At 47.7% G+C, this 67,537-nt stretch overlaps 4 protein-coding genes, 1 long non-coding RNA gene and 1 other non-coding gene across 6 annotated transcripts in view; 5 read left to right on the top strand and 1 right to left on the bottom strand.

Annotated features, from left to right (window-relative positions):
- The first annotated feature begins 29,098 nt into the window (after window positions 1–29,098).
- Window positions 29,099–29,172, top strand: LOC136512303 (small nucleolar RNA snoR60). The gene has a single exon (XR_010773040.1). It is a non-coding gene; the product is annotated as a small nucleolar RNA snoR60 (small nucleolar RNA).
- Window positions 29,173–31,465: 2,293 nt separating this feature from the next.
- On the top strand, window positions 31,466–34,748 carry LOC136546737 (glucan endo-1,3-beta-glucosidase 7-like). The gene is made up of 3 exons (XM_066538740.1): window positions 31,466–31,723; window positions 32,040–33,314; window positions 34,282–34,748. Exons 1-3 carry the CDS (start codon window positions 31,651–31,653, stop codon window positions 34,317–34,319), a joined length of 1,386 nt encoding a protein of 461 aa, XP_066394837.1. The 5' UTR covers window positions 31,466–31,650; the 3' UTR covers window positions 34,320–34,748.
- Window positions 34,749–42,270: 7,522 nt separating this feature from the next.
- Window positions 42,271–49,120, top strand: LOC136546641 (guanine nucleotide-binding protein subunit beta-like). The gene is made up of 6 exons (XM_066538639.1): window positions 42,271–42,629; window positions 42,741–42,835; window positions 45,666–46,090; window positions 47,215–47,578; window positions 48,316–48,429; window positions 48,831–49,120. Exons 1-6 carry the CDS (start codon window positions 42,521–42,523, stop codon window positions 48,864–48,866), a joined length of 1,143 nt encoding a protein of 380 aa, XP_066394736.1. The 5' UTR covers window positions 42,271–42,520; the 3' UTR covers window positions 48,867–49,120.
- Window positions 49,121–50,160: 1,040 nt separating this feature from the next.
- LOC136473458 (deoxyuridine 5'-triphosphate nucleotidohydrolase-like) lies at window positions 50,161–51,392 on the top strand. Its single transcript, XM_066471102.1, has 3 exons — window positions 50,161–50,566; window positions 50,661–50,752; window positions 50,868–51,392. Exons 1-3 carry the CDS (start codon window positions 50,217–50,219, stop codon window positions 51,110–51,112), a joined length of 687 nt encoding a protein of 228 aa, XP_066327199.1. The 5' UTR covers window positions 50,161–50,216; the 3' UTR covers window positions 51,113–51,392.
- Window positions 51,393–53,159: 1,767 nt separating this feature from the next.
- LOC136473450 (putative cyclin-dependent kinase F-2) lies at window positions 53,160–54,245 on the bottom strand. The gene has a single exon (XM_066471093.1). It carries the CDS (start codon window positions 54,243–54,245, stop codon window positions 53,160–53,162), a length of 1,086 nt encoding a protein of 361 aa, XP_066327190.1.
- A 12,639-nt stretch (window positions 54,246–66,884) lies between these two features.
- LOC136473442 (uncharacterized) overlaps window positions 66,885–67,537 on the top strand; it is a 2,120-nt gene continuing 1,467 nt past the window's right edge. The window contains exons 1-2 of the long non-coding RNA XR_010762633.1: window positions 66,885–67,020; window positions 67,173–67,486. This is a non-coding gene — a long non-coding RNA (uncharacterized lncRNA). The remainder of the gene's footprint in view (window positions 67,021–67,172; window positions 67,487–67,537) is intronic.

Genomic DNA, 67,537 nt, shown 5'->3' with positions numbered 1-67,537 from the left:
GTGTGTCTGGATCAGCCCTTCTAGGATGCGAGAGGATGGCTTGTGGAGATCATTGATGAAGATCCCGCTTGGAGATGCCAGGAGTTTGGCAATCTCTTCGCCTATGGCCCTGTGCCTCTCATCGTTGAAACAACGCATGCATTGCTTAGTGGGCTTCAAGCCTAGGATGAGGCATAGTGCGTGCTCAATGACATATCGTGGTATGCCCGGCATGTCAGATGCTTCCATGCAAAGACATCACAATTGGCGTGCAGGAAGTCGACGAGCTCGCATTCCTATTTGGTCGGGAGCTAGGTCCCGATCCGCACCATCTTGGTTGGGTTAGTGGGGTCGATCCCCACCACCTTGGTTTCCTCGAGTCGGCAAAAGGCCGTTGAGGAGGTTGGTTTGTTGTAGTCCGGGACTACTGGGGTCGATGACTCCTTGAGCTGCAGGAGCTCAGACGAGTTGATGACCGCGGTGGTGAGGTCAAAATGCTCGTGGTCGCACATGAAGGCATGCAAAAAGGCGCTGCCCACGGTGATGATGTCGTTGGCCTTTGCATCTTCAGCTTGAGGTAGGTGTAGTTGGGGATCACCATGAATTTGGCATAGCATGGCCGCCCCAAGATGGTGTGGTAGGACCTTGGGAAGTCCACCACTTTGAAGGTGAGGACCTTCGAGCAGAAGTTGGCTAGGTTGCCAAACATGATGGACAGGTCGATCTACCTGAGTGGGTACGTCTGTGCTCCTAGGATCACGCCATGGAAGGAAGAGCCCACTGGGCGGAGTTCCGACCGGGGGATGTGCATGGCGTCGAGAGTGTTGATGTAGAGGATGTTGAGGCTGCTGCCTCCGTCCATCAGCACCTTAGTGAGGCGCTTCTTGCGGATGATGGGGTGGACGATGAGTGGGTAGCGTCCCAATCTGATGACATGGGAGGGATGGTCCCTCTGATCGAAGGTGGTCGGAGATTCCGACCAGCTAAGGAAGGAGGGGATGGCTATCTCAGCGGCGCATGCCTCTCTATAGCGTACCTTGTGTTGGCACTTGGAGCAGATGGCATCGAATCCCTCAAAGATCATGATGCATTCCTCGAGGTCAGGGAAGCTATCCCCATCCTTGCCTGCCATGCCTCCTTTCTTGGTTGCCGCCTCTTTGTCATCTCCTTCTTTCGGCGCACCGGTCTGTCGTAGGAAACGTTTGAGGAGCTCATAGTCCTTGTAGAGGTGTTTGATGGGGTAGGCATGGTTGGTGCATGGGCTATCCATGAGCTTGTTGAAGTGGTCAGGCAGGCCCTACTAGGGTTGCTTGCCTGCATAATCAGCTACTACGACCAACACGCTGTTGTCCGGTCGGTGCTGATCCTTTTTATTCTTCTTGCCCCTCTGTGTGGAGGGGCCCTCGTCTTGGTCCCTGTGCTTGGACTTGCCTTTGTCCGGGCCTTCATTGAAGACCGCTCCAACTACCTCCTCGCTAGAGGCATGATTAGTGGTGATGTCGAGCAGGTCACGGGTGGTACGGGCCTTTAGGTAGCCAGGCTTATGGATTAGAGACTCATAGGTCCTCCCAGAGAGGAATGAGTTGATGACGTCCACGTCGATGACATCAGGGAGGGAGTTGCATTGTTGGGAGAACCTATGGATGTAAACTCACAGGGACTCATTGGGCTCCTGCTGGCAGCTCTTGAGGTCCTAGGAGTTACCAGGGCGGACATACGTCCCTTGGAAATTTCTAATGAAGACCCTCTTGAGGTCCACCCAGTCACGGATGATGTCATGCGGGAGGAATTCAAGCCACGCCTGAACATGTTCCCCCATGTAGATGGGGAGATATTGAATGATGAAAACGTCATCATCCACCCCTCCGACTCGGTAGGCGAGCCAGAAATCTTCGAGCCAAATACTGGGGTTCGTCTCCTCGGTGTACTTGGCGATGTTGGTGGGTGGACGGAAGCGCTATGGGAATGGTGCTCTCCGGATACGCTGGCCAAAGGCCCATGGTCCTAGGCCATCCAGGATGGGACTCCGGTCGTCTGGCGGCGACCATGCCTAGGGCACATTTCACCGCTCCCCTCGATGGTTTGGCTAGGGCCCATGTTGCCTACCCTCACTGCTACCCGGTGGATGTTATCATCATGTCGGGCCTGATGCCAATTGCTGATGAGGCTATGAGCGTCTTGATGCGAACCGAGCCATTCGCGTACTAGCGATCGGTGTGGAGCAGGCGCCAGGTCAGACCGCAGTGCAGTCGTGGCCTCCTATGTCATGCTTGGTGACTATAGTGGTGAACGGATGGAGCGATCCATCTGGTGTGTCCCCACTCCCCTGGTGGGGAGAGAGGCCATGAGTCAGAGTCATGATGCGGAGCTTTGTGCCTGTTGAATGGTGGCGGCTTCCACCAATGCCCAGAATTTTCAGTAGACCGCCCGCTCTTGGGGGTCGACAGGCTCGCGAATGCCACGTAGAAGCATTGCTACAGCGGCGATGTTCTAGCTAGCTGAGCGAACTATGGGGGATCATTCCCCTCATTCATGATGTTGCGCTAGACCTGGTGGGCGTGACCCCAGGCGCCGCTCACCGGGTCACATGCATGGGGGGCAACGTGCTGCACCGAGCGCACCGGCGTAAGCGGTGGCTAGTTCTGCCGCTGTTGTCATAGCTCCTCGGCGTGCTCCTATGCGAGCGTGAGGGCCCCTATACATGGGTCCAGAGGGGTGTGAGACTGTAAAGACTTCGCTACCATCGATGGCTGTCCCAGAGCATCCGCCATAACACACTCCCAAGATGGATGGTGGCAAGGTGCCATGTCGCTGATGTTGGAGCCGTCGCTCTCAACCTCATCGTCTAGGAGTTCGTGGAAAGTCGTGGGAGCATAGCTCGCCATTCCCACAAATTCTGATGTGAGAGGGGGGGTGCGCCAGTGTCCTTTGGAGCCCTCGAGCGTACATGTCCACAGAGGACACGAGGCCATAGGAGAACCGGTCGTATGGTGTTTGCGGTGCGGACAATACAGTCCCTCTGGATAATTGGCGGAAGATAATAAATAGAGAGTAAATAACAGCATGTACATTACTCACAGCGGGGTTTGAGCAGAGCGTTTGCTTAGATTGAAGCGCAGATGCCTCATCATTGAAGTCGTCGTGTGTCCTAGAGCCAATGGAGGGTGCCCCTCCGACAAGAGCCCGAACAAGTGCCTCCTCGTGGAGGTGTAGTACGCCGAGCCGGTCAGTGACAAAGTCCAGGCTTCCAAAGAGGAAGGCCTGGGATGGCTCGAAGACGGGTGGAACCCACATCTCAATAGGTGGGAGTGCGGAAAACTCCAGTGGGCTGAAGCGAGTCATATCGCTTGAGCCCACCATGGCGAAGGTGGTGGAAAAGTGGGCCATCCGATGAACCAAAAAGTGTGAACGTACAATGTCTTCTCCATAGACGGCACCAACTATCGGTGCAGAAAGTCACCAACATGTAAATATTTGTAGTTTTGTTGTGTGTTGTGATCAGAGGTGGCCTAGCACTCAATGATACAGGGTTTATACTGGTTCAGGCAATGTGCCCTACGTCTAGTTTGGGTCGGTCGGTGACTTTATTCCTGAGCCCAGGTGCTCGAAGTTTGCCGTGGGGTTACAAATAGAAGGGAGAAAGATGGGGGGTACAAGAGGTCCGGTCAGACTCTGGTCTAAAGGGCCAAGAGTGATGGGAGCTCTGCTATGTGCTAAGTGTTCGAGCATGTGCTCTGTATAACTTTAGAGTGTCTAAAGTTACAGAGGGTGAATCAATGTAAGTGAACCGAGGGATCTCTCTCATTGGGAGAGAGCGCATCCCCTTTTATAGATGAAGGGGATGGCCTTACAAGAGAGAGAGTGTATGCTAAGCCTTGTTGCCCACGCCATTGGGTATAAGATGATTGTAGGCGCCCATAACACTGTTAATGTCAGATGCATGTGGGAGGTTGCGTCGTCCTCTTCTGGTATGGCAGACATCGGTGCATGTCATACTGTTGATGCCCAGAGGCATGTAGGGGGTTTTACCATGTTCGCCTAGTATGGTAAATGCTGGTGCCCATAACACTGTTGATACCTAGAGGCATGTGGGGGGGAGCCTTACCGCGTTTGTCTAGTATGGGGGTTGATGGCACCCATAACACTGTAGGGAAAATATCGACGCCGACAACACTGCTTGGTTCTGACATGCTAGGAAGGTTGTAGGGTATGGTCCTGTAGGTGTATAGGGTACAGTCCTTGGTATTATAGTTGACTTGAGTGCCCTACCTTACTTGCTTCATCTGTTTCCTGGTCCTTACCGAGCGGGCATCCCCAGTCAGTTGGTTCCAGTCGGCTCTAAATGCGCCAGTCGGAGAAGAGCTGTAAGTAGGGGTTTGATACATCCTCGGTCGAAGACATGGGTTGGAGTTTGGAGGTGGCGTTTTGGCCAAGCTTTTCGGTTGGAGAGGCGGGCCGAAGTCGGAAGCGAGTGTTGTTCCTCCTTTAGTGAGGTCTTTCGGTTGGAGGTTGGATCGCCCTTCTGACCTATCGTTTAGGTATTTTGGGCTAGCCCATGAGTTGAGCATCGTTCACAACGTTGTCTGCTGGGCTGAGCCTTTGCTGGGAAGCCAGTCCATGAGGGACCCTAGGTTTATGAACCCGACAGATGGTGTCCGTAAAAAATGAAGATTCAAGTGTCAACTATCTACCCCAATGCAAGCCTTTGCATCAATGAGAAGCATACCTTTTATGGAAAATAATGACAAAGGGGGGGAAGTGGACAAAGATATGAAATATGCAAGAAGAAGCATTGGGGAGAAGTTGGAAAATTGGGAATTGGGCATGGACATGGACCAAGAGGGAGCAATATTGAGGAATTAAGAAGGATAAAAAAGATTGAAGAATTGAGAAGGGTCAAAATTTCTTGGACAAGAGAAGCACACAAGTAGGGGGAGCAAGCTCATGAACTTTGATTGATTGCATTTGAGATGTGCATATTCATGTGCTTGCTTGCATTTGCATAAGTCTTTAAATTTGAAATGCATGCTTGTGTAGTGTATGCTAGTTGTAGAACTTGAATGATGATATGATAACTAGCATGCATAGGATGATAGCTAGACACATGGTATGTTTCTCAAGTATTGCTAGTACCTTGATTCTAATGTTGATCTAATGGGGTATCTAGTGTTTTTGTTTCCAAGTGATATCTAGCTAACCATGGTGCTAAGGATGAACTTAAAGGTGCAACTCCGATTGATATCATGCTTCAAAGGTTTATTCTATACACCTTACCATCTTTGGTAGTTATTACTCTCCCACAGCTCCAATCTATGCATATGTGCGAGGTTCAAACCAAACACTCTAGCACATATGTAGGGGGAGCTAATACTACCAACCTAGGTTTGTGGTAGTTATCCAAAATCATTTACACATGGTAAAATTGCTTGGGCAATCAATATGAATCCATTTGAGCTTAATTTCCATATCTTTGTAGAGTTTTCATCAATTATCAAAAAGGGGGAGATTAAAAGGTCCTTGTTTGGTTTTGGTAATTGAGTGACAACCTAGTGTCGATAGAATATCATCGGCAGTCCTCCGAGGGGTATTCCACGAAGGTAGATTGATCGGCAGAGGAGCGTGAGATCGAGAACAAGAAGGCAACAGAAACACATGAGTTAGACAAGTTCAGGCCATCAGTATGACGTAATACCCTACTCTTGTGGTCTGTTGGTTTGTATTAGCTATCGTATGATATGCCATGATTTTAGAGGGGGTCCCTGCCCGCCTTATATAGTCTAGGAGGTAGGGTTACAAGTCGGCTAGATCTGAGAGATAACCGAAAAGTAATAACTGATTACAGGAATCTTGGGATCATACATATCCTAACAGATCTCATAGTATCTTCAGGATATCTTCCCGGTGTCTTGCGGGAGGCACTAAGCAGAGTCATGCCCTGCAAGGCTTCATCTTATGGGCAGGGCCACCCCTAGGGGCACAGCCCATGTGGCCTACCGTGGGTATCCGGGGTCATACACCCCACAGCTAGTCCCCGAGCGCCTTGTACCCATTGCGCAACGCCATCTTGAGCTCATCGAGCAGGTGCGGATAACGCCGAGCAGGCAAACTCATGGTCCAACCACCGTGTTGAATTGCTGAGCAGCGTGAACCATCGCCGAGCAGCGTGACCTATCGCCAAGCAGCGTGAACCTTCGCCGAGTAGCGTGAACAGTCGCCGAGTAGCGTGACCTATCGCCGAGCAGTGTGACCCAAGTACGGCTTGCCATAAGGGTGTAAGGAGCTCGAGTTCAGAATCAAAAATTTCTTCGCAGTGGACCAAGTGTGCCCACTTAAAGTCCGAACAAAGCAGTATGAGTCAATCTTCTTCTATAGGCATGTAGTCTTCGAGAAAAAATTCCGCACACTCACCGTGAGGTGAAGTGTGCCCACTTAGTCTCTGAGCCTAACAGCAGATGATGTAGTCATGTGGTGCCAGGGTCAGAAACTAGAAGAATAGTAGAAAAACCAGCCGAGCAGGCAGCCAGTCCCCGGGCGTGGCCCAAAAAGAGACAAAGCACATTCACCGCAAGGTGAAGTGTGCCCACTTAGTCCCTGAGCCTGACAGCATATGATGTAGTCATGTGGTGCTAGGGTTAAAAATAGAAAACAATCAAAGATAAGTGGAGTAGGCAGCCAGTCCCTGAGTTGTAGGTGGAGACATCGGAGAAATCAAACCGTGGAGAAAAAACCAGAGTAACGGCTGTACAGTGTCGGTTACTGAGCCTCAATAAATGGCGGAAAAGTCGGTGATATTTTGGCAAGTAGCAACTGATGGCAGCGATAAATGAGCGACATGGGCTAAGGTTGTGCAGAAGCCCAAGTAACGGCCCATATGCCGCATCGAAGAAATCGGAGCGGCGCAGATCGCGGGAACGGTTCCCACAAAACCCTTGATTGCGAAATGGTGGGGAAAATCCTATATAATAGTGCCACCGCATACCCCATTCCCACCTTTTCCACTTCATCTTCCTCCTCATCTCTCGCTTCGCCGAATCCGCAACCACATTTGCCTCCACCGCCAAACCCTAACCAGATCTGAGAGATGGCATCGAAGAAAGGAGCTACGAAATTGAAGAGGACTAGTCCCAAGAAGATGGACGTCGTGGCCCGATGCAACGAGGAGTGGGTGCCATCGCGAACAGAAGAAGCAGAGCTAAACCGATTGGTGGAAGCCAGCGTTCTTCCCGACCGTGCTACCACCGGATGGCGGCCAGCCCTCGGTGAGTCCTTCCCAACACCTCATACTGACGAAGCAGTGGTATTCGAGGACTATTTCTGGCGTGGGTTAGGATTTCCTGTTCACCCATTTCTAAGGGATCTATTGGAGCTCTAGGGGTTACTCTATGCAATCTTCACCCCAATACCATTTTGCACATCTCAATCTTCATCCACTTTTGTGAGGCATACCTCGGAATCCTACCCCACTTCAATCTTTTCCATCACCTATTCTAGCTGAAGAAGAGAAGCGGCGCTGGTTCCAAGGTGGTCGGCAAGGTGTATCTCTAGCCGTGGGATGGAATAGTGAGTGAATACCTTACCGTACCGCTTAACACAACGCTGAAGGGGTGGAACACCAGGTGGTTCTACATGAAACAAAGCCACCCAGCGGTTTGCTATAACGCTGACCACATCCTTGAAAGCCAGAGGAGTTGGTCGGAGCTATCGAGCAACGACGATATGGAGCAAGTGAATGAACTCCTCGGCTTAATAAAAGGCATGAAGACCAATGGCGGATTGGTGGCGGCAAGTTTCATAGTGCGCCGCGTTTAGCCCTATAAAGAGAGGGCACACCCAGGCTTTGAATTCAAAGGGGAGACCGACGGTACCCAAGAGAGGCTAGAAATACTGTCTAGGAACATCGTTGAAGAGCGAACTGCCGAGTTGTTCGCTCTGCTGGCCTCATTCAGGTTGTTAGGGTACACAAAGCCCTTCAACTGCAAGAATCTGCCTCCTCAGGTGAATATCCGACTGTGTGTTTTCGAGAAGTTTTGTTTTTATATGTTGTCATTGCCGAGTAATAAACTGATCCTACTCATATGAAAATCCATTCGCAGGATAGAGTAGTGTATTTCTTGGGCGTGCTGAGAAACGATTGGCCGCCGGTAGTGGATGCACGACCACCAGCTCAACCTGAAGAAAGCTCCATTGGCGTTTCCTCGGAGTCTGGAGGTATGGATGCTAGTCGGACGGAGAGTCCTCCCCCAGTGTCGGCGAAAATTCAAGGGAAGAGGCCGGCGGTAGATGAGCCAACCCAGAAGAAGAGGAAAATAGCGGCTACTTCTCCCCGCAAACCAGGCAGCATCTCTCTTGGTGATGATCAGACCAATCGAACATGAAGGACCGTGGTGTTCGATTGGTCTGACGACAATGAAATTCTCATGGATCCTCCCCCGAGCACGAAAGAGCCTCCACGTAGCCCATGCGTGGGGGAACAACCTAGGGTAGGCAAAGAAGTCCATGAGGCACCGACGAGGAAAGTCCCCGAGCAGTGGGCGGAGGGAATTTCTACGCAGCAGACAACAGAAGTCCCTGCAGGGCGAGCAACAGAAGTCCCCGAGCAACAAGCGGAAGTGGACTCGGAGCAGCAAGCGGAACCGAGGTCGACCGAGGAAGAGCAGAGAATTCCCTCGCAGAGCACGAGAGTCGACCCCATGGCTACGCCTAGAGGCTCAGGCCAGCATCGTCGGTTCAAGAAATTGAATCGTCAGACCAAACCATAAGTGCCCTTGTGCTGAAGTTACTTTGCTATATTTTCTTTACTTCTATGGTGACTGAATAACTTATTTGATACAGTGCAAGGCGAACAACAGATCTAGCCCCACCCGCTCAGACTGAGTAGCAACCAGAAACTGGCGCTGGAGCGGGGGAGATGCCAGTAAACGCCATCCTGGAGTCCTCGAGTGCTTGGGAGCATGCGGGGGAGCCAATCGCTGCCCCTGGTGGGCTTGGTGGCAGCGAATGACTGTCTACAATGGCGAACGAGTCGGTGACAGCACCTTCGGTAATGGCAGAATCTAGAGCGGAAAAGCTTTCGACGTCGAAGGATCAGATGGTAGTCCCCAATGCTTCGGAGGGCATGGTCGGACCCGCTATCCGACCACCAAGCCCCCAGGTGGTGCCCTTGGATGCAACAGAGGAGGATGAGGTGGAGGAGATCGTGCGTGATGAACCTCGACCCCAAGCAGTCTAGATCCTCCGATAGCGTGGTGAAGAAATAGTGATTGTCGAAGAGGAGGACACCACCAAGGAGTTCAGGAGACTGGAGACTACCCTTACCGGTGTGATGAAACAGATCAAGGTGAATACTGTGTCTGGAAGGTCCTGGTTGTTTATTGGAATTGGATAATGATACTATCATTGTGCATCTGCAGGAAATAACCTAAGTTGTCGAGCAACGCCGCCAGCTGATTAAGCGAATGGAGCCCCTTACTGAGGAGAACGAAAAACTCAAGGAGGCTAGGAACCTTTCAGAGAAGAATATCTAGAGGGCCCAACGCGAATGAGACCTTGCAGAGTCCAATGTGCATGACCTAGAATACCAAAAAGGGGTCCTAACCGAAAAGCTGGCTGCTGTGTCTGAGCAAGTGCGTAGCTAGTCTAAGCAGCTAGCCGCCATCTCTAGGCAACTGAAAAGTGCTTCCGAGCAGGTAGAGAGGAAAACCGAACAACTTTACAGTGTATCTGAACATAAAGCAGGTACAGTGTATCAACGAATGTACTTTTGTATTGCTAAATAGCCACATTTCGGTGACAACTGTTGCGCTTGTAGAGCAAGACGCTGAGCTCGGCCAAATGCGCTAGGCTGTCGATCAACTTCGCTAGGAGAAGGCAAAGGAAACAGAGCGGGCGGACAAACTTGTTTCGAAGCTGAAAGGTGAATTCCTCCTTGTCGGAAGTACTATTGAAGTAGCTTCCTTGTATAATGGATCATTGTAACGCTTGCAGGCTATCGTCATAAAGCCAAAGCATAGTTTGACGTGCTGGTGCAGGAGGCCAAGGTCCAAAAGGAGAACTTCGACACTGTAATCGCTGCAATTAAGCTGGTGCTTGACTGCATCGACCTGGAACCGTCTACTCAGCACGACGGCAGGTGGCAACATCCTGACACCGTCATCTAGAGGTGCAAGGCAGCATGGGAGAACTTCAAGACCTTCAACCGCGACGCCAATACGACTGTCGCTACCCATGTCCTTGCGGTTGTTTGCTCCCATTACCCGACCATCGACCTTCAGTCAATAGGGGGTGGGTTCATCGATGGACTGAGCAATGCGGGGACCCAGCAGCTGGAGGATGAGGTGGAGGACACAGTGAAGATGCTGGCTAGCGATATAGATCTGTTTGACGAGACGGATGGTAATGGCAGAGCTCAGTAATCTGGTCATAGATTATCATCTATAAAATCTTGACAGTGTAATTAGAACGCGCGAAACAGCAAGAAATAATTATTTATCGAATAAATGTTATAAGGTGCATGTATATGCAATATATGCAGTTTGCTTGTATTTCGGCGAAAAAATCTTTGCAGTTTCAATCCTGACGCGATTATGCGTAGTTCAAATAACGTCCGACTAGTTGGTCTGCTACTGATCCCTATGGCCTTGGCGAGCCCATAGTCCATAACATCGAGCGCGGAGCCTGTGCACGTGTAGGAGTAATAGGTGTGACCCAGGAACCACAGCCGACCACCCATGACGTAGAGCGCAGAGCCCGTGGCACGTGGAGGGAAAGATTGGTGACTGGGTCTTCTCCATAAAAAATAGCGCGGAACGTGTACTGCTCAGCAGTTGTTGTATGAACTTGGAGATAAAGGCAGCATAAGCAGCGTTCGAGCAATGTATTCTATGTTGAACTCTCGGCCTTAGCTGACCCATAGTCCATAACGTTGAGCGTGGAGCCCATAGACATGTAGGATAAACAGGTGTGACCAAGGAACCGCAGCCGACCACCCATAACGCAGAGCGTGGAGCCTGTAGCACATGTAGGGAGAGATTGGAGACTGGGTCTTCTCCAAAGAGAACAAAAAAGAAAGGATGTTGCTCTCCGATCGGGAAAAGTGTTCGGCGATTTGGAGAAAACGTGTTCGGCGATTTCGGAGAAAACATGTTCGGCGATAACGTTTGGAGAAATCGTGTTCGGCGATTTTGGAGAAAACATGTTTGGCGATAACGTTTGGAGAAATAGCGTTCGGCAATTTTGGAGAAAACATGTTCGGTGATAACGTTTGGAGAAATCATGTTCGGCGATTTTGGAGAAAATATGTTTGGCAATAACGTATTGGAGTTCGTTATGAAGTAGCATGGAGCTCGGCGACCGCAAGTGGATGTTAAACCACAATAGAGACAAAACAGAGACAAGTTATGGAGACCAAAACTTTACTGAATATAAAATTGGAGAGTACATACCTGGAGTGTTTTAAGGATAGAAACGTATAAGGTGTTCGACATGCCACGAGTTGGGAACATCGACTCCTTCTAAGTCACTTAGGCGATAAGAACATGGCCGAGTAACCTCTTTGACGATATAAGGCCCTTCCCAAGGGGAAGAGAGCTTGTACATCCCTTCAGTTTTTTTGTTTTCTACGGAGAACGAGATCGCCGATAGCAAATGAATGACCTTTGACATTTTGGTTGTAGTACCTCCACAAGCCTTCTAGATATTTAGCTGTACGGACGTAGGTGATTAGGCATTCTTCCTCAGCCCTATCGACGTCCTCAGACCAAACAGCCTCGGCCTGCTCTTCATCATAGTTTTCCACTCTAGGTGCTCGGAAAGTAACGTCCGCTGGTAGTATGGCTTCTAAGCCATAGACCAAAAAGTATGGAGTCACATCGGTGCTACGACTAGCTTGAGTACGCAGTCCCTAGACTACAGCTGGAAGCTCCTTGAGCCATCTGCCCGGGTGCTTTTCTTCTTTCTGATATAGTCGCTTTTTGAGGGCATCAAGGATCATGCCATTCGCACGTTCGACCTGGTCGTTGGCTCTTGGATGGGCAACGGAGACATATTTGACGGAGATGCAATGGTCTTCGCAGAAGTCCCAAAACTAATGGCCAGTAAACATAGTTCCGAGATCGGTGATGATGCTGTTCAGTAGACCAAATCTATGGATGATATCTTCAAAGAGCTCAACTGCTTTCTTTGCAGTGGCCGAGACAAGCGGTTTATATTCAATCCACTTGGAGAACTTGTCGATGGCAACATATATGTACCGGAAACCATCTAATGCTGGTTTGAAAGGCCCGATCATGTCCAGTCCCCAGCATGCGAAGGGCTAGGAAGTTGGGATGGTTTGCAGCTCTTGCGCCGGCATGTGTATTTGTTTAGCGAAGAATTGACATCCTTCACAATGTCGGACGAGGTCTTCTACATCATTGACAGCTGTGGGCCAATAAAAACCAGCTCAGAAAGCCTTACCGACCAGTGTTCTTGAGGCCGCGTGGTTGCCGTAGGAACCATAGTGAATTTTGAGAAGTAGCTTTGCTCCCTCCTCTTGGGTGAAGCATTTCTACAATATCCCTTCCTTGGCACTTTTCCTCATCAAGTTGCCCTCCACCAGCACATAAAGCTTGCTTCAATGAACTAGGCATTCGGTTTCAGTCTTGTCGGTGGGTACCTCGACGCTGGTGAGGTACTTGATGAATTGCTCCCTCCAATTAGCGACCGGCAAAGGTACCGCAAGTACCAACTGCTCGGCAGGGGGAACCTCTTCGACTTCCTTATCTTCTTTGATGGATGGCGTCAGGAGATCTTGAACAAAGACCCTAGGTGGGATCGTGATGTGAGAAGAGCCCAGCTTAGATAATTGATCGGCGAGTTGATTTTGGTCACGTACCACATGGTGATACTCGATGTCGTAGAATTTTCCTTCAAGCTTCCTGATTTCGGCGTAGTATGCATCCATCTTCTCACTAGAATAGGACTAGTCCTTGTTGAGCTAGTTGATAACCAGCGCAGAGTCCCCATACACCATGAGGCATTTGACGCCGAGCTCAACGGCTATATGGAGACCATGGAGACACGCTTCGTATTCTGTGGCATTGTTGGAGGCCAGAAAGTGTATCCAGAGAACATAGCGTAGCTTGTCCTTGGTCGGCGTAATGAATAGAATGCCTGCACCAGCACCATTGATGTTAAGGGTGCCATCGAAGTACATCACCCAGTGTTCAGGGCAAGTAGCGGCAATGGGCTCTTGGATCTTGATCCATTCAGCGATGAAATCAGCAAGCGACTGTGACTTAATGGTAGGTCTGTTTTTGAATTCAATGGAGTAAGTACCGAGCTCAATGGCCCACTTGATGATGCAACCGTTGGCCTCCTTGTTGCGTAGAATGTCCCCCAGAGGGAACTCAGTGACCACGGCAATCTTGTAATAGTCAAAATAATGTCGGAGCTTGCGCGACGTAATCAGGATTGCATATAATAGCTTCTATACCTGAGGAAAATGAGTTTTGGGCTCATTAAGTACCTCGCTTATGAAGTACACCGGACGTTGCACCTTGTAGGCGTGCTCGGCTTCCTCGCGTTCGATGATAATAGTTGTGCTGACGGCGTGGGAAGTGGCGGCGATGTAGATCAACAGGGTTTCGTCTGGTCTTGGCGCTGTCATGATCGGCGGCTTTGTTAAGAACACCTTGAGCTGCTCAAAAGCTGAGTCTGCCTCCTCCGACCAGGAAAAGCGCTCGGAGGCCTTGAGGAGCTTGAAGAAAGGTAGCCCTTTTTCACCGAGGCATGATATGAAGCGACTTAAAGCAGCCATGCAACCTGTAAGCTTCTGTATATCCTTGACGCATGTTGGCCATTTCATATTGGTGATAGCGGAGACCTTGTCATGGTTAGGTTCGATGCCTTGAACACTGACGATGTAGCCCAATAGTATACCGGATGGAACTCCAAAGATGCACTTTGAAGGGTTCAACTTCCATCAGTATTTGTTCAAGTTGGCGAAGGTTTCCTCAAGGTCGATGATAAGATTATTGGCGGCCTTGGTTTTGACGACCACGTCATCGATGTAGGCTTCGACGTTGTGGCCGATCTGTTGGTCGAGGCACATCTAGATGGCTTTTTGATAAGTTGCTCCAACGTTCTTGAGTTCAAAGGACATAGTTTTGTAGCAGTATGCACCGAAAGGCGTAATGAACGATGTCTTGATCTGGTCTTCTTCCTTGAGGGAGATCTGATGATAGCCGAAGTAACAGTCAAGGAAGGAGAGTAGTTCATAGCTAGCGGTAGAGTCTACAACCTCGTCTATCTGAGGCAAGCCAAAGGGGTCTTTAGGGCAGTGTTTGTTAAGTTCAGTATAATCAACGCACATTCTCCATTCTTTATTCTTTTTTTGAATGACAACAGGGTTTGCTAACCAATCTGGATGATACACTTCTTTTATAAACCCAGCAGCTAAGAGCCATTTTATTTCTACCCTAATAGCCTCCTTCTTGTCTAGCGTGAATCGACGGAGTTTCTGCTTGATCGGTTTGGCGGTCGGCGAGACATTCAAGGAGTGCTCAATCTTCTCCCGTGGTACCCCCGGCATATTTGTAGGTTTCCAAGCAAACACATCGGCGTTGGCACATAGGAAGGAGACGAGCATGCTTTCCTATTTGGGGTCAAGGTGAGCCCCAATCTTCATGGTCTTGGAGACATCGTCGAGGCCGAGGCCGAGGCCGACCTCCTTGATTTCCTTAGACTTGGCGGAGGCGCGAGGAAGCTCTAGCTCTGGGGTCTCCATGTCATCGGCGGGCGCTGTCTTGGCTTCGGCGACCATGCTAGCCATCTGGATGGAGAGGTCGGTGGCTTCGGCGAGAGCGAGACTCTCTACCTCGCAGGCGTAGGCAACGGAGAGGTTGGCCCGCAAAGCTAGGACTCCTGCAGGTGAAGGCATCTTCATCACCAGATATGCATAGTGTGGTACAGCCATGAACTTGGCCAGAGCTGGCCGACCAAGTATGGCATGGTAGGCGGTGTCGAAGTCGGCGACGTAGAAGTTGATATGCTCAACACGGTAGTTGCTTGCCATGTCGAACTGTACTAGTAGGGTAATCTCTCCAAGTGGTCTAGATGCCCTTCTAGGTACCACACCCTCGAAAGAGGAGTCCGAGGGTGTGAGATCTGTTATAGTGAGGCCCAACTCCCTTAGGGCCCTGATGAAGAGTAGGTTCAAAGCACTGCCACTGTCAACGAGGACTTTTCTGAAGAGCACCTTCTAGATGGTTGCGTCGAGGACGAGGGGGAAACGCCCTGTGTAGGGTATGTCTGCCCACTAGTTGGCCCTACTGAAGGTGATGGGGACCTCGGACCATGGGCGATAGCTGGGGTTGGTGGTAGTTTCCTCTGAAGTGACGGTGAGCACTCGTCGGGGGGTGAGCTTCTGTTCTCTTCTACTCTCAGTGGAGGCGAGACCCCCGAAGATGGTGGCAACCACCTTATCATGATCCTGAAAGGCATTGTTGTTGCCCCTAGGTGGTCGGCAACCTCTGGCTCCATCGTTGGTGTTGTCATCGAGCCTCTTGTCCTAGAACTCCTTAGCCAGGCCAATGCAGTCCTTCATCTTGTGTTTGGTGTTCTTGTGAAGAGGACATGGGCCATCGAGGATCTTTTGGTACTGTTCATCGTAGTTGCGCTTGGCACAGGTTGACTGACGGTGGCGACAATGTGTTCTGGCCAGCGGCGACGATTTTGGCCAGGCCTGTGTCCTCCTATCCGATCACGGCCACTGTTGCGATGGTAGCTACGATCGTCGAGGCGGCGGTCGCTGTGGCACTGGTCGTCAGGGCGATCGTCGTAGTGGTGAGACGGGCGATGAGTGCCTGCATCCTCATTGAAGCGCTCCTCAGCTTCCTCGGTGTCGGTGTACTGGTTGGCGATAGTTATCATTTTGCCGATACCGGTGGGCGGCTTGCCGTTGAATTTGGAGTGAAGCTCACGATGGTGGAGTCCTCGGATAAAGGCGGTGATGACTTTAGCTTCCGTGATGTTGGGAATAGAGTTCCTCATCTTGGAGAAATGTCGAATGTAGCTGCGGAGGAGCTCGAATGGCTTCTAGTTGATGCGGCTGAGATCGTGCTTCATGCCAGGTCATGTACACGTGGCCATATAGTTGTCGGTGAAGACTTTCTTCAGCTCTTCCCATGATCTGATGGAGTCCGGTGCAAGGCTGGTAAACCAGTTCATGGCGGGTGGCGTGAGCATGATGGGGAGATAATTCGCCATGATGCTGGTGTCTCCTCCGACAGCACGGACAGCAGTGGCATAAGCCTGCAGCCACTGAGTCGGGTTCATTCTTCCTTTGTAGGGCTCGACCCCGGTGATCTTAAAACCATGGGCCACCAAAGCGTTCGGAGTGCCCTTGTGAAAGCTGGAGGCCCCTCAGGGTTGTCGACACCGTCATCTGTGGCGTTGAGGTCAGGGATAGGCTTGAGGGCTGAGTCTGGGTTGCCGTACTCCTTTTTGTACTCCTGGTGGCAACGCACTTCATCTTCATGGCGACCGAAGCGACGTTACTTGATATGCCGTCGTGCATCCCGGAGGTTGCTGAGATGCACTCGAGCGTCCTGTTCGACCTCCTGGTCATGTTGGCGATGGTGTTTGGCGCGATGCCCCCCGGCTCCCCCCTAGAGAGGTAGCGACTGGTCGGCGAAACGGCTTTGACTGGGGAGGTGATTGGATCTCGGCGTAGCTGATCGGTGAATCGTGCTCGTGGAGCACGAAGGTCTCTGATCCTTGTGAATCTCATTGACCTGACAGTGAGCCGCTTTAAGCATGGCGGCGATCTTGGCGAGCTCGGGCATTTGAGGGAAATGAGTGAGCTCATTGGCGGCTACTGCCAAATTGGCGCTTGGAGTCTTAAAGACGTCATGGCCGTCAATGCGGAGAAATTCTTCATCGAGGTCGCGGTGGAGCAGGAGCGGTCTTCCTTGAGAATCGAGCCGATTATTCCGAGCAGCCTCGACCCTCGTAATGGCTGCCTCATTTTCTCGCCGCTACGCGCAGTTGATGTTCCAGTTCTCCCGAGCAATGCGCTCCTCCTCGGTTTCACCGTTCTGAGGAGGGCTATCGATACTGACATTGAAGATCGCACCACCCCAGAAGGGTGGAAGGAGAAATTGCTCGGAGAAGGTTTCAGCGAGGGTCTCCATAGAGCCCTGAGACTCAGAGCCCGGAGTTTCTTCCGGGATGGTCTGGAGGGGCACCCCGGGGCTCTGGCCTAAGTGTAGCATGTTGATGGCTAGCGGAAGCTCGATGGCGACCTAGTCAGTGAGTAGACAGGCACAATCCACCTGGTCGGCGAGTTTGCCCCTCAGGGCATGTTGGTAAGCGGCGGTGGCATTAGTGAACCCAAAGGGTAGGGCCATAACCCCTATAGTTTCCCGGACAGTCTCCGATAGATCTAGATCGGAGGGTGGTCGGCGCTGAACTAGAGTGTCCAGAGCCGATTCGGCGATAGAGAGATAATCGGCGAGCTTCAGTCCGACCTAATCGATGGACTCGATCAGATCATCGTTGTTGATCTGCCTCCTCTGGTAGCGAGGAAGCGGGCGACGAGTGGTTGCTAAAGGAGACCTCAGAATTGGCTCTGAGATCGGATCTACAGTTGCAGGTGTAGGGGTGGTCAGCGTAGAACCGATCTGCCCTGGCTCGAGGAGCTCTCCGACTCTGTCAGTGTTAATGACCCACTAGATGGATCCAACTGTGAAGATCTGGCTGGGCTACAGAAGGGACGAAGCGCCTGCGGAAAAAGTCATCTTGTTCAATAAGGAAACAACACGCACACCCCTAGCTGGCGCGCCAACTGTCAACAGAATATCGTCGACAGTCCTCCGAGGGATATCCCACGAAGGTAGATTGATCGGCAGAGGAGCGTGAGATCGAGAACAAGAAGGAAACAGAAACACACGAGTTAGACAGGTTCAGGCCATCAGTATGACACAATACCCTACTCCTGTGGTCTATTGGTTTGTATTAGCTATCGTATGATATGTCGTGATTTTAGAGGGGGTCCCTGCCCGCCTTATATAGTCTGAGAGGCAGGGTTACAAGTCGGTTAGATCTGAGAGATAACCGAAAAGTAATAACTGGTTACAGGAATCTTGGGATCATACATATCCTAACAGATCTCATAGTATCTTCAGGATATCTTTCCGGTGTCTTGCGGGAGGCGCCGAGCAGAGTCGTGCCCCTCAAGGCTTCGTCTTGTGGGCTGGGCCACCCCTAGGGGCACAGCCCATGTGGCCTACCGTGGGTATCCGGGGTCATATACCCCACACCTAGCTAGACTAATTGTGTTTAATGTGAGATACACAGGTGATTAGTCCACATGTACACTTATGTGAGCAACTCATGCCATGACGATGAAGATGGCTTGGATTTGTTGCAAGCCTCACACATGTGATGAAGGAGCTCATTGCATATGAGACATGACATTGAGTCATGTGACTAAGGTGGAGAAGATCAAGACAAGACTTGGCTCGACGGACCAGTTGCAAGTATGAAGGGTAAGTTGAGTGATGACTTAGCGCCGATGGACCAAGGCAATGGTGAAGAGCAAGTGAAGTCAAGATCGATGAACCAATACGGTCATGTGATGATATGAAGTTTATCATATCATTTGATGTTTAGTTGGTGCATGTGTTGCATCGACATCGAAGGAGATGGAATGGAATGCGCAAGGCAAAGGTATAACCTAGGGTATTTCATTTCACCGATCATAGGCGTGAAGAGAATTTGATGACCGGGTTTAGGATAGATGGTTGTACTATTAAGAGGGGCAAACTTGTTTGCATATCGGTCATCTAGTGCCACTTGAGCGATCTAACTTTGCTACATGTTAGGATCGAGTGGCATGGTGAAAAGAGTGCTAATCTTTTGAAAAAATGTTTGTGAAAAGCTAACACACATGCACAAGTTGATGAACACTTAGTGGTGTTAGCATATTTGCAAAGGTGAAGAAGTTGGTAAAGAAGAGGAGGTGAAATCGGGCTCGGGGTGCTGCCTGGATGGCACCGCCACCCCCTGTGGTGGTGACCGGCTGGGAAGCCAAGAGCAGCATGTTGCCTTGGGGGCACCGCCACTAGTTGTTCGGTGGCACCGCCACCCCTAGGGCGGTGCCCACCTAGACTTGGCTGAGCGCAGCAGAAGTCAGGGTGGTCACCGAAAGTGACGGTGTACATCGCCATGGTGAGGGCGGTGCACCACCGGGTGCTGACCGGTGCCACCGCCGCTTTTCGACAGAGAGCAGGAGAAGGCGAGGGGGTCACCGTCGTGGGCACAGCCGTGCCTAGGGCGGTGCACCGCCATAATTTTCTCGAGGGCAAGGGTTTCACGGGGTTGGCCTAGGTGGTCACCGCCACCCTGTCTAGTGACCAACGGCTAGTTGAAATAGCCATTGGAATTCGACCATTGAGTGGGCACCACCATGCCAGTGCCAGGCACCACCGTGTTCGGTGCCCTCGCAGAAACCAGCAGTTTTGCTCCAACAGATCTATTTATCTTGGGGCTGTAAATAGAGGTGGAGCTCGGGCTTGGGCTGGTTGCTGAGCACCCTTAAGCCTTGGTGGCTTGTGTAGGTGTGCTTGGATGCCCTCTAACTCACTTGTGCTTAGAAGAGTGCGATCCGATTATGAGTGAGTGTGATTCTAGTGCATTGCATCATGAGGTTGTATTGAATGGCACTAGGTGATCGAGTTGTAAGCCGGTGGTGCTTGTTACTCTTAGAGGTTGACACCTCCTAGACGGCTTGGTGGTGGTCTCCATCGAAGCACGTAAAGAAGATTGTGTGGTGCTCCGAAGAAGTGATTGTGAGGGGGATTGTGCTCACCCTGCGGGAGCCGCGAAGAGCAACACTAGTATAGCATATCATTGAGCTACCCTCACTTGTGGGTAGGTTCTTGCGGTGCCTGACGTGCGGGCTTGGCGGGTGATGCCAATTAGACGCCAAACCACCAAGTGAGCGGTCGACACAACGGGAACTAGCGTGTTGGTAAGCACGTGAACCTCGAGAGAAAAATCGCCATGTTATCCTTGTCTTCCCGTTGGTTTGCATCCCCGTTACACAAGCTTGTATTTACTTTCATATAGATTTTGCTTGTGTAGTGGCTCTTGTAATTAGTTTGCTTGTGTAGCTTTCTAGTTACCTTCTTGCTTGTGTAGCATAGAAGTAGCTCCCTTGCGTGGCTAATTTAGTTTCAGTAACATTGTTAGTCACATTACTTAGTTTATGTAGCTAAGTAATTTACGCTCTCTAATTTGGCATTAGTTGCCTTGTTATTGAGCATTGCTAGTGAGCTTAGGAGCTTTGTGTTTTTGCTTACTAGTTTGTAGGAGCTCCCCGTGCTTGAAGTACTAGTGGAATAGGTTTGTGTGACCTTATTACTAGAATTAGTTAGGTGAGCTCTAGCTAGCCCAGCACCTTAGTTGCTTATTTAGGATCTTTTCAAGGTGCTTGATAACTTAGATAGATAGGTGTAGTCTGGGATAGACCGATAGTTTTTAATTCCGCATTTGTTACGGTTAGCCGACGCGATTATTTTTAGAAATGACTATTCACCTCCCCTCTAGTCTGCTATCTCGACCCTACAATCGGACCTACCACGGCCTTCTCCACCAGAGCGGCGAGCTCCGTGCCGCTGACGAGCACAAAGGTGAAATCCATGCGCCAACGAGCCTCCATTCGCCGAAGCAGCAAGGAGATGTTTGAGTTGAAAACGTATGTTGCAACTATATGTTTCGAGTGCTTCGGGTATTTCAGAGGTATGTTGCAAGTGTTTCGTATCGGTGTTGCAAAAGTAGATTGGGATGTTGCACATGTTTTAAGTATATGTTCTAAATGTTTCATCTGTATCAGACGTGTGTTGCAAGTGTTTTCATCTGGATGTTACAAAAGTAGATCTGGATGTTGCATATACTTGAATGTTTCAAGGGTTTCAAGTGTTTCATACGTCTGTTGCAAGTGTTTCATCTAAATATTGTATATGTTTGCAATGGTTTTCAAGTGCTTTCAGATGTTTTTGCAAGTGTTTCAGACACTTGTTTCAGGTGTTTCATCTGTCTTCTTTTGCATCTTGCAACTGTTCATCTGGATATTTCAAAAGTAGATCGGTTGTTGCACATGGAATGCGTATTACTGCTGGGCACTCGCTCGCTCGCTGTGCGGGCTTCTTCTCTTGCACGCTGGTACCGTCCGGACGCTAGCAAGCCTGTTTTTACACTAGGTCGCGGGACATATTGGCCAGGATGGGTCAACAAACATCCCATGTACAGCTCGTCGACTGACGGACCCTGGAGGCCTGGACAACAGACTAGTATACTCCCTCCGTCTCTAAAAAAGAATCGTTATGGGAATCGTGCTGGTCAAACTTTCTCAACTTTGGGTAGGTTTGTAGAAAATACGTACAACATTTATATCTCTAAATAAATTTATTATGAAAAATATATTCAATGATTTACCTATTGGTACTAATTATGTACCATAAATATTAATATTTTATTAAATATATTTAGTTAAAGTTAAAATTTGTTATTTTTTACACTTTTCCTATTGTGCAGTCGCCTGAAATCTGAGTTTGTTTCAGGCGACGCTCTGTCCGTCGGATGTTCTCGAAGATCCGCCTGTTTCGGTCCGATGTCTCTTATTGGGTCAAGGCACTGGAAACCGCACCCGCTAACACCGCACCTAGCCTGGCCACCGCATTACTCGAGTGCTCGACCACACTCCTCTCTGGCTCTCCCTCCCACCCTCTCAGTCCCAGATCTGCCCACTCCTCTGTCTCCTCCAGCTCCCTGGCAGATGGAGCACCGGCTGCGGTGGCGGTGGCGTTGGCGCATCCGCTTCTCCTTTCCTTTGGCACCACAGTGGCCCCTAGTGGAGGACCGGCGTGCGCGGGGCAGCGGCGGTGGAGCAATGCGCGCGGCGGTCATCTCCCAGCGGCGGCTGCTCCCTGGTGGTCGTCCCGCATCCCCGTCGCGGCGCTCCATTGAAGGTCTTCCAGAGGATCTCCGGTGATGCACTCTTGTATGTGCCTGCTGCATCTCCTTCCTCTTTGTTGCTCTGTTTGCTCATGTGTAGTCAATCCCATTTCCTACATGAAGCAGGGAGAGGCGATTTCATCCAGGTCAAGGTTCAGGCGTTCAGCTTGATTTCACTGACACGGATGCTGTTGAAGCTCTCCGAGGAGCTCCGGGGATGCCCTATGGTGCGTGGTTGCTTCCTGTCCTTCCTCTTTGTACCCGTCTTCCTCATCTGTTGCATCATGTATCCCATCCCTTTTCCTGATGTGGGATCGATTTGTTTGATTGGTTCAATCTTCTAGTACCTGGAGGGCATATGTTTAGAGTTTGATGGTGTGATGTATCCCATCCCGTTTCCTGATGTGGGTTCAGTCAGCTCTCGATCTGTAGATCTGGCTATGCATGCAATCATTTATTTATTGCGTACTACTTAATTACTAAAGCTTTGATCTGTTAGCTTAACATGGAGATGCGGCTGTGCTTGTTCTTTTGTGACTCGAATTTGTTGTCTATTCTACATGATTGGCTCCCTACATTCTAGACATCGAAAGGATTTGTTTGGTCCAGCACGCAATCAGACATGATTATTGAACTTCTGTAGGTGGTGGAAGAACTGAAGCAGGAGCCTAGCCCTTATGGTGTATGTAGGTTCTACAACACAAATTCTAGCCATCTTGTTGACTGGATGATAGGAACCTTCTTGATTCAATTCATCAAAACCATCTCCAGATATAATCGCATACTCTGCATCTTTTGACACTCACATTTCAGAAAAAGGGTGGCATTGTGTCATTTGACACTGCATCGTCTTTTGTGACTTGAAGCTAGAGCCTGCAGCTCTTATGGTGTATGTAGGTTCCACATCTCGTGGCTGAGGCTGCTAATTTAGCCACGGTAAATTGTGTTGTGAATTTTAAATGTGATGCATGTTAGCCTTTGATGAAAGGAAAAGAGGCAGACTTGCATATATAGAGTGCAGATTCTGCGTAGAGCTTTAACTTATTCAGGTGGACGGGGTTTTGCCATTCCATGCCTCATTTGTATTTATTTTCTTCCAATGTAATTTTTACTTTATCCCAGTTGTCTCAACCATCATGCTTTTATACATTGAGCCAAACCACAATCCATTTTGTCGGACAATGATTAGTTGTTGGTTGATTAACTTGATGCTAGTGCTTTGTGTTTTGTTAGCTCTTTTCTCTTTTACACTTCAGATATGAATTTTGTTGAGTTAAAGTTAATACATGATGGCATTGCATTTTGATTTGTTCTCGTTGATAAACAGTGAAGCTTGATGTGCAACCTGTGAACTGTGGCTTGTCTGAAACTTGTGTTTTCAGAGCAGCAACAGCTCCGTTCCAATGTCACTTAATTCTTTTGGATGGTTTGTGTTTTCTTCAAGAGCAGCACTGCTGAACAGAAGGTTGTCAGAGATATGCAGTTTGATTAGGCCTAGAAATTTCTAAAAACAGTTCAATCTTCAATTGTGTTTTTCTAAATTTGAGTTTACAGCTCGTTTTCATTCAGCTGCACTTGTTTTCAGTCTATCAGGTCAATTTTGAAACCAGCATAGCACCTGTCTTGCTGCATCTGCTTTCTGAAACTAGGAGCACAGTCTCCATTTGCTTTTCGCGTGAGCTTTAGAACTCCTACAAATTAGAGTGCTTTTGGTTTTCAGCCTTGGTGTATTTGTCCTTTCTTTTAGATGCTAGCTTCCTATGATAAATGATTTTATCAAAATTCATCTACACATGCTGAATACAAAAAAATGTGAATCTGTAGTATAGTAGCTATTTTTATCTTATTTGCAGCATTGTCATGATATCTTGTGTGGCCTGCTATCTAGTATTTTTTTCATGTTCAGACGGCTTGCATGGCCGTCATGATATCTTGCTGGCCTCCCTGCCTAGTTTTTAATCATGTCTAGCCAGCTTTAATTTAGTTTGGACAATTGTTTCTGTACTCAAGCCTCAATCGAGCCTAAATGGCTTGGTTGGCAGTAGTTGAGTAGCTTTGCAGTTTCAGTTAATTCTAGTCTATTTGTACGGTTTACCATTTCTAAAGTCTGAATTTTTGTTCCTGTGCTTTTAGTTTCACAGCAACTCTGCGTTCTGTGAGTCTTTGTTCTCTCTTTTGCCTGAATGATCTGTAGAATTAGATGTTGTTTGTTTATGTTCAGTTTGATTATCTAGAAAGACTTGGGATGTAGATGTTACTGTATTTTGTAAGGGCAAAGATGTGAGTCTTTATCATTAATTGAAAAAAAGTAGTTGAACTGTATGTTTCACTTGTGAGTTGGCCAAGTTGGAGTCCTCTTGCCATTTCTGTGTCCACTGTACATTGCCATAGGTGGAACTGAGAAGATGAATGGTTGAAGATGTTATGCAGATTAAATAAATACAGTGATACTTGTCTTGGTCATATAATTCTTAATGAATTCTTTAATAGTCAGGAACCATGTTTCAGTTTGATATCTTGAAATTATTTTTCAGTTCATGCTTATTATCAAAGCCACCTAGAACTGCTATATAGTTTTGTTTGTTTTTTATTCCTAAAAATATATCATGTTGGCTTATTGGAATCCTCAGCTCAACATTTAGTTTATGCTTGATTGGAAGACAGGTGTCTTAGAAATAATGTGTGTTATTACTAGGTTTGTCAAGAATGCCATTTTTGACAGCTATATGATATCTTTAATCGTGCTCTCATTTTACTCAGGGGCTGATTTCACCTATATGACAGCTATATGATTATTTCACATCATCACTATTTTTTCTGAACTCTCTGTAACTTGCCAAATTGTAGGATTATGCTCCAGGTCATGTCCCCATTGGCTTCAGCAACACTGTTCTTGCTGGCAACAAGTTACCTTTCTACGGTTTTAGGTAATTTCCATAGCGATGGATTCTGGTTTCGTCAAGCTGAAACTTTTCTGTTACATTTTGTCATTTTTCTCCTCATGTTCAAAGCTCAGAGTTTAGAATATTGGTATTTTTTTGTTGTCGTCTTTGGTGTGTGGACTGCAACTTCTGTAACTCAAAGATGAACACTCTGTATCCATCAGAACTGATTCCTTTCATCTCTATATTTTATAATATGTTTTTTTGTTGCGTTTCAACTCTAGCCTACCCCAACTTGCTTGGGACTAAAAAATTTTGTTGTTGTTGTTGTTGTGGACTGGTCTATTGCTGCTCCTTATCAGAGCCCAGAAACCATCAAAGGAACTCGTGCTATATTATAAAGTACGCTTTGACTGACTTTTGCAACTCAAATATGAACTTGTGTGTGATGTGGTGTAGTTACCTGTAATGTAGGCATTAGTTGCTTCAAATTACCTGAGTAGCTATTGTGGTAATGTCTGCCTAAGTACTTGAAGCAGGGTTTAAAGTAGATTACAGTCTGTTTGTGTCTTCTGATTGTCAAGCCAACATTTGCTGTCCAGAAAGTATCCAAATTATTTTCAGCTGTTTGTTGTCCTAAATTTGGCCGCTCACATAGTATCTCCCGTTGTTTGCTGGTGGGGAAGCTAGTATGCTTCATAAGCTAATAAATAACTTCATTATTTGTAATTAGGATTTAGTTGTTTAGGATTTCATGTTTTTTGGGTTGCATTTGGCGTGTGTGCCGTCGCTTTTTCGCTGCCGCGGTAGACGACTAGTGACCGGGTGATGGTTGGAGCGAGGTTGAGAACGGTTGCATTGTTGTTGTTGCTGCTGCCGTGTGTGGTTTGAACTCTAGCGGCAAGCAGTGTAGTGATTTACTTGCTCGTTTCCTTCACTTCTTGTTTTCCAGAAGAAAGTTGGGGGTTCATTGATATTGTTTTCTAGAAGAAATATTGTTGGATTGTGTGTTTAGGATTTCATGTTGGGAATTTTGGAATGTTTTCAGTTAGCTAACCTGAGTAGTATTAGCACAGATTTTTGATAAGTGTGAGGTATGAATTTTGGAAACTCACATTCATTTCTTTTGTTTGTTGCTCTTGTCCATAGCAGTTGTAGGTAACTAGTGCTGTTGAACTCTCCTATACATACACAATAAAATTGCATTAAGAACGAGTACTATTTGCACTATTTGAAATGTGCAATTTTCATACTTATGTATTGTAATGTTTAACATAAAATACAATATAATTGCATTACCAAGTTAACAGGTGGGGCTTTGCTTCCTTGTGTCAACTATATTTGTGGGATGCTTACAATTTCTAAGCAAGCTAGGAGTGAGGACTAACTAGTGGTCTGCTTGTTTAAAGGCTTTGTAGTGCATAGCTAATTTGTTACATTACTGGTTTTGGTAGGATGTTTTTGCATCTCATCAGTGCCTAATTGTGTATGCCTGTTGGGTAAGAGAACCAGTGTTATTCTTGTGCACTGAAATTGCCCTGCTACTTTGGTTCTATGGTTTATAGTGCCTTGTTCTAGAAAACTGTGAGAAGGCATTTAGTGAAGTCATGTTTAGTGAAGTCATGGTTCCTATACATAAGTTAACGCATAGGAACCATGTTTAGTGAAGTCATGATTAGTTGCATAATCACTGGAAAAAATTTCATTGTTTTTCAGAATATTAGACATATCTGCGATTGTGCTTCCATAGAAAAAAGTTGTGATCTGTCCTTCCATAGAAAAAATTGTTTCTTGTGATTTGTGATTGTGCTTCCATAGAAAAAATTATGATTTGTCCTTCCATAGAAAAAAATTGTCTCTTGTGATCTGTGCTAAAACGTATTCAAATGTGTTTTTTTTGTAATTTGGGTCAACACACACCTCTCATTTGTCCTCTTTGATTTGTGTTTCTGTGTTGGCCCTAAATATCTTTACAACAGCAGCCAGTGTGTTTCTTCACTGCTGATTATTGTCCACGATCTGCTTACTGAATTGAGCCTATTTTAGCATTTTGGGCTTTTCCCTAAAAGTTCTGCATATGTCAAAAGCAGGGAGGAGGTTGTTCAGGATAGGGGTTCAAGTTTTGTGTGAAGGAAGAGTTGTGCTCAAGTGCATTGCCTAGCCGTACTTCTCAGCAACCAATGGTCAGTATATGTTCTCTCTAAATGCACACTTTGTCCTTCTATAGAAAAAATTGTAATTTGTTAATTGGAATTTGTGCCAATATAGACCACATTTTTGTCCTTGTAATTGTGTTCTTTGTGATTTTTTGCCATTGCCTGGACCTAGATCACTGTCTGGTTCTCTTATTCCCCACCCACCCAACCAACCATTCTCTGTCTCTCTCTCCCAGCCCTAGAAGCAGCTAACAACTATAGATAAACCTTCTGTCTATCTGAGTTCTTGTTGCACAGTGCTTGTTTCTTGTTATTTGTGCCAACACACACCACATCTTTGTTTGTTGTTTTGTTGATTCTTTGGAACAGGGGTCCCTTTTGTCCAAAAGCATGTGAAGGGGCTAAAGTGGCTGCAGTTGCTCGTTGGGGTAAGTCTTGGCTTTTGCTTACTAATGTGCATGTATGGCGATACAACTGTACCTTACATGTTATATTGTGATCTATCTTAGATGGCTTACTAAAGTTTGGTGTGAATATTGATCTAGTAGTCTGATTCAATATTTTACATGTGAAGTCTAAACTATCAACTAGTATTTTGCAACTGTATTACTAGAAGATATATATAGAAAGTTGTCCATCATTAGGTAAAATGGTGATCTTTGGCAAACAAATTTTTCATGCAAACAAATTTTGTCAATCAAATTATCAAGGGAAAACTCTACTTGTTTAGTAAATCTGCGTAATCGGCTTTAAGAAGTATATGTAAAAAATTCAGAGTAGTATTTCAAGGCAAAGTAATAGTCAAACTCAGATATTTGATTGCCTTCATAGTCATTTTCTGTAGACATTTTTTAGTTTATCTTGAAAAACATTGGACTAGGGGAGCTGAACATGGCATTCTACACATTCAACTTTTGTGATTTTGTAGACTTTAGGTTCTTTTCATTCCTTGTTTGTTCAGTTCAAAGCGTGTATGGTTGTATGAATTATGTTCTCTCCTTATTGCTTTTATCAGATAGGTAGCAATAATTTGGTCTGCACTTTGACTGTGAATCTGACTGCAGATTTCTGCCAGAGAATGTCTTCCACCTGCAATCTACTTATTAGTGTGTTGCTTTACTATTTGTGTCAACACACATGTGGCCCAATGCTATTTGGGCAATTGCATAGGTTCATTTGACATCCTTGCCTTTTGCAGCAAGGCACCAAGCGTATGCCTAGTATAGCTGTTATAAAATTTGTGGGTTGCTACTGAGCCAGGGGGAAGAAGATGGAGGAATTTTTTGTTTATATCATAGAGAGGATAATTGTGACATTCAGCTCAAGTGTAAGTATCGGTCTATGTTTTGCACCATATGCACCGGTACTATGCGTTTGCCTTTTATTGTTCTTATTTGATGCCTCTCCAGTTCTGTCTAAAGTGGAGATGCCATGCTGTAGTAGCTTCTGTTTCCATCTAACTCAACTGATCTGCCAATTATACTCTGTTTCTCCAACAGGTGCACTCATTTCATTAGTGGTTACCACAAGTGGAAATGTGGAATTCTATGGATCTCAAGCAAGCCTTCTCTGCTACAATCTTCTACCTGCTGCTTCTATTCTGTGTGGGCTGCAGATTTCAGGTGCTTGTATCAGGTAGCTGCTGCTAGTTCAGTGGTACAGTAAAATAGAGGCAAAAAGCTATAGCAGCTACTGCTAATGCTGTAGCATGGTCCTTACTATTGTCAGATTGTGGGTAGTATGTTGTCTTAAGAGTTTGGACACTCTTGCAGTCTTGCAGAATTGGCCGGTGTATGCAATTGAGTTCTCCCACAGGAGTGGAAGAGACCTTGTCAATATGGCAAAGAAGAGGACCAATTCGATCTCCATTACTGAGGATGTCAGGTACCCGGCAAGGTACTGGATATTGGTTGGCATGGTTGATGCTATCTTCTCTGATGTAGCACAGCCTGACCAGGTATTCCTATCATTTCCTTGCAACCTGGTGTCTGATTCACTTGTCTGTCACATTGTTGAATTGAGAGTTGTTTACCCGTATTCCCTGCCTTTATGTTGTTTTCATTTCTAATTTGGCAATATTGGTCTTAGCACATGATGAGCATACTCGGATTCCCCTTCAGGACATCAATTGGATGATGCAGATTCGAGTTTCTAATGCCTGTTATGCCCTTTGTTTCCTCATTTATATATGGTTCCAACTGTGTATGTGATATCTATAAATAACCTGCCATTGCCTGTTTGGACCATTGTAATTTTGAACAGCTTGTTGCTTGATGGATTTATAATACTAGTTATTAGTTTCACTTCTGTGTTTATATACATATACAATATAATTGTAGTAACAATATATAGTATTTGCACTATTTGAAACGTGCAATTTTCATATTCTTGTGTTGTAACTTTTGAAGACCGTATTCATTGTCTATTTTTGCAACAGTGGAATAAAATTTGTACTCTGTCAATTTTAATTTATGGTAGAGACTCGTTCTACATTGGGATAGATACGTTAAGTGTGTTTACTGGACAACCCTTCAAAAGAGTGTGTTTACTGGGCCAATAGTTCAATTCTAGCCCAGCCGAGCACCAACTTCAGTTAGCGGGTATTGGATCATGCGTCTGTTAAGGTTTGACGGACCCGGTAAGGTTTGGCGGGTTTGATTCGCGGACCCGTTAATATTGCCTGTGTATAGAAACAACCAGCTTTGAATGTGATCATTGGATCTAGATCTGATGGCCCTAAGACGTTGCCTGAAAAAATGCTATATTTCAGACGACTGAAATATAGCAACTCCCTTTTTTAAGCGAGAACGACTCTTTTTTTATGTGCAAAGGTAGTATTGTATTTCGCGTCGTTCTCCGCGCGCGCCGTGCTGACTTGCCAACGGATGGTGTGCCCTACCTGGAGAGGCCTCCGGATCCCCTGTAATCTACACACGTATACGAAGCGTACAATAATCGTGAGAAGCTGTGTGAGAGCCAAGCAAAGGCAACGTGCTAAACCAACCCATGCACCAAAGCAAGGGACAGCGTTCTGTTCTGTGCCCCGCCTGGGAAGGCAGCTTCGGGTTCTTGGCGTGCTGCACCACCATCGAGCTCGAGCAACATCAAAGTACCCTTTTATCTACTTGCTGTTTGCTGCTGTCCTCCTATGACAACAGGATCAGGAATTCAGGATGTACTCTTGCGACACTTGTAGTTCCTATAAAAAATAATCAAACGTGCATCGTAGCTCTTGGGTTTGAATTTGATTTGATGCTCGTGTACTCGTTTCTGTTCGTAAAGATTGGTTCGCGGACAGGGAGGGATCGGAAAAGCGGCCACGAAGACGACGAACCTGATTCAAAGTGATTAGACAGTTGATGCTAAATGCCAAACTAACAAAAGCACACTATAACTATACACAACGTCTATCAACAATCTATGGGAATGGGATGGCAGGCAGCTGTGTTCCATTAGGCACCGCAAAGCGCACCTACTCCGTGCGAGCTTGGAGCCCACGCGCATATTGATTTGTTCGGCTTGTTTTTTCAGTTAGAATATTATTTCTTTCTCATAATAATTCAGTGAGAACAATGTTTTTCAGCCAGCTTCAGTTAAGATTTAGACTAGCGAACGTGGCCAATTGTTCCTCGGAAAAGCGCAATCCATGCATTGCGCGGCAGTACAGTACTACGGTACAAACTAGGAGTATCATACTCGTACGTACGAAAGAAAGCCATTGGTGCGGCCGTGCCCGTGCGTTTGTCCCTATGCCATGACCATGACATGATCAATCCACCCGCCCCGGACGACCTCAACCAAAAAAGTTACCCCGATGAGGAGGCTCTGTTATTAGCCGCAGTGGTCAGCCATACTTACCGGTACCGGGGCACCGGGCAATGTGGTCCGCGGGCGCGTGCGTAACGGCTCTCTCCCGCCCGTTCCTCCTCTCAATCCTCTGCGAGCCTCGTCGGAGGTGGGTGGGAACGCCCACCGCATCCGCAGACCGCACAGCCGTCGCCTCCAGGGTCCAGCGATCCGACCGCCGTCCACGCGCCACGGCCCACGCACGTGGCCACAGCTCAGCGCGCGTCCTCGCACAGCCGCCCGCACTCTCAAGTCGAGCCTCCGGTACACTGGATGCCTTGGTTAGAGCAACTTTAATAATACTTGCTGATTATAAGGTTTTTTTTAGTCTTCTCTTAGCTCACTCATACAGTAGTTAGCTCTTTACAGTTAATATATGACCCACTTATTTTTCTTAAAGACTTTTTTTTTGTTCTCGTGCCCAAACCAACTATAAGTTTACAGCCCGTTTCTTCTCTCTCCTTCCCTCTCTTTTTCACCTCAACATTTAGTCGGCTTAAAGTCTACTGTTATACTTGCTCTTATTACACTGGGCTGAGCTAGCCCGTGTCCGACGGCCGCACGGCCTTCCTGCTAGCGCCATAGCATAGGCTGCTGGAGTGCTGGGTAGCCCCCCGCGTAGGCATACGATTCCCGCGTCATCTGTCCCGCGGGCTCGCGTCCACGTTTTAACGGCTCCACTCCTAACACTGGCTCACACTTGGCCTCGTTCTGCTGCAGTGCAGCTCGTCGCTTTCCCCAATCTTCTTCTCCAATCCCTTTCTTCTGGGCTCTGACAGGTGACAAATCCCATGGGCGCCGCGGCGAGGAAGCCCGTCGCCGCTCTGCTGCCAATCTGGCTCATCTGCCTCGTCTGCGCGTCGAGTGAGTAGCACCAATCTGTCTCTTTCTGTTACCACGACTGGTAGTAGCAATCTCCTTTTCCCTTTCTCGCGAGTCCCGAGAAGTGCACGGAAAGTTGGCGGATTGGGAAGGAAATCCAGGCTTTGCCCCCCGTAAAGTTCTTCTGGAACTGGAATGGATTTTCTATCTTTTCTGTTCTGGGTGGCGGATTGAGGGATTGAGTTGGGGGAGGATTATCCAATGTTTATCGGCTGGCAGCTTTAGTTTTCTGTCATTGTGTGCGGTTGGATTGGTGATGCCGGAGCGGATTTGTTTGCGCCACATTGCACGCGTGCAGGAGCAGGAGCGCAGCCGTACATCGGCGTCAACTACGGCGAGGTGGCGGACAACCTGCCGTCGCCGGACGAGACGGCGAAGCTGCTCAAATCCACGTCCATCTCCAAGGTGCGTCTCTACGGCGTGGACGCGGGGCTGATCCGCGCGCTGGCGGGGTCCGAAATCTCGGTGGTGGTGGGCGTGTCGAACGGCGACATCCCCTCACTGGCCGCCGACCCGGCCGCGGCGTCGCGGTGGCTGGCGGCCAACGTGCTGCCCTTCGTCCCGGCGACCACCATCTCGGCCGTGGCGGTGGGCAACGAGGTGCTGGAGTCCGGGGACGCGTCCCTGGCCGCCGCGCTGCTCCCGGCCATGCAGAACCTCCGCGCCGCGGCCGTCGCGGCCGGGGACGGCGCGGCGGGGATCAGGTTCTCCACCGTCAACACCATGGGCGTGATGGCGCAGTCGGAGCCGCCGTCCACGGGCGCGTTCCACCCTGACGTGGCGCCGCAGCTGCAGCAGATCCTGGCGTTCCTCAGCCGGACCAGCGCGCCCTTCATGATCAACCCGTACCCGTGGTTCGCGTACCAGTCGGACCCGCGCCCGGAGACGCTGGCCTTCTGCCTGTTCCAGCCCAACGCCGGGCGCGTCGACGGCGGGTCCAGGATCAGGTACACCAACATGTTCGACGCGCAGCTGGACGCCGTGAAGTCGGCGCTGGTGCGCGCCGGGTACGGGAGCGTGGACATCGTGGTGGCCGAGACGGGTTGGCCGACAAAGGGCGACGCCGGGGAGCCCGGCGCCACGGCGGAGAACGCCAGGGCCTACGTGTCCAACCTGGTGGCGCACCTGCGGTCCGGCGCCGGCACGCCGCTGATGCCCGGGAAGTCGGTGGAGACGTACCTGTTCGCGCTCTACGACGAGGACCTCAAGCCCGGGCCCACGTCGGAGCGCTCGTTCGGGCTGTACCACACGGACCTGACCATGGCGTACGACGCTGGGCTGACCTCCTCCGCGCCGGCAGGGGGAGGAGGGGCGGCGCAGCCCAAGCAGGCCGGCGGGTGGTGCGTGGCGCGGGACGGCGCCTCGGACGCGGAGCTGCAGGCGGACCTGGACTACGCGTGCTCGCAGGTGGGCGTCGACTGCGGCGCCATCCAGCCCGGCGGCGCCTGCTTCGAGCCCAGCACGGTGCGCGCGCACGCCGCGTACGCCATGAACCAGCTGTACCAGGCGGCCGGGCGGCACCCGTGGAACTGCGACTTCCGGGCGTCCGCCACGCTCACCTCCGAAAACCCAAGTACGTGTGCCCGCGTCCTCCAATCTCTCTTGCTCTGCAATTGTTCTTGTTCATGGAATCATGGCCCGCCGAATCAACATGCTTGTTCATAATCGTCACGGAGCGTCAGCCGGCGCTGCTCGTTTGGCAGGCCGCCGACATGGCCTGGTTTGTTGGGCTTTGTCCATGCAGATCTTGCAGCACTGCACGACCATGACAAAATGGTGACATGACATGTGCATGACAAAAGGAAAACAGCTTTGCTCATCCCCTGTCCGTCCTCCTCCTTTCCATCATCCACTGTCCATGTGCTGACAGTTCGCACACGCACAGCGCCAAGCGTCTGCACTAGTCCACTCTGCACTGATGAGTGGCCACCCTCCCCTGCGCTGCGCATAGGACGCTTTCTGTCGTGTTCCACTCTTCGCTGCAAAAAAAAAAAAAAAAAAAATGCTAGGCCTTGTTTAGATACCCTCAAAATTCCAAGTTTTTTCACTCTCTCTCCATCACATCAATTTTTAGCCGTTTGTATGTAGCATTAAATGTAGGTAAAAAAAATAACTAATTGCACAGTTTAGTTGGAAATCACGAGATGAATCTTTTGAGCTTAGTTGGTCCACGATTGGACAATATTTACCAAATAAGACGAAAGTGCTACTATTCATCGGGTTGAAATTTTTTTCAATCTAAACGAGGCCCTAGTCTCCATGCGTGATCACATAGTAACAATGTAATAGTGCCCAAGTTTGCTTTGCTAGTCTTGTAGTCGCACGAAGTACACTCATGAGTCATGACTCATCTCTCGGGTTATCTAGGCGTCCGTATCTCTGTGCTTGCTTCTTGTTGGACTTGCCCACTTTGTTACGAAGGCAGTGTACGTGTACCGTCAGCACTCAGTTTTCTTGACGGAGATTGTTGTTATCTTTATGTCTGATTCTTTTTTCTGCGACAAAACCTAACTTCGTTTCCCTCTCTACGATCTCTGCAGGCTACGGCGCATGCGTGTACACCGGGGGCGGCCAATAATGCACGGCGCACGGCGGTGCTAACCGCGTGGCACATGATTAATTTTGCGAGTACCATGCATGAAAAGTTGGGCCTGCAGGCTACAGCAAGGGCTCTGGACAAACCGAATAAAGCTACGAATAATTGTGGTTGTTGCCGTGGCGTGGTGTAGTGCATGGATGCGAATGCGATCCATGGAATGGAGGCGAAGCATCCTCTTGTCTCGTAGTATCGGAAGAAGTTTCCTTGGTTGCACACTTCTTTTCAGCTGCCCTGCCTGCCTGCCTTTGGACAGGCTGGGCTGTGATTGTGACTTCGTGTAAAAAAAAAAGAACTGTTAGATTTGCCAGTGTCGCCGTGAGCTTCGTGTACGTGTAGTGCGTGTGTGTGTCTGGATGTACGGTAGAATGAGATTGTATGTGTCTATATATTTTTTTAAAAAATAATCTTCATGCAGCTTTCAGAATGCGAGGCGTCATACACTAGTAGAGAACAGACCTTTGATCCTCGATCAAAATAGGCTCTAGTCCCGGAATTTTTTTTGCGTCCGGGACTAGAAATATCTTTAGTCCCGGTTGGTGGCTCCAACCGGGACTAAAGGTCCCTGCCCAACGGCTACTGCGCCAGACAGAGGTGGCAGGGACCTTTAGTCCCGGTTGGAGCCACCAACCGGGATTAAAGGTATACTTTTACTCCTGGTTGGTGGCTCCAACCGGAAGTAAAGGTCTACTCCCGGGCCGTGGCTACGCCCGGGGTTGGAAAGTTACTTTTAGTCCCGGTTGGAGCCATCAACCGGGACTAAATGTCCTCCCTTTATATATCGGCCGTCTCCTTCTTCCTCCCCGAGCCCGAGCTCAGCACATTTTGAAGCTCACTGCACTAGTGTTCTTGCTTCCTCCCTCCCTCCATTGTTCCTCCATTCATTCTTCGATTCCTCCGTCGATTTTTTCGATTCCTCCGTCGATTCTTCAGTTGTAAAGGTTACCAATCTCATACTCTCATTTTTCACCATTGTCTTATGTCATTTTGTTCACTATATATATAGTTCTTTATTGTAGTTTTTTTCATTTGTAAGCAATTTGAGCTCAAAATCACTTCAAGCTTGCATATTTACATGAAAGAAGGTTAAAGTATATATAAATATAAACTTAGAAAATAGTTAGAAAATTATAGCAAATCCGTATTAGTTGAACTTGCGGACCGTGTTCAGCTCGGCGAGCATGTTCTCTGCCGAGCGGTAACGGACGTCAAGGAGGAGCTTTGATTCTACGAGGGAGAGCGGCAACGGTCGTGGAAGACCGTGTTCCCTTCCTCGTAGAATCGGAGCTCTTCCGTGGCCAAGTACGGTGCCGTCCGGTGGAGAAATGCTTGTCGAGATGATCACGTAAGCAAGTTCAACTAGTACGGATGATTATTTATTCATATGTCCCGATATCGTCACAGTAGTCTATCAATCACCGTACCCAAACGTAGTATATATATAAATATAAACTTAGAAAATAGTTAAAAAATTATAGAAAATCCGTACTAGTTGAACTTGTGGACCGTGTTCATCTCGGCGAGCATGTTCTCTGTCGAGCGGTAACGGACGTCAAGAAGAAGCTTTGATTCTACGAGTGAGAGCGACAACGGTCGTGGAAGACCGTGTTCCCTTCCTCGTAGAATCGGAGCTCTTCCTTGACCAAGTACGGTGCCGTCCGGTGGAGAAATGCTCACCGAGATGATCACGTAAGCAAGGTCAACTAGTACGGATGATTATTTATTCACATGTCCCGATATCGTCGCAGTAGTCTGTCAATCACCGTACCCAAACGTAGTATATATAAATATAAACTTAGAAAATAGTTAGAAAATTATAGAAAATCCGTACTAGTTGAACTTGCGGACCGTGTTCAGCTCGGCGAGCATGTTCTCTGCCGAGCGGTAACGGACGTCAAGCAGGAGCTTTGATTCTACGAGGGAGAGCGGCAACGGTCGTGGAAGACCGTGTTCCCTTCCTCGTAGAATCAGAGCTCTTCCTTGACCAAGTATGGTGCCGTCCGGTGGAGAAATGCTCGCCGAGATGATCACGTAAGCAAATTCAACTAGTACGGATGATTATTTATTTACATGTCCCGATATCGTCGCAGTAGTATGTCAATCACCGTACCTAAACGTAGTATATATAAATATAAATTTAGAAAATAGTTAGAAAATTATAGAAAATCCGTACTAGTTGAACTTGCGGACCGTATTCAGCTCGGCACAAGAAGGATATACTCTTTCCCTACAACTTCAAGTGAGTGTTAATAATATCGATCATCCTTAATGGCTCATATGTTGATTCTAGTTAATTAATGAGTGTTATGCGTTATATCCTATAAACACATGCAGCAATCATTGAATATTGATGGACATCGATCTGGTGAAAAGTCACTTGATAATCTATGACTTGATGAGAAAATCACAACAAGACTATCAAGATATGATAGATATTATCCAGAGGTAATTTCGGTATCTCTAGCAACTATATATACACACAAACATGATGATTAACTATATCTGATGACATAGCAATTTTTTTATTGGGCAGTGTTTGGAAAACCTTTATTGAGAAGCAACACATGGGAAAATGCAAAGCGCCACTGAATGTAATCCCTTTGAAAGTAAGTCCCCTAAATCGCATCATCTTTATTAATTAGACATATAGCTTTCACCGGATCACCAGGCTGGATGACAAATCTTTTTCTCGTAAAGTGGTGTCTGAGGCAGGAACAGAGAAACAACTATTATGGTTACTATGTTTGCAAGTTTATCAAGGTGGTCTCCCAAAGAACTCCTATAGAAAGACTCAAAGTACGTTAAAAATACACTATATATTCATTTAATTATTATTATTGATTGTGTTACTATGTCTTTATATATATATATATATATATATATATACATATATTAATTTATTTTCTTTTAATTCAAACATGTAGACTCAATGGTTGGAGGAAAAGGTCATACGGCAAGACCAAATCAAAGCAATTCAAGAGTCTATAGCCGGATTTTTTTAATGAGCAGGTCATCGATTCCAAGGACGAGTTCTACTTCGACCCAACACTGCCATAAAAGCCAAGCTAGAGGATGAGAGTAAACTTGTTATATCACAACAACTGTAATGCAATCTTTTTTAATATATGCACATGAAATAATATAATGTAAAATACACATATGCATGCATGCATGTAAATATATATATGATGCATGCATATATATATATATATATATATATATATATATATATATATATATATATATATATTCTATGCTTGAATTGTGTGATTTAATACGTTCATTGTGCTTGAACTGAAACATACTATACGCGCGTATAAATGTATAATTAGCAGCGTACAATACGACTTCGAAAACCTATTTTGAAAAGAAAACAATAAAATGAAAAGAAAAAAGGAAAAAAAAACCTTTAATCCCGGTTCGTATTACCAATCGGGACTAAAGGTGTCGGCCATCGTGGCATGTCAGGAGGCACCTTTAGTCCCGGTTGGTAATACGAACCGGGACTAAAGGTACTCCTTTAGTCCCGGTTCCTGATCCGGGACTAAAGGACCCCCTTTAGTCCCGGATGCTTGCTCCCGGGTGGAGAACCGGGACTAGAGGGGGTTCTCCATCGGAAGTAAAACTCTGTTCTCTACCCGTGATAATGCCATATGTATGCATGTGACGATGGTCCGAATGGGAAAGGTTTCTGCTGTCAACGTGCTCCGTCAACGTCGAGTCGGTCGATGATGGCTGGTGGAATTCGTTCGGTTGGTGGGGTTGGACCCACCTTATCGACCGGGTCATCTTTCCGTCGCGCTCCCTCGGCCCGTCGCCGCTCCACGAACACGAGTACACGACTGCCATTATCTTTCAGTATCGTTTTCACTTTTCAATCGACGGGCTCGACTTTGAACGGACCATTTGGGGAAAAAAGCTTGACTAGGGCACGATCGAGTGAGCCAACTCCCGGTAGCAAAGAAAAAGCTTGGGCAGAAGCAGAACTAGTAGCCAGCACATATGATCCGGTAACGTAGCGAGACATGAAGACATCCAATGGTCCAAAAACATATAGCCAGCTCTAATTCCTAACCCGGCATCGGCATGGCAATGGTCCTGAGATGCTTTGTTCACAAGCATTTGTTTGAGAATGCCCGAGAAAAATGAAATAGTCTTGTCCTGTCTCATTTTCTCCCACGGACCAAACACTATTTTAGAGCCACAACCGGAAGGCACAATAAGATGGAAGCGTAGAGCGCAGTGGAGGAGAACGAGATAGCGTTAAGATCTGAAAAGTGTTTTGATGATTTTTCACATACATGCCAAGACATTGGTGTGCACATTGGATAGCTAGTTTCCTTCATTTTTTTTATTACTATCTGTCGGGTACCATAAAACGGGTACCCGAGCGTATATCGAAAGAACCATTTCAACCCCATAAAAAACAAAGTCAGAGGGTAAGCCGTTGGTTAACCTCCGCCCCGTCCGAGCCCACCGGCTCTCCGCCTCGCCGTTGGCCTCGCACAGGAGGTCTCGACGGCCCGATGAATCTTCGCCTCGCGCGAGGCCTCTCACGGGAGGCCTCGACAAGGAACCCATTCTCCGTCTCGTCCGAGGCCACGCGCGTACAGCCTCAAACGAGACAGCGATTCTCCGTATTGCTCGAGGCCGGCTCGGCAATAACCCGTCGCTCCCGCCTCGACCAGTCTTCCCGACAGAGCGTCACGTCCTATTAATGCATCAACCACTCCCGCAATCTCAGCCGGACGACGGCTCGACACCGCAGAGTGGCCGACGGGACAAGGAGTCGCATCAACGCCATACCGACTAGGACAGGGCGCGACTGGGATTACCGGCCACTGTGTTCTGGTGCGGTGCCCACGATCAGCGCCTGCACTACATTGTGCCACGTAACCCCCGCCCCGAAGACAACGCGGCATGGGGAGTCCAGTGCGGGTCACCATAGCCTCAGAATCAGCGTACGAGACCAACTGTTCCCTCCTAGCCTCGGCAATCTACATTAGGGTCTCGCCAACCTCGGGATTCACGTCTGCTGAGACCACCACGACGGTTCGGCCTCGGCACTAACTGAGCCTCGGCTTCTCGCGCAGTCAACACACAGTGACCCGCACGCCGACCGCTACGCCTGCTTCGAGGTAACCCTGTAGCTCCCACGACGCACAGGATCGGATGTGACCGGCGCGTCGCCCCAGTACTTCAAGGACGGACCACTCCGTCGGCCACGCCGCCACAGGAACAGGCTACAGGGCTCGGACACGCCGCCTCCGTCCGCACGATGCCGTGTAGTTAGCACATGTATTACCCTTGTCCCCCCTTCAACTATAAAAGGGATGGACCTGGACCGTTTCTAGGCGGGAGGCGACTAGACCTAGGCTCACACAACGAACTTACGCACAAACGCACGGACGAACACTCAAGCTTTTCTACGGCTTGAGATCAACATCTCAAGCAATCCACACCGCTCCACGAGGAGACCTGGGGCTAGCTCCATCTCTCGCCCTGCTTGTAACCCCCTACTACGAGCATTTCGGTGCAAGGAATACAAGATCGATCTCTCAGACTGGACGTAGGGCACCGATTGCCTGAACCAGTATAAACATTGTGTCTCTTTGCATCACCATCCGGGATTGAGAACACGCAGTACAAATTTACTAGTTGGTTAAGGACCCCCGGTCCGAAACACCGACACTATCTAACAAAATCACTTTGGAATGGTGGTTTAATTCTATACTACTACTATCTATTTCCATACCTATTCCATTTATATTGGAGTCTTTACTTACTTTTTCCTATATCTTCTCATAAATCTATATCGCTCCAATATGTTTTCTTCCAATGTCATTATCTAAAAAATGTTTTCGTCTAATGAATGTAAATTGTTACTATTTTTATATACAGTTTAGCTTTGAATTTAGCTACTTAATCATTATAGTTTATATGGACTGTTTATGTAGGAACTCTTTCTTAGCATTCGTTTAGAGATCAAGTCGTTAGAGCAACTCCAACAATTTTGCAAATGAGGTTGGCATCCTTGAAAATTTGGCAAAACATGCAAAATTCCTCTCCAACAGCTTGGCAAATGAGGTTGGCAAATTTACGAGCTTGGCATTCTACCCCTCCGCGTGCGTATCTTTCCGCGCGCGGACTCCACTCCGCATCCCTCCCCCGCGCGTCGCTGGCATCGTTCCCGCGCGCGAGACAAACTTTCACCTCCTCCTTCCCGCGCCCAGCTGAGCCCTCGCCATAAAGATCGCGCGCCCGCCCCAATCCTCGCGATCCTGCATCGGCGACGGACTCCACCTCCACCGGTCAACAGAAAAATATTGGTGGGCCCTTCTTTTTTTAGTTTTGCCAAGTCAAAAATAGGGAACTCTTGGAGAAGGTCTATTTTTTCACTTGGCATATATTTTAGCAAGTTGCCAAATCACAAGATTTGCCAAGTTAATTTTGGCAAACTCTTGGAGATGCTCTTAGCTTTTCAAAGTTTTTATGACTTTTTCCTTCAACAATTATGTTTTACATGTAATTTGTGTTTACGTATTTTTCTTTCCAACTCGTATGGAAATTTAATTGTCATTTTTTCTTAATTTGTTTTTATTTTGAATTTACTTTCTATTACTTGTATTAAACATGGATTTTTTAAAATCTAAGGCAGTAAATTATCATAAAAATTAAAATAATCTCGTCGTTGTATCAGGCATCAGCTATTTGATTTAATCTAAGATGTTAGATTGCCATAAATCCAACAACATAGATATTTTATTATTGTCTATTTCTATAAATATCATAATTGTATTATATGTAACTTTTTATTTAATCGAAGCCGTTAGATCAAATATCTTATGATATAAGTTCCTTTGTTTTCTTGACTATCGTAAAATCCAATGGTGTAGGTTCTTTTCTTTTTTTCCCCCAATAGCCTCGTGATTTTAGACCCTCTTAGTGAATGTGAAGGATCATTTTAACACTGCTGTATCGATATATGATTAGTTTACACTATCATAGTCTTCTTACTAGAGTAATTTTTTTATTCCTTGTTCAATCCATAGGATTATTAAAGTAATACTTTTGCCCAGGAAAATTGATATGCCCATTGCCCAACAATAAACCTATACATGTATCTAAAAGGAAGGAGAGAAATATAATGTGATACTTTGTTAAACAAATCATATTTATGTAACATGATGACGTGTTTGATTTCACACACAAGAAAAAGGTCATGCTTTTGGTTAAGGGTGTAAGCATTTATATATTATCTTAGTACGGAGTATTTGTCAAACAAAAGACTATGATTAACTGAACCTGATGAAATCGTATAAATTCTTAACAAAACATTGTTAATTCTTAAGTTTTATTAAACTTGACTCCATCTCACTGATTGCTAGATTTACCCCTACCTATAATGACTAGAGTTTTAAATGACGAGCTATAGAATTTAGCGTAGTCTTCTCCACCTGCTAATAGCATTGTTATATCCCGCTATTTTTATTGTAGGTGTTGTAACAGCTCTTTGACACTATAGCATTGTTATAGCCTATAGTCCACTGTTTAAAACACACATGTTATAATGCATGGTAGGGATTAAGCCCTGAAAAGAAAAATATCAGTACACTCAAAGAAACGAGCTTGCTTTTTCTTATATAAAAAAGAGTGCAATAAGCTTCCAACTGCTTACCAAGAATGTGACCCGATGATCTTTTACCCTGTTTTCATAACTCGCGAACTGGTACAACCTCAACGGTCACTGCGGTCTCAGCACTCAGTAGTCAGCACTTCAGCAGCCTGCCATAAACCCTCCACACCAGCCGGGCCCACGTCCCGATGGCGGGGCCCAGATGTCATGCGCTGTACGGGCGAGCAACTCGCCCCACGTCGTACCCAAATGCAAAAACCCAACGCGTCCCAACAACTCGCACAATCATACACTGCCCCAACGGCCCAACCTCTCCCCACCTCCCCTCCACTTTGTCAGTTTCCCGTCGTCGTCGCCATCGCCGCCGCCGCCGCCTTTCCTCCTCCTCCTAGTCCCTCAGCCGCCTCCGTTGGGAGCTCCCCGTACCATACCCGCAGCCATTGGAATTTCAGCTCCATGCGTGGATCCTCGTAGATCCCCACCCGCGTGCACCCGAATCCCGAGGCGGCGGCGGCCTCCGGCGCGAGGCTAGCAGCGGGCGGCACCCATGGCGTCCGTGGCGGAGCTCAAGGAGAAGCACGCCGCCGCGACGGCGTCGGTCAACTCCCTGCGCGAGCGCCTCCGCCAGCGCCGGGAGACGCTCCTCGACACCGACGGTGAGGCCTCTCTCTCCTCCCCGCTCCTCGTCGGGAACCCACTCTCGTGGGGTTCGGGGAATTCGCGGGCATTTGCTGATTGCTCTGTGTGCGTGCGACTGCGCGGTGCAGTGGCGAGGTACTCCAAGTCGCAGGGGAGGGCTCCGGTGAGCTTCAACCCGACGGATCTGGTCTGCTGCCGCACGCTGCAGGGCCATAGCGGAAAGGTTGTTGACTTTGGTCTCTCACCTCCATTTCGGCGCAACTTTTGCGACTTTTCCCTTAGTTTCTGTTTCCTTGTGTGCAATTGAGGGTGTGAGATGGGTGGGATTTCTTGTTCGCTTTTGCGATTGCGGAATTTGGAACTTGGAGTCGGTAGTGCTAGCAATTCCTACCTGCGATGTTGTTCGTCGTGAGTAATAAGTAATAACTGGTCAATAGGATCGCCTCCAGCTTCCAGGGTGCGTGCTTGTTGACCTGGATGGCGTTTTGTGCGTCCTGGACTCCTTGTGGAGTTGTGGTGTACTTGCCTTCAGCCTCAACTTCCTTCTATAATTTTCAAAGATTTCGCCTAATTTACCAGGGTTTAGCACCATTCAAGTTGCTCTAGACACAGTTTTGTTGATTACAGCGAAGTTGGCTAGTGGTCTGGGAATTGTAGGTTGGATGCACTTTCTAAGGTTGTTGGTTCAAAGTTTGAAGGCCCTCGTGCATTTAAGAGCAATTCTAAGAGTTCATCTAAAATTAATAGCCAAATTCTATGGTTTAGCCATTGTGTAAAATACAAAACTCCTCAAAATAGAAGAGGTCTACAACAGCCTAGGTATTTTTCACCTTCTATATTAAAAAAGTTGGCCACATCACGTAACTGCCATCAATTTTCACCTGCTGGATTATTCCTGGCACTTGAAATAGGATAGGATCACGTGTTTGTCAACCAATCACAGGAGAGCTAGGCGCCTGGGAGAGGAAATCACGCGCGGGAGCCGTAGATGGCGAGCATGCGCGGCTCGCAAAAGATAACGAGCGAGATAGCAGGGATAGCTTTTGGGGAAAAAAAAAAAAAAGAAAACGCGAGAGGTGTTGGACGTGTCTTTTGGCCAACAATCGCCAAACCGGGCTTTAAGGAGCATTATACAAAGGCTGTTGGAGTTGCTCTAAGGGGACGGAGTCTGTAAGTGCTCAATTAACTTTGTCTTGTAAAAAGTGTATCATCAGATTCATCCAGCAAGCAAGGCTTACCCTACCAAGTTATGAAACTGTTATGGGCGTTTTACAGTATTTAGCCACAAAATGGTTCTTAACTATACTGATTGGGCATTGCACTGGTAATTAGATAAGCCTTATCGTGACAGAATGTGTGGTAAGGTTAAATTGGAGTGCAATTTGGTCTATGAGAATTGTTAAGTGAGCCATATAGAATTTTGAAACTGCAAGTGCTGGATTCAGGGATCAATGTTTGTAAACATTTGTCAACAGCTGGAATGGGTCCATCAGACCATCAGTATGTAAGTTTGGTCCTGTATGATTTTAGTTTCTTCTAGCAGGCCAGGCTAATCTTACCAAGTGAATAGAATTTTGGGTACTTTGCACTACCTAGGCACATCTTGGCTCTGGTTATAGTGAGTTAACACTATGTCCCTAATCAGATATTATTATCCTCAGACAGAATGCATCTTTTTGTTGAATCGAAGTGCGAATCTGAATTTTGATAACTGTAGGTTGCTATAATAAGATTTAAAAATATTAGTGAACAGTGAGGACACTTCATATCCAATCTTTCCATAGCCCTGAAGAAAAAAAAAAGCCAACTCTAGTACTTAACCATCAACTATACAAGAGAGAATCGATGCAATGGTACAACTGGATATGTGTTAAGCTGGGCCAATCATCATTCAATTGAAGTCACTGTTGCCACTGTAAGTGGTGAACTGGTGATAGCTAGAGCTCGTCCATAGAAAAGGTTCCCTTTTGTTACAAAATATATAGTGCAACATATTTCACATAGCGCGTTCATATAATCACTATATCACCTACATGTTATTGGTTGAAAACCAATTGTAGTTGCAACATGGAATGTGGATAAACTGGTAGCTTTCATTTATCAAAGTGATAAGTGCCTCTTTATCCGTTTGCTTTTTCCACAAAGATGAGTAATATATGATAATTACATGGAGCCTGAGTCTGAGTAATGAAGAAGCAAACAATACCATTGTGAGGTTGATGTTTGAGATATGGGCCTCGTTTAGATTGCAAATTTTTGCAATCTGGACACTGTAGCACGTTTCGTTTGTATTTGACAAACTTTGTCCGATCATGGACTAACTAGGCTCAAAAGATTCGTCTCGTGATTTACAACCAAACTGTGCAATTAGTTATTTTTTTTTACCTACATTTAATGCTCCATGCATGTGTCCAAAAATTGATGTGATGGAGAGAGAGTGAAAAAACTTGGAATTTGGAGGTGATCTAAACAAGGCCATGGGACAAGATTCTCTGCATGTAAATTCTGCTGCAGAGACACTGTAGCACCGCATGAACCTGTCACTGAAGTATTATTTGATAATTGGTAGCTAGAGGTACAGGTAAATAGTTCTGTAATCTGATGGGTTTATCTCTGTAGAGTAACTATATGAGGGAAGAGGGATGATGTTTACTTAAGGGGATTATTTCTAGGGGTCAAGTCAAGTCATCGCTGTTAAAGGAAAATCATTCTTTCTCTTCAGAAGCAAGCTAGCAAGGACTAAGTTTCCCCATCTAATGTTATATCATCCCATTGTTTTGGTGGAAGCCTTTGTTTGTCCAGGCTTTGATGCCGCTGCTAAAAATTAGGATCTTCCAGATTTATTACCATTTAACTAGAGTAGAACACCTCATGATGCTAAAGTTATGAAAAATTTTGGAGCATGGAGTTCCAACTGTTCAAAGATGCCTATATTTGAGTTCTGTGGTGGTTCTTGGAAATTCAGTACTTCAGCTATCTTTGAAGGGTACTACTTGCAAAAATGCTACATGAAATGGTTTAGCGATGTTCTATTAACTCCTAAGTCATCACAGGTATATTCTCTGGATTGGACCCCAGAAAAGAATTGGATAGTCAGTGCCTCTCAAGATGGAAGGTTAATTGTGTGGAATGCATTGACAAGCCAGAAAACGCATGCCATAAAGCTGCATTGCCCATGGGTGATGACGTGTGCTCTTGCACCCAATGGCCAATCTGTCGCCTGTGGTGGTCTTGATAGCGCATGCTCTATTTTCAATCTCAACTCTCAAGCAGATAGAGATGGGAACATGCCAGTATCAAGAATTCTTACTGGACACAAGGGCTATGTTTCGTCATGCCAATATGTCCCAGATCAGGAAACTCGCCTTATTACTAGCTCAGGTGATCAGACATGTGTTCTTTGGGATGTTACTACTGGACAGAGGATATCAATATTTGGAGGTGAATTTCCATCAGGGCATACAGCTGACGTTCAAAGGTAATTGTCTGTTCTTTGTGGACTGCATATTTTAGTGTCATGTGTAATGCTGCTGATTTCTCTCCTCAAAGTTAATTGGTATCTTCTCACTTATACATTTTTAGCTTAGGCTGGTGCACACTAGGTTGCTAGCTTTATCAATATGTCAATGTTTTATGATCAAATTATCACTATTGCTTCTAAAGTTTTGTTTGTGAACTGATTATTATTCATGTTGAGTTTAATAAAGTTTACCTACATAAATGAAAGCTTACTTTTTAGCACTCACTGTAATTTTAGTAATAACAAGTACTCCTTCCATTCCAAAATTTTGGTTGTTTTAGTTTGCCATAAGTCAAACTTCTCTATTTACTAAGTTTATTGAAAAATGCACCAACATCAACTACTTCAGATTAGTTTCATTGATCTACCATGAGATATGTCTTGGTAGTACATTTTATTTGGTAGTGTGCGCGCACGTGCTCGTGTGTGTTTGTTGGAACGGAAGTGGAGTACTAAGATCTTCACGTGGTAGCACAGTAGGCATTTGGGTAACACTCTTGCCTAAGGTTGCTGATATTACATCACTTATTCTAGATGCAATTGCCCTAGTACAATTAGGCACTACTTAGGCTATCTCCAACAACAACACCCAAAATACAAGACCCATTCGTCCTTTGGGTAGCGCTACAGGCAAAAGGTTCAATACATATTCGGCATCTTCTCCAACAACAAGACCCAAAAGAGAATCCTTTCTACAAATGGGTTTCCAGGAGAGAGGATGCTCATATCTAGGTTGTGCCTCTCAGGCAACCCAAAATATGTCTCCTGTATAGGTACTCTGTTGGAGGTTGATTTTGGGTATCTTGCTAGCCATTTTGGGTTTGGGTGCCCATATGGGTTCATTGTTGGAGACAGTCTTACCAACTAGTCTAGCCGATGCAAATGTGCCAAATGCATTGTCTATGCAGCAAATACATGAACATCAAAGTAATATATGGTAGCACAGTTGTGTTGCTGCTTTACAGTTTTTTAACTGAAAGTGCTGGTTTATCAGGTCATCATTGATATTTGGAGTTTGCTATACTCTTTTCATGTGTACTTCTTTGGTTTTGAGTTCTCTGATGTTTTCCTTTCTTGTTCAGTGTGTCCATCAACTCATCAAATACGAATATGTTTGTCTCTGGCTCATGTGATACAACTGTGAGGCTGTGGGATATCAGAATTGCAAGCCGAGCTGTTCGAACCTACCATGGACATGAGGGCGACGTTAACAGTGTGAAGTTTTTCCCTGATGGCCATAGATTTGGTACTGGCTCAGATGATGGCACATGTAGATTATTTGATATGAGAACAGGGCATCAACTTCAGGTGTACAGTAGGGAGCCTGATAGAAATGATAATGAACTACCTACTGTTACATCTATTGCATTTTCGATATCAGGAAGGCTGCTTTTTGCTGGTTACTCCAATGGTGACTGTTATGTGTGGGACACACTTCTTGCCGAGGTTTGCATTTTTTACCATTTGCCATGGAATGAATACAGCTTATTATATATTACAAAGAAAAACTAATGCCCATAATCGACAAATTACTGTTTCACCACTGTCCGGTTTCCTTCTGTTGAGAAAAATGTGACATAATTGATTACAGTTCACTTTTGTGAGCCACATAAATTCATAGTTAGGCAATGTTTGGCATGCTGTTAACACTAGTGATAAAATCTTTATGTTAGATAAGTGTAACTCCATTGCCACTCAGTAGCAATATAAGCATGCAAATGTGATTATTAAGTGAAATTTAGCCACAGGGGAAAGCAATGGAATATGATGAACTAATTGCCTAATTTTTCCTTTGAAATGCTCCTCAGCAACTATCACAATTACATGAATTGAAGTTTGCACTAGGCCCAGGACCTCATGAATAAGTAGCCTAGCTTCTGTTCCTTCCATATTAGTCCGCACATCATCAACCTGCGCAGGTCATGCATACAAATTTAGAGGATGCTGCTTCAGATCACCTTGTATTGTATCAAGATATTCCTAGTTAGTGCTATAGGCCAAAGAGGTTTAGAACGTTGGTTTTGAATTGGGCCAACTTAATGGATAATTGTATACCTGCATTTAAAAGCATATCTGAGTTCAAGTTATTGTGAAGGCTTGTGGGTCACCTCTGACATTTTTTGTCTGTTTCTCATTATTGTTGATATTACCTTCTCTTGTTAATTTTCGTTGAAACTTTGCAGGTGGTACTTAATTTGGGGAACCTGCAAAACTCCCATGATGGTCGTATAAGTTGCCTTGGGATGTCATCTGATGGGAGTGCATTGTGTACAGGAAGTTGGGACAAAAATTTGAAGGTAAGAACACTTACGAAAGATCGTTTTCATTGACTGCTTCCTCAGTTTTGTTGAACTTTTATGCCTTGGACACTAACAGTTCTACTGTAACTGAAGTAGTAGTTGTACTACATGCATACTCACCTTATGCTGTTTGTTAAACCCTATTCAAAGTGAATACCTTTCATTAGAGTACTGCATGGTAAAATCTTTACTTGGTATTGATAATGAGTACTCTTTGGATTCAAATACTGGTACTTCTTAGTTCTTGATGCCTAGGATGGAATAATGGATTATGCCCTTCTTTTTCCGCACTCAACACATATTCTATCGCTAACCCTGAGAATTCCCAGATAAAGAGTTGTTTGGTGCAAATTTCAGTATTTCTGATATCGAAGTTGACAATTGTTGAAAATTTACAGATTTGGGCCTTCAGTGGTACCCGGAAGATAGTTTGAAGGCCAACTTTTCTCCCCCATGTTGTATGTTCCTTGTCGCGCCTTAACAACAGACAATGGTGATCGGTGATCAACTCGACTTGTCCTGGGAATCCCTTTGTTGTTTTTGTAGTATAGAATCTTTGTGCACTACGCCCAATGTTTAATGGAAAAAGTGCAATTTGTCTCAGAGCTGTATCTTGTTGAGTTAGTAACTGTTTATACTGTCATTACCAGAATATCAGTTACGTGTGATCTGCCCTTTCTTTGTACAACCATTTTACTTTTCAGATTTAGAGAAGTAGCATGTATATTCCTGAGTCAATTTATCGTATCAGTTTGCTCATTTGCCGAATTAGGAACATCAGCTTCCCGTGACGTACTATGCATTTTGTGTTTAGTAATGTTGCTTTCTTTTCTTAATAAGTTAAACAGTGATTCAGCCTGTTCGGGAGGCCGTAAACGATCGTGGATTATTTACTGCTGGCTGGTTTGGTGTGAGAGAGCTGGAAATTTACGATCGTTTACGAGCAAGCGAACAGGCTGATTATTTGTGGATTGGGATTAGTCACTTAGTATCTCATAATTGATTACTCCCTCCGTTCCAAAATATTTGATCTTATAGGATTTACATTTTTATCTTAAGATACTTTGACCTTCTCACTTCCAACACACATTTGTCTAGTTCCAATATGCCTATTTCTTTTTCTCAATATATCTTTATCTCTATTTCTCTCTCATTTTGTCTTAAAATACTTACCTTCTCACTCCTTAATACACATTTGTCTTCTTCTAATACATATATGTCTTTTTCCAATACATCTTTATCTCTATTTCCCTATCTCTCTTTTTTATTTTCACGGCACCTTTTAAACTCAAATATTTTGAGACGGAACAAGAAGAACCAATTCACGATTTGATGTTTCGAGTGTGGAGCGAAAAAACCCTGCTTCCTATCTGCCTGTCTCTGTCGTCTTGCACGCCCGCTCGTAGTTCTTCCCCACCCATCCGGCGGAGTGGCGGACGCCACTCTTCCCTGCTGCCGATGTCGTCGTGCATGTTTGGCATCGCTTTCGCTTGGTCCTTTATTCTTGTTTGTTACTTGTGAGGATCGTTTATTTCGGTAGAAAAAAAAAGTCGTCTTCGCGGTGTTGTTCAGTTGTTGTAACCGGGCCTTTTTTTAATCTTTCTTCTCACTTAATGAAGAAATAAAACTCAATCCCCGAGAAAAAAAGCAAGCGGATTTTGCGGCAACGAAGAAAAAGTTTGTTTGTACTCCTAGGCACCTGGTGGTTGCATTTAAAATGGCTGGCAGGCCGCAGACCGCATCGGAGGCTGAGAAAAATTTCGAGGCAGCAGGGCAGGGCAAACATGGCGGGAAAGTTTGGCGCCATCTATTCCCGCGCCGCCGCCTGCCTATTTAGCCCCCGCCCCCGCAACATCTTCCTCCACTCAACCCCAACTCCTGCCAGATTTCTCCCCTTCTCCCGCCGCCTGCACCCAAGAAGCCTCTCGACCTTAGCCATGGCCGCTTCCAACGGCGCCGCCGCTGCCGCCACCGACTCCGTCCAGGAGCATCCCGCCGCCACCACCGAGTCCGTCCAGGAGCCTCCCCAGAAGATCTCCAAGATCTCCCCCCTGCTCAAGGTGAAGAAGCTCTCCGACAAGGCCGTGCTGCCGTCCCGCGGCTCCGCCCTCGCCGCCGGCTACGACCTCTCGAGGTACGCCCTTCATCTCCGCCCCCTAAATGCCCAAGAAATCCTCAGCGCCGCGCGGATCTGTTGACGGTCTGTTTCTTTGTCTGTTGTTTGTCAGTGCCGTGGAGACTCTGGTACCGGCGCGTGGCAAGGCGCTGGTGCCGACCGACCTCAGCGTCGCCATCCCCCACGGAACCTACGCGCGCATCGGTGAGCGACATAACCACCGCCCCTCTCCTTTTCCTTCGGTGTCTCGTTTCTTGTTCGGTTTGTTCGCCCCGCGGGTGTTTGACGAAATGCTTGGCCGGTTCTGGTCGCGTTGCAGCGCCGAGGTCCGGGCTAGCGCTGAAGCACTCCATCGACGTGGGCGCCGGCGTGATCGACGCGGACTACCGCGGCCCCGTCGGGGTCATCCTCTTCAACCACTCCGACGCCGACTTCGCCGTGAAGCCCGGCGACAGGATCGCGCAGATGATCATCGAGGTGATCGCGACGCCCGAGGTCGCGGAGGTGGAGGACCTCGACGCCACCGTCCGTGGCGAGGGAGGGTTCGGATCCACCGGCGTCTGAAGAACCTTAACGGTTCCTTCCCTCACGAAGGATTGAGTATCTAGATTAGGATGGTGATGGTGCTGCAACCTTGGTGTCTTATGTTGGCTGTAAGAACTCATGATGTTCAAGTCCCACTATCCTGCGACTACTAGTAAGATTAGTACGTCGTCGAAGTTTAGGTTGCGTAGGTAGCTGAATGCAGGTATTATCGAGAACTCAGTTGATTCTGTGATCTTTATTGTGCACCAATCGTGTTGATCGTTTCTGGAGTTCCGTGGAATTGCATCCACTTGTCGTTTCCAATCTGAAAAGACGAATTAACTGGAAGTTGACTGTTTCCACGGTTTAACTGCCCGCAGAACTGCAGAATGCATCCATATGTATCCAGAAGTGCTGAGATCTGATTGATACAAGCAGCTATTATGCTGCAGTATCCTTGTATGGTGGGTCGATGCCATAATTCATGCAATTCCTCTCTTGCAGAGGCGAGCGAAATCACCAATAGCCGGCTCAAGTTGGGAATTTGGGGTCAGACCATATCCCCAGTCAAAGTGACGCATACTGAGGCAGATTGCAACATCACATGAATGGCCTTTCTATTCACTCTGTTTTCGCCAAGTACGATACTTAATCTTCGTCCAACGGAAAACGACTTAGGTATATTTTCGAAATTTACCAGATTCCTAATGTCTTTTTGTAAATTACGAAAAGAATTATAAAAATAAAATAAAAAATCACTAGACGTATGGCCACATCATCCTGTTCCAATCCCGGTTCCTATTACAGCATCAAATTGGTCCAGCCTCCCATGTCTTGATCAGGAAACACAACCTGACTGAGTTCAGTTTGTTCAGGCTCCCCCTGACCTTCCTCAAAATTTCTTGTCTCTGGCTCCTTGTCGCAACTTTCCTTGATCAAGATTCATCCATGGATCACTCCCTTGTGATTCTTGTTCCTCTTGATCAGTAACCTCTCCATCTTCCTAAAATCACATGTTTTGATTTTTCACTTCATTACTCAGTTTGTCTCCTGCTAGAGACCAGGAGATCCGGCATTACCAAAATTCAGAGACATCTAGGTGCCTCAGCACTCACCGTGTGATGGTTACAGCAAGGGTAAAATGGGCTTCACATTAAGAAACGAAGGGTTTTCAAAAGAGGCTTACTCCAAGCAAAAACAAGTAAAACCAAAACAAACTTAAACAAGAGCCTACCACTCCACACATGCATTGGTTAGATGAATGCACATATTAGTTTTAGGAAAATAATTCAAAGAGAGAAGGTTTACCACGCAGCTTGGTTTGAATTTGAAAGTTAACTCATTCAAACTTTGCGCTTAGCTTTTAAAATTAGTTATTTCAACAAAAATAAGTAGGCAAATTAGTTTGGAAAATATTATAAACTTTAAACCAAAATCTCTTCCAAGGTTTTAGTTGGCACCTCTCCTTCCCTCAAGAATCTCCTCAAATAGATGTATAGCTACACGATCATGTTCCAATGTCCCGCATCAAATTGGTCCAGCCCTCCCATACCTTGATCAGGAAACACAACCTACTGAGTTCAGTTCGTCCAGGCTCCCCCCTGACTTTCCTCTGAAAATTTCTTGTCTCTGGTTCTTCCTACGGTCTTGGATGACCCAGCTCTTTTTGGATGGCTCCTTCTTGTTGCAACTTTCCTTGATCCATATTCATCCATGCATCACTCTCGTGATTCTTGTTCCTCTTCATCAGTAGCCTCTCCATCTTCTTCCTGAATTCCCATGTTTTTATTTTTCACTTTATTACTCGATTTGTCTCCTGCTAGAGACCAGAGATCTGGCATACCAAAATTTAGAGACATCTAGGTGCCTTAGCGCTCTCACCATGGGATGGTTACAAGCTTACAGCAAGACCAATCAAATTCATTCAAAAGGACAACCAAAAATGATTCATCAATTGAAATAATACAATTTTACATCATCACAGTGCTCACAACATTACATTACAGGAGTTTAAGCTCCATCTGTTCACATCAGCAACAGACTAATTTTACATGATACAAGCAGCATCAAGGGAATTAAATCTAAGTCACACGCACACAGCACGCAACCTCTGTCGTTTGTGTGGCTTGGGCAACGTGGACGCAATCTTCTCTTTCTTTGGTAGCTCCAGACCGTCGACCTTGGCGAACCATGGGTGTTCGAGCGCGGCGGCTGCCGTCAGCCTCTTGTCGGGATTGCATGTGAGCAGGCCACTGAGGACCTCGAATCCATCCCTGGACAGCTTCGTCTCGGGGAACAGATCGCGCAGGAGGTTGTACCGCTGCATGTCCAGCTCCGGCACCACCTCGGTGGCGAATGGCGTCGACGAGAACCACGGCCACGTGCTGTCATCAGGAACGCCGACCACATCGAAGATCGCGCAGAGCTGTCCGTCGTCGTGGGATCCTTGGAATAGAGGTGTGCCGTTGTTGACGAGCTCCGCCATGACGCAGCCAAGCGACCAGACGTCAACCTTGGCGTCGTAGTCGGGCTTCTCCAGCAGCATCTCGGGCGCCTGGTACCACAGCGTGCCGGCCGGCTCATACGGGGGCCGCTCGTCCGTGGATATCGCTAGCCCAAAGTCGCAGATCTTCACGATGCTCTGGCTCTCGTCGACGAGGATGTTCTGGGGCTTGATGTCGCGGTGGATGATGTGGGCGTCGTGCATCTTCTTGGCGCCCGAAAGTAGCTGCCACATGGCGGCGCGCACGTTAGCCTCGGGCAGCGGCGGGCTCCCGCGGGGGCGTTGGCGGAGGAGGTCGTGGAGGCTGCTCGCCACGCACTCCATGATGAGGTACATCTGCCAGGTGACCGGGTCGCGGACGACGCCGTGGAAGCCGACGACGAATGGGTTGGCGCCGCCGCAGCACGCGTCCTCGAGGAAGCGCGCCTCGCGTAGCAGCGTAGCGTGGCCGCCGTCGGCCGTGCTGTGGCGCTTCATGGCGACGCTCTGGCCCGTGGCGCGGTGGCGGGCCTTGAAGACGGCGCCGAAGGCACCCGCGCCGAGGCGGCTGGTCTCGTCGAACTCGTACAGCTCCGTGCTCCCGACGGCGATGCGCTTCCTCTTCAGGCCGGTCTTTGCCGCGGCGGTGGGGTGGCGGACGGCGGCGGCGGGCTCTACGCAGGCAGCCATCACGAGTGAAGCAGGGCGACGACGACGGCGGATTGCGATGCGTGCCCTAGGCAGGGGACGTCGGATTCTGCGAGGCGAGGAGAAGAGGTCCACGACGTAACGTCGGTGACGGTGACGGATGTGCGTATTGCGCGAGAAAGGGCGATACTTATAACACGAACGCGTGAGTGTCAAGCAAGCTGCGTTTCCCGCAATTCAGAGCATCGCCGAGTCCGACTGCGTGTCACTGATCACGTCTGTTCCACATGAACACAACGGGGCTCCTCACCGTATGCACGTCGTTCTCCCACACGATCTGGCCGAACAGCGCCATCCCCGCCGCGCCAGGTGCGCTCGGCGTCCTGTACTTGTTCCCGAACACGACGGTGTAGCTCTTCTTTTCGTACGGCTCGCCGCCGAACTCCAGCGTAGCCGGCGTCACGGTCACCTCCACGAGCTGGCGCGGCGCCACAACCTTCACGGCGTAGGTCTCGGGACCCTCCGAAACCTTGGTCACGGTGCGCGACAGCACGCGGATGTCGGTGCCGTTGCTCATGTCCGCGACGAACGACGGGTAGTTGAGGCCGCCTATGCCGCCGGGGAGCGTCCTCGTGCAGCCGGCGAAGCCCGGCACGAACATCCGGACCTGCGCCGCGGTGTAGTTGAGCGTGCACAGGAAGTCGACGTAGTCCCGCTCCGCGACGTCGTAGACCAGGCCCGGGTGGAGCGCCTGCTGCGGACGGACGAGGCCGGCTCCGGTCGCCAACGGCGTCGCGCCATCGCTGGCGCCACCTCTGCGGCTGTTGTCCGCGATGGGCCTGCCGTGGTTGTCGAGCGTTGTCGCGGTTGTCATCAGCGCCGACCGGATCATGGCCGGTGTCCAGCCGGGGTGCCTGTGCTTCAGCAGAGCCGCGGCGCCGGCGACGTGCGGGCACGACATGGAGGTGCCCGACTGGATGTTGAAGCGTGCGCGCCTCGGGTCCTCCGCGGCGTACGTCAGGGGCGACTCGCCGGGCCAGGCGGCGAGGATGTTGGTGCCTGGCGCGATCACGTCCGGCTTGAGGATGTCGCGGGTGACGTGGTTGGGGGTCCCGCGACGAGAAGGACGACACCATCGGCGCCGGGTTCTCGCCGATGACCGTGCGGCAGGTGAAGCGGAACGATGCCACCGGGTAAGGCTCCGAGCGGACGTACGCCGCCAGCTTGTCGGCTTCGCGGGCGTCGAGGCTGACAGCAGGAAGGGTGAACGCCTAGACTACGAGCCCGTCCATACGCCAATCCTGGATGGTGACGGAGACTAGCCCGCTGCCGCCGGCCTTCTGCACCGCAGCGCCGAGTGATGCATCAGCGCCTAATGTTGTAGCTTCGGTGGATCTGGGACCTGTAGGAGCGTAGACTCGTGGTAATAAGCCGGATCGGCTGTAAGTCAGCTCCAAGATCGTGAACTCGGTGGTCACCACCGGTTCCAACAAATTGGTATCGAGCCCATGGTAAAAAAAAAAAAAAGCTAAACCCGATAAAAAATCTTGAGCGTCACATATGGCGGGGACACCTCGATATGTGACTAATGGGGAGATTGTTGGGGTTTAGTCCCACATCGTGTAGCGATGGTGGGGGAGCACAGCATATAAGACGGGAGAACCCTCAGCATATAAGGCGGGAGAACCCTCACATATAAGGCTACTCTTTTGGGTTGAGTAAGGTCCAAAGACCTTATATGTTGTAGCTCCGGTGGACCTGTGGGAGCGCAGACTCGTGGTAACGAGCCGGGCTGACTGTAAGCCAGCTCCAAGATCGTGAACTCGGTGGTCACCACCGGTTCCAACACCCAAATCGCCAACGCACACGACGATCTTGCCCATAATCCTGTCCGGCACCAGGTTCTTGTCTGTGCAGGCGCTGGGCAACAGCCGGATGAAGTCTGTTCGGTTGGCCGTGACGGCGTAGAGAGACTGCCCAGTTAGAACCTGGCCGTTCCCGAGCGTGACGCTCGCCGGGAATGTTAGGATCTCACCGGCGCTCGTGGCGATGTCCGGGGATGGGAGCGCGATGAACACACACACACAACAAGAGTCTTTTCTTTTTAACTGCCTGGGGGCAATCTTTTTGATGCATTGCTAGTTCCTTTACATGGCCTTCGATCCGCATTCCCCGCCATGACGCACAGCTGCGCGGTGCACCACTTTCTTGGATGCCCGCGCGACATGCATGGCATGAACGCCACGGCGGGAGCTGGCCTTAGGACGCGGTCAGGGCGCACAACGTGTGCAATCTCCGTCATGCCCGCGATTCTACGCTGTTACATAAACATGTTTGAACTGAAACAAACTAGCTAATGCAATTACATGCTGATACAATTGTTTGACACGATTACAATATGAAACATGCAACATTTCACCCCCTTAATCTTGTCAAACTCTGATGATCCCCAGTTGCTTCCTCATCTCAATGAACCTAATTCTCCCGAGAGGTTTTGTCAAGATGTCTGCCAGCTGTTCATCAGTGCTTACATGCTCAACATCAACCACACCATTTGCTACACACTCCCTGATGTAGTGATAGCGAGTGTCTATATGCTTGGTTCTCTCATGGTATACAGGATTCTTGCAAAGCTCTTGAGCAGATCTGCTATCAATGTAAAGTCTGAACTTTTTCACTTCAGTTTCAGTTAGATCAGCTAGTAACCTGCTTAGCCATACTCCCTGACAAGCACTAGTTGCTGCAGCAATGTACTCGGATTCACATGATGATAATGATACCACCCTTTGTTTCTGTGAACTCCAAGTAACCAAGTTTTCTCCCATAAAGAAGGCTACACCAATTGTGCTTTTTCTCTTCTCTATGTCACCTGCATGGTCACTGTCAATGTACCCAAATAGCTCTGCATGCTTCCCCTTGACAAATTTGCAGCCAAATTCAGTTGTCCCTGCAACATATCTGATAATCCTCTTGATGGCAGTCCAATGTTCAGAGTTAGGTGTCTCCATAAACCCGCTGACCATCCCCATAGAAAAAGCTAGGTCTGGTCTAGAGTTCACCAGATATCTGAGGCTCCCAACAATGCTTCTGTATTTTGTTGCATTGGCCACTAACTCAGGCTTGCCTGGCAACAGCTTTACATGCTGCTCCATTAGTGTGTCAACTGGGTTGCACCCTTTCATACTTGAGATTTCAACAATCTTTTGAGCATATGCACTCTAGCAAATAGTGATATGTCCTGGCTCTTGCTTTACTTCCATGCCCAAATAGTAACTAAGCAAGCCAAGGTCACTCATGTTGAAACTTTTACTCATCTGCTGTTTGAATGTAGCAATACCACTGCTATCTGGCCCATAGATGATTAGATCATCCACATACACCCCAACTAGGAGTAGTGAACTACCAGATCCCCTCCTATACACTGCATGTTCTTCAGTGCTCCTGACAAAACCCAACTTGTACAGCTCCTGATCAAGTCTGGCATTCCATGCCCTTGGGGCCTGTTTTAGTCCATATAATGCTTTCTTGAGTCTCAATACTTTCCCAGGTGACTTTGGATCAGAGAACCCAGGTGGCTGGTGCACATAGACTTCTTCCTGCAAATCACCATTCAAGAAGGCAGACTTAACATCCATGTGATGATCTTCCCATTCTCCTTGTGCTGCTAGAGCCAGTAACATTCTCACTGTCTCCAACCTTGCAATAGGTGCAAAGACTTCATTAGAGTCCACCCCCTGGATTTGTGCATAGCCCTTAGCTACCAATCTAGCCTTGTGTTTTACTACATTGCCGGCTGGATCTCTCTTCACTTTGAACACCCATTTAAGCCCTATGGCCTTGTGATCTCTTGGCAAATCTGAGAATTCCCAAGTTTTGTTCTGAGTGATGGACTCCATTTCGGCTTGCATTGCTCTCTTCCAGCACTGTTCATCAAGAGCCTGCTCCACACTAAGTGGTTCATCAGCTGCTAACATGCATACTCCACTATATTCAAAATCTTGCACCTCTTCAGTTGAGTCAAACAAGTCTGTCAGTGTTCTGTATCTGACTGGTCCTGAACCTTGACTTGCTGAAACTAAATCTGGTGGTGTTGCCCACCCAATGTTTGGTGCTGCACTGGAGTTTGGAGTGATTGGAGAATTCGGTGCTGCTTCTTCTGGACCCACAACACCGCCTTGATCAGCTGGTCCATGCCCAACTGCATCTGGTTTAGGAAACACTGCATTTTCAGTGTCAGTTCCCATTGTTGGATTTGAGTCAGTTTCCTTATAATGCACAACAAAAGTATATGCTGGCTGTTGAACTGTACTGCTCTGTGCATTGGTCCAATCCCAAGGCTTGTTTTCTTCAAAAATGACATCCCTGCTCACAACCAATTTGCCAGTAGCAGGGTTAAAGAATATGTAGCCTTTTGTTCCTGTTTCATACCCAATGAAGATCATTTTGCTTGATCTATCAGAGAGCTTGTTCTGACCAGGACCAACCACCTTTACATGAGCTAAACATCCAAAGATTTTCATGTGACTGACTCTAGGTTTCTTGCCATGCAAGCTTCAAATGGGGTTCTATTATCTAGTGCCTTTGTAGGTGATCTATTCAGCACATAGACTGCAGTGCAGACTGCTTCTCCCCAAAATTTAGGTGGAACCTTCATTGATTTCAGCATACACCTTGCCATCTCAATCACTGTCTAATTTCTTCTTTCAACTACTCCATTTTGCTAGGGGGAATAGGGAGTAGTGGTGTAGTGCTTGATTCCACTCTCATTGCAGAAGATTGAAAACAGATTTGAGGTGAATTCCCCTCCTCTATCTATTCTCATGGCCTTCAACTTGTCACCAGACTCTAGTTCAGCCCTGACTTTGATTCTTCTGAAGCAATCCAAAGCCTGATCTTTTGTTTTGAGCATTTCAATCCACATATACCTACTATGATCATCTACCACCAGTAGGAAATAGGATGCACCCCCAAGGTTTTAGGAGTAATATGCCCACATAAGTCTGCATGAACAAGTTCCAAGACTTTTTCTGCTCTAAAACTTAACACTGATGGAAAAGGCTTTCTGTGTTGTTTGCCTAAGACACACCCATCACACACTTGCTTAATTCTTTTGACTGTTGGCATACCATCTACCATGTTCTTGCCACTCAAATCATGCAAAGCTCTGAAATTCAAATGGCCAAATCTAGCATGCCATTGCCAAGCCAAGTTATCTGAATTTGCTAACAGACATACAAGTGACACTAACCCAAATTTCACAGTGTACAACCTATTAGCAGTTCTTGGAGTAGCAATCAATAGAGAGCGTTCTTGATCAAACACACACATTTTTCCATCCTCTAAAGTGACTTTGAAGCCTTTTTCTTCCAATTGACCTAGACTTACTATGTTACTTTTCAGTTTAGGAATATAGTAAACGTGGGTCAATACCTTGTGCTGTTGATGACGAGCTTTCATCACCACTGAGCCGATGCCGTGGATCTCAACATGAGACCCGTCGCCAAAACATACCATGCCCTGGACTCCCTCATCCAGCTGTGTTAGGGCTGACCTGGTGCCAGTCATGTGGTTGCTAGCACCAGTGTCTAGCACCCACAAGCCATCCGGGACATCCGTCGGCACCACGTTGTCCGCCAGGTGCACGATCTGCGTCGCTCTGCCCGCCACCGCGACGTCGCACGTTGCCAACATGAGAGCCAGATCACCGCTGCCCACGGCGATGTTCGCCTCCGTGTTCTTCGGCTCTTTCTTCTCCTTCTTTGGGCGCTTGCAGTCTTGTGCCCAATGGCCATATATCCCGCAGTTATGGCAGCGCCCCTTCCGCCTGGGCATGCCCTCAGAGGTCAATTTGACCGGAGCCGAGGCGCCGCCATCTGAGCGCGCTGGCACCTTGCCCTTGGACTAGCCGACACTGGACCTGCCGCCGCCGCCTTCTTTCGGCCCTGCATGGAACCGATGTTTGTGCTTCTCCATCCACTCCTCCTTGGCCAATAGGAGTCGCCCCGTCTTGTCGATGATGTGCTCGACCTTGACGTCGAGCCAGTCCTCCGCCGCACGCAGGCGCCCCACCAGCTCCTCCACCTTCATGGTTTTCATGTCGCAGAACATTTCGATCGACACGACCACCAGCGTGAAACGTGAAGGCACCACGTGCAAGAACTTCTTGACGACACGAGTGTCCTCCACCGTTTCACCCAGCGTGCGGAGGTTGGCAACAAGGTTGGTGATGCGCATGCCGAATTGATCGATGATCTCACCATCTCTGAAGGCGATGTTCTCGAACTCCTGGAGCAGCTTTTGGGCGTTCACCTCCTTCACCTGATCTGCGCCAAGGCGCATGGTTTGCACCGCCTCCCACACCTCCTTCACCGTCTTATGGTTGCCGAGCATCTACCACATCTCCTTCGGCACCGAGCGCAGGAGCGTGCTCATGGCTTGACAATCTTGTGATCTCTTGACGTTGGTGCCCGGATCAATTACATGCCAGATCTCCAACGCCTCCAGGTTGCACTAGACGAGCATCGCCCACTCCACATAGTTCGCCTGGTCCAGCATCGGCCAGACCAACGAGCTCTCACACATGCCATGGTTGCCACTTCCCGACACGCCGTTGTCGCCCATCTTCTTCTCCGTCGTTGTACACCGAGGAATCACCCGCTTCTTCTTCACCGGTTCACGCGGTGGGCTCACCGAGCCACCATAGAACATCAACCGGGCTCTGATGCCACAGTGTTAGAACCAGCGGCTCGCCGAACCTAGGATCTCACCGGCGCTCGTGGCGATGCCTGGGGATGGGAGCGCGATGAACACACACACACACACACACAACAAGAGTCTTTTCTTTTTAACTACCTAGGGGCAATCTTTTCGATGCATTGCTAGTTCCTTTACATCGCCTTTGATCTGCATTCCCCGCCATGACGCACAGCTGCGTGGAGCACCACTTTCTTGGATGCTCGCACGACATGCATGGCATGAACACCACGGCGGGAGCTGGCCTTAGGACGCGATCTCGACGCACAACGTGTGCAATCTCCGTCATGCCCGCGATTCTACGCTATTACATAAACATGTTTGAACTGAAACAAACTAGCTAATGCAACTACATGCTGATACAATTGTTTGACATGATTACAATACGAAACATGCAACAGGGAACACCCGGTCCATGGTGGTGGCATCGACCGTTGTGATGCACGGCACCACGTTGCTCAGCGAGGATGCTTTTGGGCCAGAATTGCTGGCCGAGCAGGCAACGAAGGCATTGTCGATGTTTGACCACCGATAGCCTACCACGGGGGTTCCCAGGGCAGTATGTTCGGGCTTCAGTGTATGCGGAACTCGACGGTTAACGCAAGAGACAGTCGATTTATCCTGGTTTGGACCCTCAATCTTTGATCGAGTAATAGCCCTACGTCCAGTCGGCGTTAGCCTTTGCGTTGGATTGATTATTAAGTGTTGTGTTGTCAAAGTCTCTGTCCCTAGGAACCCTGCCCTCTTTTATATAGTCAGGAGGTCCGAATCCTAGTCGGTTTATAATGAGAGTTCCTAGTAGGATTACAGAATAATGCTACTACTAAGATTACAGGGGAAGAATCCTAGTTAGACTTGATCTTCTCCCTTCCTTGCGGGGTATCCCATGGGTCCCGCATCGACAAGTCCCTGAGCACTTCATGGTTGAGTTCTGGAAGCCTCGTCTTGTTCCTTCAAGTCTTGTCAAGCAGGAACAAGTGTCGTCCGAGTGCTTTCTTGAGCGAAACCGTGTAGCGCTTCGTGAGATCTTCGCGTGGTGTGTACCTTTTTGAAGAAAAAAGTACTCCCATTTGGGTGTAGCCCCCGAGCCTCTTGCTGTTTGGCACAAGGAGCTAGAGGGTCTTTTCTTGAAATCTTCCTGATTCTTCATCGAAGGGCTCCTGAGCATATACCCGGATTCTGTCAAAAAGAGCTCGGATATAGCTATATCCGGGTTCTTTTGTCATGTGGCCTTGAAGTGGTCTGTCTTGAAGAAGTCTTCTGGGTGATGTGCGTTTTTTTTAAGGAAAAAGTGCACTCACTGAGTGTAGCCCTCGAACCTATTGCTATTTGGAACAAAAAGTTGAAGGGTCTTGAATCTTATGTCGTTTGAAAAAACTGTTGTCTTGAGGAAGTCTTCTGAGTGATGTGCGCTTTTTTGAATGAAAAAGTACACTCTCTGAGTGTAGCCCCCGAGCCTCTTGCTGGGATCTTTTATCAAAAAGAACTTGGATATAGGTTCTTGGCATGTTCTCTGGTAGTCTGCTATTGTGAGATGTAGTTGTATGGTGGTGGTTGATAGTAAATGCTGTTTGTTCACGAGTTATACAGTATTGGTATATTCTTCCGAATATGCTCGTTCTCGAGTACTGCTGCTTTACGCCTGACTCCTCTTTCATTGATTTATGTCTTCTCACTATGTCCCTTGTTAGGTTTGTTCCGCTGGTGCTCCTGGTCTATGTGCACCACTTCTTTGGCCTATAAATGTCCTCCTCCTATGCTGTTTTGATTCATCGAGCATTTTTGTTGCGTGGTCTGAAGTCTCCGTAGTCATGAATATGGTAGTTTGTGAAGTAGAGCAGCCCTCGGGCGTATTTTACAGTTCTTGTGTATCTTGTCGTAGCTGGAGGGAGTCTTGTGATAGGGATTAGAGGTAGGCTAATCCTGTAGCAGCATTGTTCTTGGAAGTACGTGGCAGTAGTTGGAGGGAGTCTTGTGATGTGGGATGCGATCCTTCATCTGGCAGTTCTAGGTTGATCCTCGTCGCCTGCCCTAAGACTGTCCGGTGCAGATCAACACCATATCTAGCATCACATCGGTCTTGGGTAGACAGATGCCTGTCGGCCTTCTCTGCTCCATGTTGTCCCGCCGCGCTGCTGATTTCCGCCTTGGATGCACTGCGTCTGTCCTTTGAAGAAAGCAGTGTAGCCGAGGGCGGTTTGTTCTACCGAGTAGCAATTTGGAACACGTAGTCGTTCCAAAGCCTAGCTGTGTCTGGGTTCCTCTTTGCTACCTTGCTTGTCGTAGTACCAAGTTTGTTGGGTCTTGTAAGATGTGTAATCTTCTATTTTTTGAAACCATTTATAATGGAAAGAATCTTGTCTTCTGAGTTGTCATTCTTTATTCTCCTGATGTCCCTATTGTTTGTGAGATTCCTGAGTTCTTTTTATGGGGACCGGGTTGTCTCGGTTGTTTCTATCCAGGAATCTTTCTCGTGTCTTTTCCTCTGCGGTAGTCATCTTTTCCACTATTCATCTGAATTCTTCATTATTTCTTGGGTTTTCTTTGCAGAAGTCTTGAAATTGCCACCTAGCCATGATTCCGTGAGAGAAAGCTTCGATTACTTCTCATTGGGTGATGTCATGTACTTGAGCTCGTAGTTCGCCAAACCATCGATAGTAATTTCTACGACTTTCACCTCCTTTCTGCTTGAGTCCTTTTAACTCTGCGTGGGTGATTGGGTGTGTAATGATACTCATGAAATTTTTATAGAAAGCTCTTTGCAAGTCCTCCCAATTTCTGATTGATCCTGGATTCAATTTGTCAAACCACTGAAGGGGCATGGTTTCTAGGGCCATGGGAAAGAACAAGGTCTTGATGTCATTGTCTCCTCTAGCCAATTCAATCGATTACGAGTAAATCCTAAGCCACTGCCTTGGTTCGGTCTTGCCATCATACTTGGAGTGGTTGGACAGCTTAAACTTGTGAGGCAGTCGTATTGAAGTAAGTATGTTTGCAAAACAGGGGAATCTATCGTGCGTTCTAGCTTTTGTGTATTCTGATTCAGCGCCCCTTCTTGCCAACTGTTGTCTTGGTGAGAGTAGTTTTGTGTGGCTGTCCGAGTAGGTGCTTTGCTTCTAGCCTTTCTTTGTTGTTCGACTCGGTCGTTTTGACTATGATTTCTTCTACTTTCTCTATTGTGACTTCCACTTGGTCCAAGTCTCTCGAAAGAGGACTTCCTTTGATTTTGATCTTCCTGTTCATGAGATGTTGACTTATCAGGTAGTCTTGAGCGGGCCCTTCCATCATGCATCCTTAGGACTGTTGATCGAAGGAAGTCCTGGAGCTGTTCTTGTTTTTCACTGGGATGTGAAATCGCCCTGAGTTCCTCTAGTGCTTCTCGGATCTTATCGTAGGGTGTATTCGCTGCTCATCCTTCTTCGACCTCTCGCTCTGATTTTCTTCTATTGTACTCAGCTAGGTCTGACTCATATTTGATCCAAGCTTCCTTGCGCTGCTTAGCACATCGTTGACGTCCTTGTTTTAATTTGTTCTTTCTCTCACTGGCTTGCCTCTGACTCTTAGTCTCACCATCGTGCCCCTGGGTAAATGGTGATATGTTGGATTTGAATTCATCTGAAGACCTGACGTCGGGCGCTTCAGGGGGGACCAATGGTGATCGAGGACGGCGAATCATGAATACTTCTCGAGCGTGAGTTGTTCTATCATCAACGTTGGTTTCCGTACTGTCAGAGTTATTGATAACTTTAGTAGAGGCTTCAGGGTCATAGATCGAGTCTCCTTCTTGGTAGGGTAGAGCTATTGTCATTGTTGTGTCAACTAGCCGGGTACTGCTATCCTCAGGAACAGAACCTGGCCAGTGGATGATGCAGTCTTGAGATGTTACGGTTAGTACGAGACCTTTCTGAGCTCCTGTCAGTGGTATTCCAAGCATTGGATTAAGAGATCTTTCGAGCTATGCCCGATAAGACGTTGCCATGTTGTCAAGACCGAACGGAAAAGGAACCGTCTTCTTTAGAGTGCTCTAAGTCTGCTCCGAGTTGTATTCTTGATAGGTCGATATCACGTTCCAGAGCCTTATTGAAAAAGAACTCGGTTTTCCGAAAGAACTCGGATAGGACTCCGTCTCGGAAGCGGAGCCTGAGTTTGAATTGGATGCGTGAAGCCATGAAATCTGAGTTGGATCAGACATCGCAAGCTGTGCGAATCTTCCAGCAAGTTGATCTATCGTTGTCGCCAAAATGGAAAGGTCTTGATGATGAACCAAATCTTCGAGGAGACGGCCTTAGAGCTTGCCATCGTCGCCTGCCTCATAGATCCATGAACCGAAGATGAAGGTTGATCCCGTCGAGAAGATCATGTTGACGAGGTCCGTTGAGCTCTTGGGTGCAAATTCGCCAAAATCCCCTACCTGGCGCGCCAGCTGTCGATGTTTGACCACCGATAGCCTACCATGGGGGTTCCCGGGGCAGTATGTTCGGGCTTTAGCGTATGCGGAACTCGACGGTTAACGCAAGAGACAGTCAATTTATCCTGGTTCGAACCCTCGATCTTTGATCGAGTAATAGCCCTACGTCCAGTCGGCGTTAGCCTTTGTGTTGGGTTGATTGTCAAGTGTTGTGTTGTCAAAGTCTCCGTCCCTAGGAACCCTGCCCTCCTTTATGTAGTCAGGAGGTTAGAATCCTAGTCGGTTTATAATGAGAGTTCCTAGTAGGATTACAGAATAATGCTACTACTAAGATTACAGAGGAAGAATCCTAGTTAGACTAGATCTTCTCCCTTCCTTGCGGGGTATCCCGTGGGTCCCGCACCGACAGACGCCCGCCCGCACGGCCCCAAACAAGGTGATGGACATGGGTTCCTTGTAGAAGTCGTGGTCCTGGCTCCCAAGGGACAAGGACAGGATGTCGATGCCATCTTTGACGGCGGCGTCGACCGCCGCGGCGATGCCCAACATGCTACAGAAGCCCATCGGCCCGCACACCTTGTACATGGCCACCCTAGCCTTGGGAGCCACACCCCTCGCTGTCCCGCTCGCAAACTCGAAGAGCTAGGCGTCGGGACCTCGGAGCCGGCGGCCGTCGATGCCACGTGTGTGCCGTGCCCGTCCTTGTCCCTTGGGGACTAGAAATCGTGGGCCTTGTTTCTTCCCGGCAACCATTCCGTATGCGTGCCGGCACCGGCGGTGAAGGTCCTGGCGCCCACTAGCTTGTTGTTGCACATGTGTAACACCCTAAAATTAGCTACTTTCTAAAAAGAGTTAAACGATTTCTGTTAATTGTTTTGTGCTCATAAAAACATAGGTAAAAGAAAACTTTCTTTAAATTAAATCCAACATAAGGGTAGCAACATGTTTGCGCATACATGCAGTTGCATTGGTACTTTTGTGATGAGTGGTTTGGATGCCATTACATTGGTACTTTTGTGATGAGTGGTTTGGAAAATAAATTCAAATCTCAATCTTCAAAATATTATTTTCAAGTAGTGGTTTAAAAAGAAATTGAAAACTTGCAAAAACAAAAGTTAGATAAGATGCTTTGTTTTCAAAATCCAAAGGCTTGGAAAAGGTTTTAAGACACGTTAGAACGATGCCTCTCCTTCCGGGAAACTTTCCGACCTTTTTCGAGATTAAATTCCTATTTCTTGGAGCCTTGTCTTTTTTTCTCGATCAATCCAAAAGTCTTTTCAGGAGCTAAAACCACTTTGGTTGTGTTCCTTATCCTTCCATCTATCTTTAGAAATTTTTATGGAATTTTTCGGAGCTCAGAGATATTTTTCGGAGCCTAAATAGTAATTCCCGATTTTCTGTAATTATTTTAATTCCGAAAATCAATAATTGTTAAAATATCTCGACTTTCCAAAATCGACAAACCCTGCGTATATATATATGCCGGCGTAGCCCTCGACGCGAGAATTCCAGAAGTACAGCCCGTTTTTCGAGCCGCCACTCGTAGCCCCGCAGATCGGACACCGAAGTTTGGCACAGCTAGGTTTCCGACGAACTCTTCGGCGAGCTTTTCCGGCCAAACCGTCGTGTTCCGGCGTCAACCACCACCGCCACAAGGTAGATCTCGTCATTCTCTACACCGTAGTATATTTGTTTTGTCGAATCCATCACCGTTTGATCGTTTCCCCTTCGTTTTTCCTTTTCCGTTGATGTTTTTCGGCGAACTTCACCATGGACGGGTCTTCTTGCTTCGTGTTCGGCCAACTCAGGGCATGCCGTGCCAGTCCCCGCATCCTCCTCTTCGGCCTCCACCAGCACACGCCACCACCTGGCTCACGGTGCTGCCCTCCCGGACCCACCCTCACACCCTCTGCGCTGCTCTACAGCAGGTCGCCGCCGACCTTCAGGCCCGTGCAGGAGCGCCCTGCGCCACCCCTGTCCCGGCGCTGCGCCGCCGTCGGTCGGCCAGCAGGCCCCACGGCCGAGTCCCCTGCCCCGTGTCGGCCCATTCCGCGAGCAGCAGCAAGCCTTCATGGCCATGACCGGACATTGCTCTGTACGTACGTACTGCAAGAACACAGAGGTAGAAGATGAACTATTTACGATTTTGCCATCCTACTGTTAATTCCGCCGT

This window comes from Miscanthus floridulus, chromosome 1 (genome assembly GCF_019320115.1).
Source record: "Miscanthus floridulus cultivar M001 chromosome 1, ASM1932011v1, whole genome shotgun sequence".
NCBI lineage: Eukaryota > Viridiplantae > Streptophyta > Magnoliopsida > Poales > Poaceae > Miscanthus > Miscanthus floridulus.
The sequence above is the reverse complement of the archived record's forward strand: the minus strand, read 5'-3'. Positions and strand labels throughout refer to the sequence as shown.

Bases quoted from the DNA above. Each gene is read 5' to 3' on its own strand.
- LOC136546737 (XM_066538740.1), top strand. From the start codon at position 31,651: ATGGGCGCCGCGGCGAGGAAGCCCGTCGCCGCTCTGCTGCCAATCTGG. The intron at 31,724-32,039 runs GTGAGTAGCACC...GCACGCGTGCAG, and splicing joins CTGCCTCGTCTGCGCGTCGA to GAGCAGGAGCGCAGCCGTAC. The intron at 33,315-34,281 runs GTACGTGTGCCC...CGATCTCTGCAG, and splicing joins GCTCACCTCCGAAAACCCAA to GCTACGGCGCATGCGTGTAC.
- LOC136473450 (XM_066471093.1), bottom strand. From the start codon at position 54,245: ATGGCTGCCTGCGTAGAGCCCGCCGCCGCCGTCCGCCACCCCACCGCC.
- LOC136473458 (XM_066471102.1), top strand. From the start codon at position 50,217: ATGGCGGGAAAGTTTGGCGCCATCTATTCCCGCGCCGCCGCCTGCCTA. The intron at 50,567-50,660 runs GTACGCCCTTCA...GTTGTTTGTCAG, and splicing joins GCCGGCTACGACCTCTCGAG to TGCCGTGGAGACTCTGGTAC. The intron at 50,753-50,867 runs GTGAGCGACATA...GTCGCGTTGCAG, and splicing joins CGGAACCTACGCGCGCATCG to CGCCGAGGTCCGGGCTAGCG.
- LOC136546641 (XM_066538639.1), top strand. From the start codon at position 42,521: ATGGCGTCCGTGGCGGAGCTCAAGGAGAAGCACGCCGCCGCGACGGCG. The intron at 47,579-48,315 runs GTTTGCATTTTT...GAAACTTTGCAG, and splicing joins GGGACACACTTCTTGCCGAG to GTGGTACTTAATTTGGGGAA. The intron at 48,430-48,830 runs GTAAGAACACTT...GAAAATTTACAG, and splicing joins GTTGGGACAAAAATTTGAAG to ATTTGGGCCTTCAGTGGTAC.